This window comes from Nicotiana attenuata, unplaced genomic scaffold (genome assembly GCF_001879085.1).
Source record: "Nicotiana attenuata strain UT unplaced genomic scaffold, NIATTr2, whole genome shotgun sequence".
NCBI classification, from domain to species: domain Eukaryota; kingdom Viridiplantae; phylum Streptophyta; class Magnoliopsida; order Solanales; family Solanaceae; genus Nicotiana; species Nicotiana attenuata.
The window spans coordinates 109,478-181,566 of record NW_017670346.1 but is presented as its reverse complement, the minus strand read 5'-3'; positions in this window follow the sequence as shown (position 1 = coordinate 181,566).

Sequence of the window (72,089 nt, the reverse complement as noted above, 5' to 3'; positions counted from 1 at the left end):
CGCGTGTTTCATTTGTTGTTGGCAGTATATGGAAGTGTTGGAATAAGACTTTAGCTAATAAAGGTTTTCTATCGGTATTTGGTTATTATGGGCAACTGTTGTAAATAGAGGCTATCGTTTTGAGTGTTTGGATTATGTGGTATATCATATGATTTCACCTGAGGTTGCAAGTATGGGTTATTACAGCTGGTTCGGGTTTATTCTGGGTATAGATGTGAGGTTCTGATATTGTGTATGATTTTGGAAAGTGCAATGTGGTTCTATGGTTTATGGTTTAAATAGACTGTGAGATTTTGGCTATATTGTGTTGTTGGACCTATATGAGACAGGGTGACGTGAGATCACCCCGGGTATATGCTTGGTAAAATTATTCAGCTGTTGGTTAGCTTCTAGGACAACTCTGGGTACGCTCGAGGACGAGCGTTGGTTTAAGTTGGGGAGGATGTGACGACCAACCCGTCGTCTCATGTGTTATTGCTCCGTTTCCCCCATTTTATGCTTCTTCATGTTTCGTTATCGGTATGTGGTGTGTTAGAGTTGATTTGGATTGGTTTTGATAAGAAATGAGACACTTAGTCTCTTTAAGGAAAGCTTAAGTTGGAAAAGTCAACCGAATGTTGACTATTGAGTTAGAAGGCTCGGATGTGATTTCCGGTGATTTGGTTAGCTTCGGGGGATGATTTGTGACTTGGGAGTGTGATCGGAATTGATTTTGGAGGCCCGGTGTAGAATTAGGCTTGAATTGGCGAGGTTAGTATTTTGGCGAATTCCGATGGATGGGTGAGAATTTGATCCGGGGGTGGGAATGGAATTCCGAGAGTTGCTGTAGCTTCGTTAAGTGATTTTGGATATGTGTGCAAATTTTCAGGTCATTCGGACATCGTTTGGTCGGGTTTTTGATCGAAAGTGCATTTCGGAAGTTCTTGAAGAACTTAGGCTTGAATCCGATGTGAATTGATGATTTTAGTGTTGTTAGGTGTGTTTTGATGATTGGAGCAAGTTCGTATGATGTATTGGGATATATTGGTGCCTTTGGCTGAGGTTCCGGGGGCCTCGGGGTGATTTCAGATGGCTAGCGGGATGAAATTTGGACTTGGAGACTTCAAATGTTTCTGATATCTGGTATTCTCGCTTCTGCGAGTCTTGGACCGCAGAAGCGGATCCGCTTAAGCGATGGGATGACCGCAGAAGCGGTGAGGAGGCCTGGGCGCCTGGTTCCGTAGAAGCGTTGGTGTAGCCGCAAAAGCGGAATCGCTTATGCGATGTTGTGACCGTAGAAGCGGTTTGGTTCGAGAGTGGGATTTCCGCAGAAGCGGGATGGGGACCGCATAAGCGAAAGTGCTGGGCTGATTATTAAATATTTCCTCCACGAGCTAGGTATTATTTTCCTCCATTTTTGAGGTAGCTTTGAGAGCTTTGAGGCGATTTTGAAGAGGGATTCACGGAGGAATGATTAGAGGTAAGTTCCTTGGCCTAAATACTCGAGATTTTGTTAAATTTAACATGGAAATTGGTTGGAATTCATTAAAAGGGGTAAAGCCAGGGCTTGAGTCTTTGATATTTCAAATTGGGATTTGATAGGTCATTTGAGCTCCGATTTGGGAGTTCTTGGTATGTATGGACTCGTGCGGAGACGAGGAATCCGGTAATGTGAGTTTTGGAATTTCTCGCGAAGTGGGCCCGGGGCTCGGGTTTTGCTAGCTTCGAGATTTTTGCTATTTTTCGATTGTTTTCGATTGGGTATTGTTCTATTAGCATATTGTGATGTATTCGCTCTGATTTTGGATAGATTTGACGTGCGTGGAGGCCGATTCGAGGGGCAAAGGCGTCGCGAGCTAGAGATTTCACCGGTTCGAGGTGAGTAATACTTGTAAATGATATCCTGAGGGTTTGAAACCCCGGATTTGCACATCATAGTGCTATATTGAGGTGACTTGCACGCTGGATACGAGCGTGGGGTAGAGCACCGTTGGGGATTGTGACTTGGTCCGTCCCGATTGATGAAATTACTACGTATTTGACTGAAACTACTTGTTATCATCATAATTTGGGCTGATTGCCATGTTTGGGCTTCGTGCCAACTATGTGAATCCTTCAGGGATTGATATCACTGTTTTCGCATTACTTTGCATATTATTTGATCTCGGTCCAAGATTTTAATACTCTTTTGCAAACAGCTGTTTTTCTAAGATTTGAAAACTCAAACCATATTTTTATTGACGTTTCGAGCTGAGAACCCTTATTTTTATATTGCCCAAGTGGCTTATGTGCATTTCTGGACTGAGCATGGATCGGGCTGCGCGCCGCAGCAGTGTTATAGTGGTTTCTGGATATATGATTGGCTCGGGCTGCACGCCACAGTGGTACTGTATTGATATTGAGGCCGAGGGCCTGGTTGATGCCATGAGATGGCTTGATTATTGCGCTTGGGCTGTAGGAGCCCCTCCGGAGTCTGTACACACCCCCAGTGAGCGCCATCGACGTTAAATATGGATGGCTCGTGCTGTACGCCGCAGCGGTCATGTGCATTGCATTGGTTCCTGACTTGTACTACGTGTCATGACATTCAGCACTCTCATATCATTGACATCCATGCTACTTCTTGCATTATTTACCAGATACCCTGGTGTTATTTGTTAATGGAGTGTTGTGCCCGAGGGGCTGACTTATGTGCGGACTTGCACTATCTGATTACTCATTCATTTGCTTGACTGTTGGAAAAGGATATTTTCAGAAGAGGTTTTTAACTGAGCCAGATATTTTCTAAAGGATTTTCACGGTATTACTGTTTTTCTCAAAGGGTTGTACTGTCCTATATAGCATGATGGGGTGCTCTTACGTGATTTCTTGCCGCTCAGTTATTATTTACTCTTATTGCTCACTGAGTTGGAGTACTCACTTTACTCCCTGCACCTCGCGTGCAGTTGCAGGTATTGTCCACCCGGTAGCGGGTTATTAGCGGATTGAAGGTATTACTATTGTGGCTGAGCAAGGTGACCGCGAGCGTTCGCGGCACCGGACTTCATCTTTGATTCCAGATTTTATTTTGTATATCATTGGCCCTGTAGTTGTGTTCCGACTTCTTTAGATGCTCGTGACTTGTGACACCCCGGTCGGGTTGTGTTGGGTTGTAATTAACAGTTTTTAATGCCATTAAGTTGTATTTCCTATTCATTTATGTTTAATAATTGTTAAAGAGACAAACTTGGGTTAGTTGGCTGGCCTTGTCTTCACGAGAGGCGCCATCACGACCGGGTTTGGGAATTGGGTCGTGACAAACCAATAAACACAGCAAACAGAATGTGCACGGCATCACCCTTCGTGCTTTAACTCTCAATCCTCACCATGCAATCAATATTCACTTTTATTCTTTCTTGTTGCAGCGTGCAACCCGATCCTAATCATATAATACTGTTGCGGCGTGCAACCCAATCCAAATCATATAATGATGTTGCGGCGTGCAACCCGATCCAATTCATATAATGATGTTGCGGCATGCAACCCGATCCCACCTGTCTATCCTTATTACTCCTTGTTGCGGCGTGCAACCCGATCCCATATAATATTGTTGCGGCGTGCAACCCAATCCCATATAATATTGTTGCGGCTTGCAACCCGATCCCAATATACAAATCAATACCAATCACAAAAGAATCCCGGCAAGGGAACAATAGTATAACAACAATATCCCGACAACGGAAACAATATCATAGCAATAACATCCCAGCAAGGGAAATAATATCATAATCAATAACATCCCGGCAAGAGAAATAATATCATAAGCAAATACATCCCGGCAAGGGAATCAAAATTAACCAATCTCGTTCCAACAATTAACTTCACAAAATGAATCCCAACTTGAGTCAATACTCAACAATGGTCAAATACCAAGGAATTACCATAAGCCTGGTCCAACATGAATACTCATCAAGTCAAGCATGAATAGTACATAATAAGGATCACGGAAAAAACCAAGAAGCACACTAACCTTAACAAAGCAACAAGACATAATAAGCACGTGATAATTACACCGGGTAAACATATTTGTACGAAGTCATAGAGGAACTTACAATCAAGAAGTATCAAAACAATAATGAAGGCAATCACTTCGATTAAGGCAATTATGGGTCAAGTAACACATAAGAATTAGAGGAAAGCTAGCAACATCATATGGAGAATATAGAGGTAATTTAAGCAATTAGGAAACTCAAGTATGACGGAATACTTTGCACATAATGAACATAAGGACCTAGAAACCCTAGAGGTAAATTCCCCACAAATAAGTCCGAGCACACACTCGTCACCTCACGTGCACGGACTACAATTAGCATAGAAGACTCAAACCCTAAGGGGAAGTCCCCCACACAAGGTTAGGCAAGATACTTACCTCAAACCGGCCAATTCAATACTCAATTTAGCTTTTCCTTTACCAATTCATCAATGCCCGACTCAATCTAGCCAAAAACGACTTGAATACATCACCCAACGCAAGAAAAAATAATTTCAATTAACAAAACTAGGATTCTTATACAATTTGTAAAAAGTCAACAAAAGTCAACTCCCCGGGCCCGCACCTCGGAACCCGACAAAATTTACAAAAACAACACCCATTCCGCTACGAGTTCACCCATACAAAAATTATCAAATTCCGATACCATTTGGTCCTTCAAATCATCATTTTACATTTTTGAAAGATTTCACAATTTTTCCCAAATTTTCCTTTAGATTCTCATGAATTTGATGTTAAATCTAAGAAATAATCACAAAATATAGTTGGAAATCGATTAGAGACACTTACTGAATGATTTGGTGTGAAAATCTTCTCTGAAAATCGCCTAATCTCGGACATAGGTTTCAAAAATATGGAAAAATGAAGCTAAGTCCCGAAATGGGGACCTTAATACCAGCCTCAGATGTCGCATTTGTGACATCTGGATCGCAAATGCGATCTCGCAAATGCACATAAGTATCGCAAATGCAAAGTCTGGCCAGCTCTGATCTGGTCGCAAATGCGACCCAAGTCTCACAAATGCGAGCCCTGAGATGTTCGCAAAAGCGATGGCTATAACGCAAATGCGAAGCTGCTGGTCTCAAATGCGAGGAATTTTTTCGCAATTGCGAACTCCCCTCCCCCCAGCCCAGTGTCGCAATTACGGTCATCGCAAATGCGATGAGATCCTCGCAAATGCGAGAACAGACAATAGAAACCAGAAGTTTTCTTCCACACACTCCGAAACGTTTCCAAAACTCATCTGAGCCCTCGGGGCTCCAAACCAAACACCAACACAAGTCTGAATACATAACACAAACTCGCATGCGTGATCGGAACATCAAAATAACTTCTAGAACCACGAATCAAATGCAAAAATGCATGAAAATCGCTATGAACTTCAAGAACTTCTAGAATTGCAACCAAGCGTCCGAACCATATCAAATCAACTCAAAACGACACCAAATTTTGTAGGCAGGTCCAAAATGACATAACGGAGCTGTTCCAACTTTTGGGATTGCAGTCCGACCTCGATAACACAAAAGTCAACTATGGGTCAAACCTCTCAATTTTTCCAAACTTCAACTTTTCCAACTTTCGCCGAAATGCCTCAAACTACCCTACGGGCCTCCAAATCCAAATCTGAATGCACGCCTAAGTCCAAAATCATCATACGAAGCTACTGACATCATCCAAACTCATTCCGGGGCCGTTTACTCAAAAGTCGAATTCCGGTCAAATACTCACCGCTTAAGCTTCCAAAACTAGATTCCTTCTTCCAATTCGACTCCGATTCCTCCGGAAACAAATTCCAACCATGCACGCAAGTCGATATACATAATATGAAGCTACTCGTGACCTCAGACTGCCGAACCGGACGCAATTGCTCAAAACGACCAGTCGGGTCGTTACATCCTCCTCCACTTAAACATACGTTCGTCCTCGAACGTGCCCGGAGTCATTCCAAAGCCATCGAACTACTACATGAGCTCACCATGTATACACCCGGGGGTGGTTCCCCATCACCCAAACCTATGAAGTACTGACAATGCAACTTAATTGATGATCTCACCTCATCCTTAGTCCATAACCTTAGGACAAAACCCAAACCTCAACATCTGAAGTTCATCATAGGACCCGAATACCACATCATCACACTGCATGAACCTGAACGAGCTGAATCGAGCCAAAATTCCAATCTAGAATACAAGCACATGCTGCTCCACACAATTCAAATTCCCGAAGCAATAACCTCTGACCAGCGTAGCTGTTCAAATAACATCCTGGGGGCCGGCAATACACTTCTCATTGATTATAACCCTGTTCCGGATCTCCACAACACTGCCCATGATAAAGAAACATGCAAAAACTCATACTAGCCCATAAAGTCAACCAATCAAGAAGCTCTCTCGCCCGCCAAGGGCCATTACCCAAATCTTAGCAGAGACACCCAAATACTTCCAAACAGTCCTCACCCCCAATACCATAGTACTACTCTTAGGTCTAAGAACCTCATCTGGGCCAATACAAGCAGCCCAACTGATAGCTCATCACTGAACCACACGAATTGTCACACTACACAGCTCATACACCAAACTAGCAATAATTCAATTACACAACACAAATAAAGGAAAGCAAAGTAGAAGAACTATCTAACAAGTATAACATGTGCAACATCAAAAGTATAGTTTTCCTCAACTCTTCCCACAGAGGAAAAACACAACACCAAATAAATACAAGGAAAGGGGTATCCCACATATCATCCGCTGTGGCGCGCAGCGCGCTCCCAAATACTCATCAAGACAAAATGCTCGGTTTCACTGATCATACAAATATTGATATCAAGCACAGCAGAGTGCACCAATATAACTATGGGAGAATGAATAGAAACAAGTAAAATATGAGAGAAGCAAGCACATATAAGGTGCAATGAGCAAATCAACATCACTAGGTCTACCTCACCCACATCGCCATAAGGCCTGAACAGAATTACAACATGCATGGGGAATAATCATACAACCTCACCGCCTAACACAGCATAAAAGAGTAGCACATAACATAGACTAGGGGCGTAGTATTCCCTCTGCCTGATAGCATAACCATACTGACAATTCACAGGAGCACACAAACTCGACCTGGTACAAATTACATATTCTCGCTGATCTTCCAAATAGGCCCAAACCAAATCCTGATCTTTCCCAATTAGGTAAATATTCTTCAAAAATCAACAGCAACCTATCGATAATACATGCTATTAATTACCCCATTCTCAACATTTCTTCACCATCCACTAACAAGAGATAGTCCACATATGGGGACACCTAGTCCCAAAACCTTGGGATAACTAAAATTTCCATACCCGAACTCAACTACGCAAATCAAATGGCTGATACATGGCCCACATTCCATCATCCTGTCTAAACACCCATAGGAAATTCTTGGGCGCATAAAAATACATGAACCTCGAAAGCCTCAGAACCCACTAATCACTATGCCACTAGCCATGCACCCGCAACCTAGAACTCATGGTCCTTCCCAGAAATGCACAATCCTCACAATTGATAGCAACAATGCCAACACTCCGTTAATTTCTAACACTTATTCAAGAGAAAACCATAATGCACAACACATTTCCTTATACCCATAATAGACAGCCAACTCAAGTCGTAGGCAACTTATGGAGAATCCCCCAAATTCGTCCACACACAACTAAGCCATTAGGACCGCATCTCCCCAACTCAACTGAATTACACAACCTGTCCAATCTAAGAGTACTGCCATAAATACCGGTAAAGAATACCTTATTCGAAATGACCAATTACTCCCATTGCCCGGCTTACCCAGCATCACAGAGCTGACCCCGACATGCAATAATCCCATTCAAAGTCCCAAGTGCAGATGATCCAAACACGAACCATGTAGCCCAAAAGCTCATAAACCAACGCATTACCTCTGAAGCACCCCGTTCTGCATTAACCACGATACCCACGCTGAATAGACCTTCTGTGAATCTAAAATTGTTCTCCCAACTCTTCTTGATACTGAAATGTAGGTTTATTAATGACGCACAAACACCGTAAGCCCCAACATCATCCCGTGCAAGATCTCAGACCTTAGTCATACACAAAATCCTGGAACCTACCAACACCACATACACATATACCTCAGGCCAACACTGATGTAAATCTGACTCTGCAATCTGAATGCCGCTGATGGACTCCTCCACTTGGCGCAAAGCCATAGAAAGCAACATCTGACGATCTACAAAACTAACCTTCACAGATTGTATAACACAAATCACAAGGCACTCCAATACCACCAACTATCCTCAATTAACATCCACCTCGCAACCCCGTCACAATTCTGATGACTAATCAGCCAACTAAACCTTCTCAAGCTCGCACTCATCAACCAGGTGATGAGAACTGCTGTGCCTCTATGTGAACAACTGAATAATCTCTCCATGACTCTACATCTTCAGTCATCTTCAGTCTCGACAACACATTGAGACAATGCCTGAGCACACTTGACTCCCTCGTAGCCCGTCTGTAGCATCATAAACCACTGACGCATAGCGGATACTGACAACGTATTATACTACACGAGTGGATTCAAAGGAACGTATGTTATGTACTTTAAACTGAATCAATATCGCACGATAAGGAATGAAAAAAGTGGAATTTCCTAATAGTTCTGTAGCCTCTCGAAGATAAGTACAGATGTCTCCGTACCAATCCGCAAGACTCTACTAAACCTGCTTATGACTCGTAGCACCTATGAACCTAGAGCTCTGATACCAAACTTTCACGACCCAAAAATCCCTCCGAAGGAGTCATGATGGCACCTAGTCTCTAAACTAGGTAAGCCTAACATTAACTAAAATAACATTGATATTTACTAACTTTAAATTAAATTACTCAAAACAAATTACAATTCCCAAAACCGGTGGTACAAGTCATAAGCCTTTCAAAGAGTGATTATACAAAATAAATACAACATCGTCCCAGAACGAGAAGGAATCAATGGAACGTAAATACAAACGAAGGTGACTCCGAGGCCTGCGAACGCAGCAACAGGTTACCTTGAGTCTCCACCACGACGATCTGCATAGCTACTATCGATCAATTCCTAGATCTGTACACAAAAAAAATATACAGAAGTGTAGTATGAGCACACCACGACGGAGCCCAGTAAGTATCAAGACTAACCTCGGCGGGGTAGTGACGAGGAACAGTCAAGACACCTACTGGTCAGACAGATTAAACAGGATATGATAAAAAATATCAAGATAAAGGTAACAAAATAAAGTCAACAGCAGGGATAAATCAATCTACAAACAGTCAAAATAATAGAAAGAAACTTGGATGGAAACGAAAGATAACCAAGTAAATCAACACAAACATAGCTGGAACCCCGAGAAGTAGAATGAACTCAAGTAAGGAAGACAGTGTCAACTCAATCAATATATCGTTTCTGGTGCACAACCCCAGCTATCTCACAACTCGATGTCTCATAGTAAAATTTCAACTTCCAAACCTTTAGCACACCGGGACCTTGTGCCCACATATTTTGTCTCACTTGTAGAACAACGTTCTCATGTTACTCAGTACATAGGACCCATAACTAATGCAATTAAGATGTTCCAGGAGTCTCATTTACATAACATAAAGTAGAGTACATCTTCTAAACCAATTAGGAACTCAGCAAGAAAAGATGAAGTTATTTTTAAAAATCATTTGAATAAAGAAAGTACCATTTTCAATTTAAAATACCACATCGAATGAATTAGTACCTTTAACATGGGATTTAATAGATTAACTTAGTAGAAATTCCTTTTTAAGTAAATTACAACATCAGACGATTTAAGGGAATTAAATTGAGTAACTAATTGAATTGAAAATGTGAAATTTTGAAATTCGAAGTATTGAAATATGTATATATAAATACGGCGAGGTATTGAAAACACTATGAATTCCAACACAAAGGATCACAACAGTAAAGGAATCTAAACAGTTAAAGCACTTGAATTGATAACTATGAATAAACACAGCAAACAGAAAGTGCACGGCATCAACCTTCGTACTTTAACTCTCAATCCTCACCATGCAATCAATATTCACTTTTATTCTTTCTTGTTGCGGCGTGCAACCCAATCCCAATCATATAATACTGTTGCGGCGTGCAACCCGATCCAAATCATATAATGATGTTGCGGCGTGCAACCCGATCTAAATCATATAATCATGTTGCGGCGTGCAACCCGATCCCACCTGTCCATCCTTATTACTCCTTGTTGCGGCGTGCAACCCGATCCCATATAATATTGTTGCAGCGTGCAACCCGATCCCATATAATATTGTTGCGGCTTGCAATCCGATCCCATATAATATCATTGCGGCGTGCAACCCGATCCCATATAATGTTGTTGCGGCGTGCAACCCGATCCCAATATACAAATCAATACCAATCATAAAAAAGTCCCAGCATGTAACGACCCGGCCGGTCGTTTTTGGCATTTACACCCCGATCCCCCATTAACTACTTCCCCTAAGTTCATTTCTGCTATTTTGGTTTGCCGGGACGTTCGGTGTTGGGATTCGGAGTGTTTTGGGACACTTAGTCCCTAAATGAGAGCTTAAGAGTTGAAAAAATGGTCCGTAATCGGAACAGTGTGAAGACGACCTCGGAATGGAAATCCGATGGTTCCGTTAGCTCCGTTAGGTGATTTCGGGGTTGGGAGCGTGTTCGGAATGTATTTTGGAGGCTCGTAGCTCATTTAGGCTTGAAATGCCAAAGTTTGAATTTTTGAAGTTTCCGGTCCGATAGTGAGTTTTTGATCCGAGGGTCGGATTAGAATTCCGGAAGTTGTAGTAGCTCCGTCATGTCATTTGGGATGTGTGTGCAAAATTTCAGGTCATTCGGGCGAGGTTTGGTTAGGTTTTTGATCGAAAGTGTGTTTTGTTGGAATTTGAAGTTCTTAGGCTTGAATCTTTGATTTAATCGGATTTCCGGTGTTGTTTTAGGTGTTTTAAGGATTGGTACAAGTTCGAATAAGGTATTAGATGGTATTGGTGCTTTTGGTTGAGGCCCCGGGGGCCTCGGGATGATTTCGGGTGGTTAATGGCAAAATTTGAGAAGTGTTGCAGCAGCTGAAGTTTCTCCCTTCTGGTATTTTCGCTTCTGCGACTTGGGAACCGCAGAAGCGGCCTTAGCATCGTAGGAGCGAATTTGGGCTCCCTCATCTTTTTCCGCAGGTGCGGAGGATCTACCGCAGATGCGGTTACGCACCTGCGAGGCTTCTATCGCAGAAGCGGAACCCTGGATTTTTAATGAAAACCGCAGAAGCGGCTCGTGGTCCGCAGAAGCGGGACCGCAGAAGCGGTCCCTTGTCCGCAGAAGCGGTCCCTTGTCCGTAGAAGCGGAAATGACTGTTCAGAAATATCAATTTCGAGGGTTAAATTTCATATGTTTGAAAATCGATTGAGAGCTCGGGAGAAGGCGATTTTGAGTGGGTTTTGAAGAGAAAATCATTGGATTTGGGCCATTTGGAGTCGGATACTCGTGGCAAGAGCGTGGTTTCTAGTTGATATTGAGCCGGTTCGAGGTAAGTGGCTTGTCTAACCTTGTGTGGGGGACCTTTCCCCTTAGGATATTGTTATTTGGTATTTTGAGTGCCTTGCACGCGAGGTGACGAGCGCGTACTTGAGCCAATTGTTGAAAATCCGGTTTTACTTAAGATATTGCGATTGAGTTTCTTTCATATTTGCTTTATTCTACTTGCAACTATAACCTGTGCTAGATTAGGAGAGCATGTTTAGTTGTTTTAACTTGCCTACTTGCTTAAGTAGCCTTGACCGTACTACATGAAGCATGTTAGGCCAGTACTACCCGTTGCTTGTCTTTGTACTTCATTTCTGTGTATCTTCTGGTTGTGATTGCGCATTTACATTGGGACTACGGATGTGGGATTCCGGTAGCTCCCCCCCCCCCCCCTTGTTTGTTTACTTTGGGACTACGGGTTCGATTCCCGGTAGATCCCCCTGCACTTTTACTTTGGGACCGCGGGTTAGATTCCCGATAGATCCCCCTGCATATTGATAGTTGGACTACGGGACGGTATCCCGGGAGATCCTTCGGATATACACGTATGATGGACTATGGGACGGTATCCCGGGAGATCCACTGGACAGTTGAGAAAAGGACTACAGGACGGTATCCTGGGAGATCCTCATTGTTACCATTGGTATTGAGCTGTACTTATTCTGTGGTTGTTCCGTTCTTGTCTATTTGCTATTGCCTTGTTTAACCTGTCTTATTTCACTGCTGTATTTATTATTTCTGTCAGATTATCATACTGTTAATTATTGTTATTACTATATTTTGTCTCAGTATGGCCCTGACCTTCCTCGTCACTACCCAACCGAGGTTAGGCTTGGCACTTACTGAGTACCGCTGTGGTGTACTCATGCCCTTCCTGCGCATGTTTTTCATGTGCAGATCATCCAGGTACCTCTACTCAGGCGCACTATCAGTGAGGCAGGAGGACTACGGAGACTTCGAGGTAGATCTGCTGCGTCCGCAGACCGACGAGTCTCCCTCTTACTCTATCTCTAGTACTTAGTTTTTCTTCTTCCGGTTGTTAGATAATCTGGAGTTTGGAGCCCTTACTTTTCGCTTCTGTAGCCTGTGTTGCCCGTGAGTTTCCGGGTTTTGGGGATTTGTTTTGAACTTGTGATATTGAGTTGTACATGCTGAGCGGCATTCAGTACAGTTTCTTTTAGTATTTAATTTGGTTTCCTCTATTTTTCCGCAATTATTATATTTCCGCAATATTAGGCTTACCTGGTCGTGGGGACTAGGTGCCGTCATGACATGTTCAGTCGGTGAACTAGGGTCGTGACAAGTTGGTATCAGAGCTCTAGGTTCATAGGAGTCACGGAACACAGGCCGGTTTATTAGAGTCTCGCTGATCGGTACGGAGACGTCTGTACTTATCTACGAGGGGCATATAACTGTTTAGGAAAAATCTCCGTTTCATTTGAATTCCTTGTCATGCGATATTTTGGACATCAATTCTAAACTTCTGACTTCTATTCTCTCACAGATGGTGAGGACACGTGCTTCTCGAGATGATCAGGCACTCGCGCCCTTTACTGCAGCCGCCAGAGGCCGGGGCCGGGGGAGAGGTTGAGGACGCGCACGTGGTGCAGCCAGAGCACCTGCACGAGCTACCGCCGAGGTACCACCAGCAGATCCAGCCGGAGCCCAGGCACCTGGCACACCTACTACTGCCACTACTACTCCAGTGCTCCAAGAGACTTTGGCTTAATTCATGAGCATGTACACCACCTTGGCTCAGGCAGGGTTGCTTCCCATTGCTGCAGCCACATCCCAGGCCGGGGGAGGAGCACAGACTCCCGCCGTCCGCACTCCTGAGCAGCGAGTGCAGGTTGAGCAGGCTCCCGAGATTATTCCGGCACCGTCTGCAGCGCCAGTTCAGCCCGAGGATGGGTCAGCTGCTTCAGAGGACGAGCAGCGCAGACTTGAGAGGTTCAAGAAGTATGATCCCCCAGTGTTCAGTGGATTAGCATCAGACGATGCCTTGGGATTTCTAGAGGAGTGTCGTCGTATTCTTCGCACTATGGGCATAGTGGAGTCCAGCGGGGTTTCTTTCACTGCTTTTCGGCTTCGGGGAGCTGCCTATGACTGGTGGCGCACTTATGAGATAGACAGTCTAGTCGAGGCTGCTTCACTGACTTGGACCCAGTTCTCGGACATGTTTATGAGAGAGTTTGTTCCCCAGAGCCTCAGAGATTCATGGCGCGTAGAGTTTGAGCACTTGCGCCAGGGTGCTATGACAGTTTCAGAGTATGCTATCCGTTATACCAGGTTGGCCAGGCATGCACCGGCTTTGGTTGCTACAGTTCGGGAGAGAGTTCGCAGGTTCATTGAGGGTCTTATTCCACCCGTCAGATCTAGCATGGCTCGAGAGTTGGAGATGGACATTCCTTATCAGTAGGTAGTGAGCATTTCTAGGAGGATTGAGGGTATGCTCGCCAGGGAGCGAGGAGAGAGGGAGGCCAAGAGGTCCCGAGAGTCGGGTCACTACTCTGGTGCCCGTACCCCATCAACAGGTCGTTAAGGCAGAGGTTATTCGGGTCGCCCTGTACATTCAGCTCTTCCAGCAGCCGGCAGTACTCCAGCTCCACCTCCACCTCAGGAGCCTTATTATGCACCTCCAGTTTCTAGCGCGCCTCCTGCGCGGGGTGCTTCCAGAGGTCAGCCCAGCAGGCCTAGTCCCAGCCAGTCACAGCCACCGCGTCCTCCCAGAGCTTGTTTTGAGTGCGGTGATACACGCCACATGGTTAGGGACTGCCCCAGACTTGGTAGGGGTGCATCTTCACAGACTGCTCAGCCGCAGCGTGCTCCTCAAAGTTCTCAGGCCATGATCACAGCTCCAGCAGCTACCCCACCTGCCCAGCCGGCTAGGGGCGGAGGTCGGGGAGATAGAGGTCGCCCTCGAGAGAGGGGCCAGGCCAGATATTATGCTATTCCTGCTCGTACTGAGGCTGTTGCCTCCGACTCCGTCATTACAGGTATTATTCTGGTTTGTCACAGAGAGGCATCGGTTCTATTCGATCCGGGCTCTACTTACTCTTATGTGTCTTCTTACTTTGCTCCTCATTTGGGTGTGCCTCGGGATTCTTTGAGTGCCCCCGTTTATGTTTCTACTCCTGTGGGAGATTCTCTTGTTGTGGACCGTATTTATCGGTCATGTTTGGTTACTATTCGTAGTTTTGAGACCAGAGCAGACTTATTATTACTCGGTATGGTGGATTTTGACATTATTTTGGGCATGGACTGGTTGTCGCCCCATTTTGCTATTCTTGATTGTCACGCCAAGACTGTGACGCTGGCTATGCCAGGTATTCCGCGTGTTGAGTGGAGTGGTACTTTAGATCACACTCCCAGTAGAGTTATCTCTTTTCTTAAAGCTCAGCGCATGGTTGAGAAGGGGTGTGCCGCGTATTTGGCTTATGTGAGAGATGTTAGTGTTGATAGCCCTTCTGTTGATTCTGTTCCAGTGGTACGGGATTATCCCGATGTATTTCCAGCTGATCTTCCAGGCATGCCGCCTGATAGGGACATTGATTTTGGGATTGATCTGTTGCCGGGCACTCAGCCCATTTCCATTCCTCCGTATCGTATGGCTCCTCCTGAGTTGAAGGAGTTGAAGGATCAGTTACAGGAATTGCTTGGTAAGGGTTTTATTCGACCCAGTGTGTCACCGTGGGGTGCTCCTGTCTTGTTTGTGAAGAAAAAGGATGGTTCTATGCGCATGTGTATTGACTACCGCCAGTTGAACAAGGTTACAGTGAAGAACCGTTATCCTTTGCCTCGCATTGATGATCTGTTTGACCAGTTTCAGGGCGCACAGGTGTTTTCTAAGATTGACTTGCGCTCAGGTTACCATCAGTTGAAGATTCGGGAGCCAGATATCCCGAAGACTGCCTTCAGGACTCGATATGGCCATTACGAGTTCCTTGTCATGTCATTTGGGCTGACCAATGCCCCTGCAGCTTTCATGCATTTGATGCACAGTGTGTTCAGGCCATATCTTGACTCGTTCGTGATTGTTTTTATTGATGATATTCTGGTGTATTCCCGGAGTCGGGAAGATCATGAGCAGCACCTGAGGACCGTGCTTCAGACCTTGAGGGAGAAGAAATTATATGCAAAGTTCTCAAAATGTGAGTTTTGGCTGAGTTCTGTGGCATTCCTAGGCCATGTAATTTCTAGCGAGGGTATTCGGGTGGATCCGAGGAAGGTAGAGGCCGTGCAGAGTTGGCCCAGGCCGTCCTCAGCTACAGAGATTCGCAGTTTCCTTGGCCTGGCGGGTTACTACCGTCGTTTTGTGGAGGGATTTTCATCGATTGCTGCCCCTATGACTAGATTGACCCAGAAGGGTGCCCCATTTCAGTGGATAGAGGAGTGTGAGGCGAGCTTTCAACAGCTCAAGACAACTTTGACTACAGCCCCTATCTTGATGTTGCCTACCGGTTCGGGGTCTTATACTGTCTATTGTGACGCCTCGAGAGTTGGCATTGGAGCAGTGTTGATGCAGGACAGTAGGGTGATTGCCTACGCATCCAGACAGTTGAAGGTACATGAAAAGATTACCCTGTCCACGACCTTGAGTTAGCTGCCATTGTTCATGCCTTGAAGATCTAGCGTCATTACCTGTATGGTGTGCCTTGTGAGATCTATACTGATCATTGGAGTTTGCAGCACTTGCTCAAGCAAAAGGATCTCAATATGCGTCAGAGGAGGTGGTTAGAGCTGCTGAAGGATTATGACATCACTATCCTATATCACCCGGGCAAGGCCAATGTGGTGGCGGATGCCTTGAGTCGCCGGGCGGAGAGTTTGGGGAGTTTGGCATATTTACCAGCTTCAGAGAGGCCTAAGGCGATGGATGTTCAGGCCTTAGCCAGCCAGTTCGTGAGATTGGATCTTTCGGAGCCCAGTCGGGTTCTAGCCTGTGTGGTTTCCCGGTCTTCCCTATTTGACCGTATCAGGGAGCGACAGTATGATGACCCTCATTTGCTTGTCCTTCAGGACAGGGTCCAGCGTGGGGATGCCAGAGATGTGACCATTGGAGATGATGGAGTAATGAGGATGCAGGGCCGGATTTGTGTGCCCAATGTTGATGGTCTTCGAGAGTTGATTCTAGCAGAGGCCCATAGTTCGCGGTATTCATCCATCCGGGTGCCGCGAAGATGTATCAGGACCTGAGGCAGCACTATTGGTGGAGGCGAATGAAGAAGGATATAGTTGGTTATGTGTCTAGATACCTCAACTGCCAGCAGGTGAAGTATGAGCACCAGCGCCCGGGTGGGTTGCTCCAACAGATAGAGATTCCAGAGTGGAAATGGGAGCGCATCACCATGGATTTTATATCTGGACTTCCACGGACCTTGAAGAAGTTTGATTCCATTTGGGTCATTGTGGACCGGCTGACCAAGTCCGCTCATTTCATTCCTGTGTGTACCATTTATTCATCGGAGCGGTTGGGGGAGATTTATATCAGGGAGATCATCCGTTTGTATGGTATTCCGGTTTATATCATTTCAGACAGAGGTACTCAGTTTACATCGCGGTTCTGGAGAGCCGTGCAGCGGGAGTTAGGCACTCGGGTGGAGTTGAGCACAGCATTTCACCCCCAGACGGACGGACAGTCCGAGCATACTATCCAGATTCTTGAGGATATGCTCTGTGCGTGTGTGATTGAGTTCGGAGGATCTTGGGATCATTTCTTGCCACTAGCGGAGTTTGCTTACAATAACAGCTATCAGTCCAGCATTCAGATGGCGTCGTATGAGGCTTTATATGGTAGGAGGTGCAGATCTCCGGTGGGTTGGTTTGAGCCGGGCGAGGCCAGGCTATTGGGCACAGAGATGGTTCAGGATGCATTGGAGAAGGTTAAGGTGATTCAGGATAGACTCCGTACAGCCCAATCCAGGCAGAAGAGTTACGCGGACAGGAAGGTTCGTGATGTTTCATATATGGTTGGTGAGCGGGTTCTGCTTTGGGTCTCGCCTATGAAAGGCGTCATGCGGTTTGGGAAGAAAGGAAAGTTGAGTCCGAGGTTTATTGGCCCTTTTGAGATCTTGAGGCGAGTTGGGGAGGTTGCCTATGAGCTTGCCTTACCTCCCAGTTTGGCCGGAGTTCATCCGGTATTTCATGTTTCGATGCTCCGGAGATATCATGGGGATACGTCGCATGTGTTGGATTTCAGTTCAGTCCAGCTGGACAAGGATCTATCCTATATTGAGGAGCCAGTGGCTATTTTGGACAGCCAGATCAGGAAGTTGAGGTCAAAGAACATCGCTTCAGTGAAGGTTCAGTGGCGGGGTCAGCCGGCTGAGGAGGCGACTTGGGAGACCGAATAGGATATGTGCAGCCAGTACCCTCATCTTTTCTCTACCTCAGGTATGTTCTCTATGCTCGTTCGAGGAAGAACGAATGTTTAAGTGTAGGAGGATGTAACGACCCGGCCGGTCGTTTTTGGAATTTACGCCCTGATCCCCCATTAACTGCTTCCCCTATGTTCATTTCTGCTATTTTGGTTTGCCGGGACGTTCGGTGTTGGGATTCGGTGTGTTTTGGGACACTTAGTCCCTAAATGAGAGCTTAAGAGTTGAAAAATGGTCCGTAATTGGAACAGTGTGAAGACGACCTCGGAATGGAAATCCGATGGTTCCGTTAGCTCCGTTAGGTGATTTTGGGGTTGGGAGCGTGTTCGAAATGTATTTTGGAAGTCCGTAGCTCATTTAGGCTTGAAATGCCGGAGTTTGTATTTTTGAAGTTTCCGGTCCGATAGTGAGTTTTTGATCCGAGGGTCGGATTGGAATTCGGGAAGTTGCAGTAGCTCTGTCATGTCATTTGGGATGTGTGTGCAAAATTTCAGGTCATTCGGACGTGTTTTGGTTAGGTTTTTGATCGAAAATGTATTTTTATGGAATTTGAAGTTCTTAGGCTCAAATAATTGATTAANCATAGCACCGAAATAGACCAAGGTCTGGACCAAGCTTATTCAAAGCCTGGTCTTGAAACCCTAATAATCGAGCATGTAGGAGTTATAGGAGGCATGTACAGGCCTTTAATGGCTTTGGAAGCCATGGATTCAGGCGATTTTGGGGTGGAAGTGGAGGGAGGCGACTAGGTTTTCTGAGAGAGAATTGGGAGAAGGGGGGATTCAAAGGCGGCTACCGGTGAGAAATGGTTAGGGTTTGGGGGGTAATGGGAAATTAAAAAAGGGAAAGATTAAAGGGTGGTTGTTGATCATTTGATCAACGACCTGGATTGAATGGGGATCCGGGCGGGTTATTTTAAAAGGGTCGTGGGTCGGGTAGACTAGGATTTGGGTCAGGGTAATTAGGTTTTAGAATTGGGTTTAATTGGGGGTTGATTTGGGGCTACAATTGAAATAAACGGGGCTAGTATTTAAATAGCCACTTTTCTCTTATTTAATTTTATAAAACGGTAAAATAATTTCTGGAAAAAAATTAAAGGCATTAAAAATGATTAATAATAAATACTTATCAAATGATAAATACCAGACTTAATTTTGTGAACATAAATGCAATTAAACCTTAAAAGAGGCTAATATTGCAATTATATCCAATTTAGCTTTAAAAATACTAAATAAATTTATAAAAATATGCAAAAAATATGTTAGCTATATTTTAGCATAAATATGAGAATTCAATAAATGAATCACCAAAATGATAATTTTGGAGATAATTATTGGGTTATTTCCTGATAAAATAGGGCAATAAATTGATTTAAAAATGTAACGACCCGGCCGGTCGTTTTTGGAATTCACGCCCCGATTCCCCATTTACCGCTTCCCCTAAGTTCATTTCTGCTATTTTGGTATGCCGGGACGTTCGGTGTTAGGATTCAGAGTGTTTTGGGACACTTAGTCCCTAAATGAGAGCTTAAGTGTTGAAAGATGGTCCGTAATCGAAACAGTGTGAAGACGACCTCGGAATGGCAATCTGATGGTTCCGTTAGCTCCGTTAGGTGATTTCAGGGTTGGGAGCGTGTTCGGAATGTATTTTGGAGGCTCGTAGCTCATTTAGGCTTGAAATGCCGAATTTTGAATTTTTGAAGTTTCCGGTCCGATAGTGAGTTTTTGATCCGAGGGTCGGATTGGAATTCGGGAAGTTGCAGTAGCTCTGTCATGTCATTTGGGATATGTGTGCAAACTTTCAGGTCATTCGGGCGAGGTTTGATTAGGTTTTTGATCGAAAGTGTGTTTTGTTGGAATTTGAAGTTCTTAGGCTTGAATCTTTGATTTAATCGGATTTCCGGTGTTGTTTTAGGTGTTTTAAGGATTGGTACAAGTTCGAATAAGGTATTAGGTGGTATTGGTGCTTTTGGTTGAGGCCCCGGGGGCCTCGGGTTGATTTCGGGTGGTTAACGGCAAAATTTGAGAAGTGTTGCAGCAGCTGAAGTTTCTCCCTTCTGGTATTTTCGCTTCTGCGGCTTGGGAACCGCAGAAGCGGAGCCGCAGAAGCGGCCTTAGCATCGCAAGAGCGAATTTGGGTCCCTCAGCTTTTTCCGCAGGTGCGGAGGATCTACCGCAGATGCGGTTACGCACCTGCGAGGCTTCTATCGCAGAAGCGGAACCCTGGATTTTTAATGAAAATCGCAAAAGCGGCTCGTGGTCCGCAGAAGCGGGACCGCAGAAGCGGTCCCTTGTCCGCAGAAGCGGTCCCTTGTCCGTAGAAGCGGAAATGACTGTTCAGAAATATCAATTTCGAGGGTTAAATTTCATAAGTTTGAAAATCGGTTGAGAGCTCGGGATAAGGCGATTTTGAGTGGGTTTTGAAGAGAAAATCATTGGATTTGGGCCATTTGGAGTCGGATACTCGTGGCAGGAGTGTGGTTTCTAGTTTATATTGAGCCGTTTCGAGGTAAGTGGCTTGTCTAACCTTGTGTGGGGGACCTTTCCCCTTAGGATATTGTTATTTGGTATTTTGTGTGCCTTGCACGCGAGGTGACGAGCGCGTACTTGAGCCAATTGTTGAAAATCCGGTTTTACTTAAGATACTGCGATTGAGTTTCTTTCATATTTTCTTTATTCTACTTGCAACTATAACCTGTGCTAGATTAGGAGAGCATGTTTAGTTGTTTTAACTTGCCTACTTGCATAAGTTGTCTTGACTGTACTACATGAAGCATGTTAGGCCAGTACTACCCGTTGCTTGTCTTTGTACTTCATTTCTGTGTATCTTCTGGTTGTGATTGCGCATTTATATTGGGACTACGGATGTGGGATTCCGGTAGCTCCCCCCCTTGTTTGTTTACTTTGGGACTACGGGTTCGATTCTCGGTAGATCCCCCTGCACTTTTACTTTGGGACTGCGGGTTAGATTCCCGATAGATCCCCCTGCACATTGATAGTTGGACTACGGGACGGTATCCTGGGAGATCCTTCGGATATACACATATGATGGACTATGGGACGGTATCCCGGGAGATCCACTGGACAGTTGAGAAAAGGACTACAGGACGATATCCTGGGAGATCCTCATTGTTACCATTGTATTGAGCTGTACTTATTCTGTGGTTGTTCCATCCTTGTGTATTTGCTATTGCCTTGTTTAACCTGTCTTATTTCACTGCTGTATTTATTATTTCTGTCAGATTATCATACTGTTAATTATTGTTATTACTATATTTTTTTCTCAGTATGGCCCTGCCCTTCCTCGTCACTACCCAACCGAGGTTAGGCTTGGCACTTACTGAGTACCGCTGTGGTGTACTCATGCCCTTCCTGCGCATGTTTTTCATGTGCAGATCATCCAGGTACCTCTACTCAGGCACACTAACAGTGAGGCAGGAGGACTACGGAGACTTCGAGGTAGATCTGCTGCGTCCGCAGACCGACGAGTCTCCCTCTTACTCTATCTCTAGTACTTAGTTTTTCTTCTTCCGGTTGTTAGATAATCTGGAGTTTGGAGCCTTTACTTTTCGCTTCTGTAGCCTGTGTTGCCCGTGAGTTTCCGGGATTTGGGGATTTGTTTTGAACTTGTGATGTTGAGTTGTACATGCCGAGCGGCATTCAGTACAGTTTCTTTTAGTATTTAATTTGGTTTCCTCTATTTTTCCGCAATTATTATATTTCCACAATATTAGGCTTACCTGGTCGTGGGGACTAGGTGCCGTCATGACATGTTCACAGTCGGTGAACTAGGGTCGTGACACGGCAAGGGAACAATAGTACAACAATAATATCCCGACAAGGGAAACAATATCATATACAATAACATCCCGACAAGGGAAACAATATTATAAACAAATACATCCCGGCAAGGGAATCAACAATAACCAATCTCGTCCAACAATTAACTTTACAAAATGAATCCCAACTTGAGTCAATACTCAACAATGGTCAAATACCAAGGAATTACCATAAGCTTGGTCCAACATGAATACTCATCAAGTCAAGCATGAAGTACATAATAAGGGTCACGAAAAAAACCAAGAAGCACACTAACCTTAACAAAGCAACAAGACACAATAAGCACGTGATAATTACATCGGTAACCACAACAAATGGACATGTAACATATTTGTACGAAGTCATTGTGGAACTTACAATCAAGAAGTATCAAAACAATAAGGAAGGCAATCACTTTGATTAAGGCAATTAGGGGTCAAGTAACACATAAGAATTAGAGGAAAGCTAGCAACATCATATGGAGAATATAGAGATAATTTAAGAAATTAGGAAACTCAAGCATGACGGAATACTTTGCATATAATGAACATAAGGACCTAAGAACCTTAGAGGAAACTTTCCCACAAATAAGTCCGAGCACACACTCGTCACCTCGCGTGCACAGACTACAATTAGCTTAGAAGACTCAAACTCTAAGGGGAAGTCCCCCACACAAGGTTAGGCAAGATACTTACCTCAATCCGGCCAATTCAATACTCAATTTAGCTTTTCCTTTACCAATTCATCAATGCCCGGCTCAATCTAGCCAAAAACGACTTGAATACATCACCCAATGCAAGAGAAAACAATTTCAATTAACAAAACTATGATTCTTATACAATTTGCAAAAAGTCAACTCCCTAGGCCCGCACCTCAGAACCCGACAAAATTTACAAAAACCACACACCCATTCCGCTACGAGTTCACCCATACAAAAATTATCAAATTCCGATACCATTTGATCCTTCAAATCATCATTTTACATTTTTGAAAGATTTCACATTTTTTCCCATATTTTCCTTTAGATTCTCATGAATTTGATGTTAAATATAAGAAATAATCACAAAATATAGTTGGAAATGGATTAGAGACACTTACCCAATGATTTGGGGTGAAAATATTCTCTCAAAATTGCCTAATCACGGACCTAGGGTTCCAAAATATGGAAAAATGAAGCTATGTCCCGAAATGGGGACCTTAATACTAGCCTTAGATGTTGCGTTTGCGACATCAGGATCGCAAATGCGATCTCACAAATGTGACATAAGTATCGCAAATGCGACCCAAGTCTCGCAAATGCGAGCCCTGAGATGTTCGCAAAAGTGACGGCTTTATCGCAAATGCGGAGCTGCTGGTCGCAAATGCGAGGAATTTGTTCGCAATTGCGAATTCCCCTACCCCCAGCCCAGCGTTGCAAATGTGAGAAGAGTCTCGCAATTGCGGTCATCGCAAATGCGATGAGATCCTCGCAAATGCGAGAACAGACAGCGGAAACCAGAAGTTTTCTTCCAAACACTCCGAAATGTTTTCAAAACTCATCTGAGCCCTCGGGGCTCCAAACCAAACACCAACACAAGTCTGAATACATAACACAAATGCTCTTGCATGATCGGAACATCAAAATAACTTCTAGAACCATGAATCAAATGCCAAAACGCATGAAAATCGCTATGAACTTCAAGAACTTCTAGAATTGCTACCAAGCGTCCGAACCATATCAAATCAACTCCAAACAAAACAAAATTTTGCAGGCAGGTCCAAAATGATATAACGGAGCTGTTCCAACTTTCGGGATCACATTCCGACCTCGATAACACAAGAGTCAACTATGAGTTAAATCTCTCAATTTTTCCAAACTCCAACTTTTCCAACTTTCGCTGAAATGCCTCAAATTACCCTACGGGCCTCCAAATCCAAATCGAACGCACACCTAAGTACAAAATCATCATACGAAGCTACTGAAATCATCCAAAACTCATTCCGGGGCCATTTACTCAAAAGTCAAATTCCGGTTAAACTCTCATCGCTTAAGCTTCCAAAACTAGATTCCTTCTTTCAATTCGACTCCGATTCATCCGGAAACAGATTCCAATCATGCATGCAAGTCGATATACCTAATATGAAGCTACTCGTGACCTCAGACTGCTGAACTGGACGCAATTGCTGAAAACGACCAGTCGGGTCGTTACACTATGAGAAAGAAAGAATTATTATAGTAGATCGTCATGAGAAGCCACCCCTTCATCAACTATTGAACTTGTATTATTGATAGTCTCGAAGTTCATAAATGGTGGCTCCCATGATGGTTGATGTTTTTTTTTTCTTAAAGAGCGATAACTGCTCACATATGGGACCTTCAATCAACACTTGCACAAGAGAAGCAAAATCCTGCTCGAGGCCTAATAATAGGATACGTGGTCAAGGGATCATCACAGCTACTGATGGCAAGAGACGTACATTGAGAATGTCGTATTAAATGCGGTGACGTCGTACAAACTTGGAAAAACATATAAGATGCGTCAACAACAAAGCCTAGTTGATGATCATTTTCATCACTTAGGCTTTTGTATAGGATAATGTCTAATCCGTTTTGCCTCCACATTTTTGGATGTATCAAATTTGTAACATTGAAGCAATAAAATATCTTTTAACAATTCAACGCAAATCATCTTCTTTTTGGTATTTATATATGCCTCTCTACTTGAAAGAGTTAATGTGATGATCCCATAAGCCGAACCTTTTCTTTTTGAACTCAGCGACTGATCTTAGAATGAAACTCTAAGCTTCCTACGTACCTCGATGAAGAGGATCACTTCATAACGTAGTTCAGAGAGGTGAGTTCTTTTTTTTTCCTTTTTTTTATGTCCTACTTTTTGCCTAGGCCACCTTTTGCGAGGTTTTCAACCTAGCGGACTTTTTTTTGGCCATACATAGTTTAGACTCATGGGGGCCAGGAGTGTAGCAACGTGCAGCTTAGGCTCATGCATCAAGGAGTGCCACGACTTGCAGTTTAGGCTCGTACTTCGAGGAGCGTAAGTGGCTTTCATGGGAAGTACTGCTTCAAAATTTTTTCGTTGATCGGACCAACTCTAAGACCATCCTTATCAACGATTTTGTATGCGCCACTTGAATAGGCTTCCTTCACATGGCCCATCCCATTTTGAGGTAGACTTGTCGCCTATGCGTTTGTTGAGGATTATGGGTCGTCGAACAGCTAGGACTATGTCTCCCACTTGGAATGATCGTGGCTGCACTTTCTTGTTGAAGGCTCTAGCTAGTCGAGCTTGATAGCACTCCAATTTTTATTGCGCTTGCAATATTTTTGCATCCAATGCCTCTAACTCTGCTAGGCAAAGTTGAGCATTCTCTTCGGACGTGAGTCCTTCTTGGATTTCGATTCGCAATGATGGAATTTGTTGCTTCAACGAAAGGACTGCTTCTACACCATACACCAAAGAGTAAGGAGTTGCTTGTGTAGCAGTTCTGAAGGTTGTCCGGTATGCCCATAAAGCTTCATCAATTTTCTCATGCCAGTCTCTCTTGTTCTTTGTTACCACTTTCTTCAAAAGGTTACCAAGCGTCTTGTTAAAAGCTTCAGCAAGGCCGCTGGCGGGTACATTATACATTGAACACTTATGTTGTTTGAAATCGAACTTCTCGTACAGACTCTTCACGAGCTTGTTGTCAAATGGCTTTCCATTATCAATGATTATGTATCTTGGTATTCCATACCTAAAAATTATATATGACTTAACAAAATCGATAGTGGTTTCCTTTTTCAGCTCCTTGAGTTGAACAACTTCAGCCCATTTAGAGAAGTAGTCCGTAGCGGCCAATATGTACATTTATCCTTTTGATGACTTTGAAAGTGGTCCAACAACGTCAAGTGCCCATGCATTAAAAGGACATGAAGCTACAGTTGGATGAAGAGGCTCTAGAGGTTGGTGGATGTAGTTGGCATGAAATTGGCACGCTTGACATCTTTTGGCATGATCCATGCAATCCTTTACTATTATCGTCTAGTAGTAGCCCATACTCTTGATGCGGAAATGGAGCTTGGGACCAGATTGGTGTGATCCACATGAGCCTGAATGTGCTTCTTCCATTGCTTGGCGGGCTTCATGTCTTTCAAGACATCGCAAGAATAGTCCTTCAAAAGAGCGGCGAAACAATGTCCCCTTATAGAAGATGAATCGTGGTTCTCTTTGTTTGATGTCTGTTTTTTGTTGCGAATGTTCAGGTAACTTTCCATGTTCAAGGTACTCTATCAGTGGTTGCCTCCAATCTTCTTCTTCAATCACTCGAACAGACGTATGATGGCTTTCGTTGGTTTGAAGATCCAAAAGTCTAGGAATAACCCATCGATGACACACATATACCTTTGTTGACTCATTTTCTTCAAGTGCCATCGTCGTGGCCAAGTTAGCCAAGGCATCAGCCTTGAGATTTTCTTCTCTTGGGACGTGGTTTAAGAACACTTTGTCGCGCCCCTTTTTCTCGCAAAATCGGGTTTCGACATGTGACAACTATGTTAAGGAAGGGTGTTAAAAGAGAGAGTCGCCACCTAACGGTTTTGAGGTGCGTTAGGGTACCTATTTGCAAATAAATCTGTTCGACTAGTTTGCATCACCAAAGATCGGGTAAGGGCTCGAAATTACCTCGAAGAGAAGGTGTTAGGCACTATTCGAGGTCCACAACTATGGGTCCTAGCCGAACTCAATTATATGAATTAGTCTATGTAATCAAAGCTAAGAAACAAGGAAGAATGAACAATTGAAAGACAAAGGGAAGGGGGGGGTCCTAAGTTTTTTAGCCTAAACGATCACCCCGCGCAAGATAAATAATACTTCGTATTTCCCTCGATATGGGGTGTTAATCATATTATTCAGCGGGCATAGACTATCATTTCCTACTACCAGATTACTATCTTTAAGTTGTTACCAAAAGTGCACTAGTTGATTCTAAACCGTGCCTTATGCGTGCACTACCCGTCCTATGCCTATGGTCCAGGAGGCATTTGGACCTGTATTTCAGGGTGGTTCTAGAACTTAAATTAGGTTGCTGAAAAAGGAAAATACTAATCGAGAGACAAAACAGTTAGGACTTTCAAATAGAAACAAGTATAGTCTCAAGTTAGCCTCCGCATTTAGACATCAAATGCACACCAAATTGGTTACCATTGACAAATTTTATTAATTTCGGAATCCTATAGGTAGGATATCTATGTTATATTGAATGAACAAATAGTTATGTACAAAATCAGTTTCTTAATGCGATAAGTAGAACCTACATATGTTTTGCCTACTAATTTTAGCATAATACAATTAATCCTATTAGCATGGTATCTAAGTGTTTTATGCGATGATAGACAGTGGCATGTCACAGAAACAGATCCAGAATTATTTGTTTGAATCCTATGGACATGTTTTCTAGTGAGAGTAACTCGTGAACAAACGGGCATAAGTGATAATTAAACTGATTCAAACCTATATGCATGCTTTCTACAATTTGATCCGATTTTAGATCCTATAGGCATGGTTTCTATCATTTGTGAATAAGGTGGCATGTAAATAGAATACTGCACGCACATTGAATATAGAATTCCCTATAGGCATGGTTACTAACAAGCAGAACACCATTAAATCAAGTATTGAACCTATAGGCAGGATTACTAATATATGAAATCTGAACATAATAGGGTGCCTATGGGCATGATTTCTAACACACGATAACTGAGCATGCAATAGTATATTGTTGAACCTATAGGTAGGATTTCTAACACACAATAACTGAGCATGCAATAGCACATTATTGAACCTATAGGCAGGATTTCTACCCAATTTGTTCCAAGTATACAAAAATCCCTTTTCCCAGTTTCACTAACACCCCAAATGTTATTACAAATAATTATTACAGACCATAATTTAGTGTAGTAAATTATAGAATAAGTGTAATACTATAGGGAGCCTACGGTAGGCCCAAATACACCTGGACAGGCTAGGCCTTCAACCCACAACAGTTCCAAAATTCATGTTCATAGATACAAAATAATCAGTTGTTGAGTGATTCACCCATATATCAAAGCTGAGTTTATAGAACCCAAGTCCTTAGTGTTTCAGAGTTCCCAAGGGCTTCAAGAACCCAGGGCAGTGCTCAAACTAGGGAATGTTCACAGAGATCATTCAGAGGAGGGACTAGAGACCAAGTTCTAGTGTGTCAGAGTTCACAAGGGCCTCACATGGACCCCGAGCAGTGCTCACACTAGAGACAGGTCAAAGGACAGAACCAGAATAGCCTTAGCTTTCAGCCGGCTAAGAAGAGAATTTAAGTAAGAGAAAAGACTAAAGTTGAGGGACAGGAACTGTGGGGTTTAAACAAACACGACCAAGTTGAACATATTAGGCAAGCAGTTGTCCAAATCACATAATTTAAAAGCTAGCTTCATGTAAACTTAGGGAAACAGATTCAACACTTAGCACGAACAATCACATGCTGATAAGAACATGTTTGCAGGATTGATTGGGGTTATTATCACTAGACAATTTGAAACATGTGGGGAATTATGCTAAGTATGCAGGCAACATTGTGCTAAACCACACAATCACAGAAGGGGGGGGGGGTATCATGTTGGCGATGGGGCAGGATCACAAACACACATGCCAAAACGTGTTACAAAGATTCTCGATAGCATGAAAGGCACACAAATAGTAGATAAGCGTTCAAGCATTGTTATAGAGGTCTAATTAAAAGAATATGATTCCGTCTGTACCATAGATTTAGTTTAGCACTTTAAAGTAACGAATCAAAACATGCTAAGATCACAAACAGATATTGAAGGGATATGGGATAAAATAAGCATGCTGAGAGCCATAATGACTAACACAGAAAGAGCTCAACACATCATATTGTAGGGATTCAGGGGGGGGGGTAGGTAGGTGAATAAACATGTTCATAGGTATTCAAGAGTCAGTACACTATCTGAATAGGCCATGAAAGGGTTTAAATAACTTCAGAACATGCAGCATTAGGAGCAAACAAATGTCCAAAAGACTAAGACGTACATAATTTAACAAAGATAATGCCTAAATAGTACTCGTATGCAGATTGGATCATGGATTCATTAAGAATGTCATATACAACTCAGAGATATGTAAGAATACAAGTGCAGAAGTTTAAGTGATTCACCAGTTAAGCGAAAAATGCGAGAAAAAGTATAAAACCCACAGTATTCTGAATCGTCAATGAGGAGCAAAAGGCAGTAACTTAATGGCCTTGGCTTTCAGCCGGCCAAGACCATAGTATAGAATGGGAAATAACAGAGTAGATCCTAGATCTAGTGAATTTATAATGATTTTCAAGTCTGTTCTAAAGGGGAAATGGGTAGGGGTTATATAGTGCCGAGATTAGAACATAAACATAGGTAATTTGAATACCAAAAGGCAAGTACTTAAATCAGTAAAATTGAAACCCTAAATTTTAGGTGAAGATACGCAAAATCAGTAGAAAATAACAAAGAATCACATAATACATATAATGAACATAGACAAGGAATTACTCAAAAAGAGACACATAATTGAACTGGATTTAGTTCAAGTAAAAGGTCCGAAACCCTAAATTTAGGTAAACCACAAAATCGGGAGGAAATAAAGGCAATAATCACATATTACCTTAATAATAGACATAGACAGGAGATTATTCAAAAAGAAGCATAATCGAACCTGATCTGGTTCAATTGAAGAAGATCTGGAACCCTAATTTTGGTAAGTAGAAGAAATCGACAAAACTAAGCAGATTTACAGGTAATAGAGTGATTAAAGACGGAATAGTGCCAAAAATCACGTTTTGAACTAACCTAGGTTCAAATCAAAAGAGAATCTGAAACCCTAACCTTTAGGGTTAAGTACGAATCACCAAGATACGAGATAATCGATACAAAATAATGCGTTTGGACTCAAAGTTGTCCTGATTCAAGAGGTAAACATAGATTTGGACAGAATCAAAGTAAGAATACTTGCCATGTTTAGGCATGTACTAGGTAACACCATAAAGGATCATCCAGTAATGGAAATAAACGGATATGGTAAGTAAATAACAGGTAAATCCCATGGCTAAAGGGATTAGGAGGGGAATTGGTAAAGGGCGGCGATTAGAGTTCTTCAGAGATGAGACAGAGGGAGTTTAGGGGCGGCGGTCTCTAGATAATGTGGGTTAGGGTTAGGGTAAGGAGATATAAGGAAAGGGGGAGGCGTTTGTGAGCCGTTGATCATTTTTGACCAACGACTGTGATTTGAGAAGGGGTTGGGTCGGTTTTGGACTGGGTTGGATTGTTTAGGATTGTGGGGGTTATTGGGCTAAGGTCTGGGTAGTTAGGTCCAAAATTGGGGTAAATTTTGGCTATTATTTAAATACCAAATATTTAATAAATAGATAATTTTTAAAAACAATTAATAAATGATAAAAATATCATTTGTGCACTAATAAGATTTAAAGTGATTATTTAACATTATAAAAATATAGAAGATCATTTCTTGCATAAATAATGTAATTATACATGCATATGGGCTAAAAATGTGCAATTTAGCCTTAAAAAATGTAAATTTAATTATAAATTTTTTAAGTATTTAAACATTATGCTAGTATAAATGATAAGTTTAGATGATTAACTTATCATAAAAATACTTTGGAGGGTAATTATTGGATATTTATATAATAAAATGCAGAAAAAATTGATTTAAAACCTTTAAAAAAATCATAAAAATACTTGTGTGTGCTTATAAATCAAAATGATGATGTATATGCACTATTTTGAGAGAGAGTGTGTGTGTGTGTGTGTGTCTATATATATATATATATAAGGGAAAAATTGGGTATCAACAGGTGCCCCTCTTTACCCGGGAGGGATGAAAGAGTTGTCCGGGTAAAGAAATCATGACTGATTTTGACTGAATGGGGTGTTTTGAAAAATATAGGCCGCACCCTGGTCTCTGAGCTGCCTACATATCCCTGGTTTTACAGGAATCAGGCCATGTGTAGTTCTGGATCCAACGGTGAAGAAACCGATGGCGTTGTTATAGGGATGGTCGTGTGTTTCGGAAAAGGTTATCTTTTAGTAGGATAGTATCGGGTGCAGAGTTTTGAATGTGTATCTGAAACGTAACGGATGTGTTATAGAGCAAGTATCTGAATAGCCTTAGAGAAAAGTGAGTAATTGATGGGAGTCGGTTACGTTTAGAGCATGTGAATGTTGTGAATAGAAACCGGAGCGAAGATTGCTCCCGTTTGAAGAACGGTTACCTCCTGGATTACCTACAAAACGTAAAACACGATTCATGCAAATATATTTGGGTTATTTCCACAATTTAAACATGATGCAAATTCCCTTTGGACCATGAAGATTGTCTTCGGACGGTGAGGATGATGTCCTTAGGCCTTGATGTCCCGGGCTATGAATCATGTGATAAGGGATTCGCAGGCCATGAAATGATTTTCTCGAGCCATGAGAATGGTGCCTCTGAACCATGACGCCTTTGAATAATGATATGCAATATTGAGAGATCCTCAAGCCATGACATGGTGTCTTCCGGCTATGAGGATGATGCCTTCGGACTATGACGCCTTTGGATAAAAATGTCGATGTTTCAGCCCATGAAATGGAAAGACATAACGTTGGGTCACATAAGAAGCGTAACGAGACATATCTTAGTCTTGCATAAGATTGGGACAGAGCTTAGCTCCGGGAAGGCAAAATAGTGCTAGATTTCATGTAGCATAGCATTCGGTATTAGCCAAGGAAAGACAGAGCTTAGCCATCTGCAAGAAAGAGAGACAGTGCTTAGTCTCATGCAATTAGGAGACAATGCTTAGTCTCGTGCAAGGAAGAAGAGAAAATGCTTAGTATCGATGCAAGAAAAGGCATTGCTTAGCCTTATGCAAGGGGGGAGGCAATGCTTAGCCTCATGCAAAGGAGATGAGACAATACTTAGTCTCATGCAAGGAAAGGACACAGGGCTTAGTCTCATGCAAAATAGGAGACAATGCTTAGTCTAATGAAGAGGCAGGACTTAGCCTCATGCAAGAATGGGGGCAATGCTTAGCCTCATGCAATTGGGGAAACAATGCTTCGCCTCATGAAAAGGAGAGGAGACAATGCTTAGTCTCGATGCAAGGAAAGGCAGTGCTTAGCCTTATGCAATTGGGGAGGCAATGCTTAGCCTCATGCAAAGGAGAGGAGACAATGCTTAGTCTCGATGCAAGGAAAGGCAGCACTTAGCCTTATGCAATTAAGGAGGTATGGCTTAGCCTCATGCAGGGGAAGGCAGTGCTTAGCCTTATGCAGTTTAGGGAGGCAATGCTTAGCCTCATAAGAAATGGAGACAATGCTTAGTCTCATGCAAGAGAAGGATAATGAGTGATAGCAGGGTGTTTTCTTATCTGGAGACATGTTTGCATTTGGCGGCGTTGTCGTTATGAAGTTAGTGATTTTGATACATGTATAATAGTGAATACTCCTTTCATGTTCATTGTGCCTGCATCCAAAGGAAAATCGTGAGTTTTGCGGGGAAGTTTGGTTCATGCATTCGCTTGCTTGTTTTGCTTTGCTTTGCTCTGGAGATCCTGTTCGAGTTACCCTGGGTAACATCTTGCTGCCATAGAAATAAAGTTTTTGAAAAGTATGCATACATTTGATAAACATAGCTATTTTAAAACATAGTAGTTTACGATATCGAGTAAATTAAATGAATCAATGACTGCGACACTTTAGAGACATTGCGACTTCTTTGCACTAGAATTTTGAGGGTCCTCCTCAAAATTCTGCCCCAGTTTGATAAGCGATTTTTTGGTCGTTCTGCATATGGCGAAATTTGCTGGATTTGCCCCGGAATTTTACGGGTCATCCTCAAAATTCTGCCCCAGTTACTTAACCGATTCTCTGACTGTCTTGCACATGATGACTTCGGTTGGACTTGCTCCGGAATTTTGAGGGTTCTCAAAGTTCTGCCCCAGTTTCTGGTTGTAGGGAAAATGAAAATTTTATTGAGATGTGACCGAACCTATAGGGTTGCCTACGTATCCCCTCTTAAACGTGAATCGGGTCAAGCGTAATTCAGTTACATCAGATGAGGAAATGTAAACAATCTAAACATAGTATCTCTTGACTGCGTCTGAATTGATAGGCTTTGGCCAAATTTCTCTGTCCATTTGTGCAAGTATGAGTGCTCCTCTTGTTTGTACACTGTGAACCATGTAGGCCATTGCCAATTGGGTGAAAACTTTCCTTTAGATTCATCATAATGTGGGACGATTCGTTTCAACACCAGCTGTCCTGGTGTGAACTGTCTAGGTTTGACCTTTTTGTTGAAAGCTCTAGACATTCTGTTCTGATAAAGTTGATCATGACATACTGCATTCATTCTTTTTCCGTCGATAAGCGCTAACTGTTCATAGCGACTCCTTTTCCATTCTGATCACTGAGCTCTGCTTCTTGTATAATTCTCAAATAAGGAATTTTGACCTTGGCGGGAATGACAACCTCAGTACCGTAATCCAGCATGTAGGGAGTTGCTCCAGTTGATGTGCGAACTGTGGTACGATATCCCAATAAGGCAAATGGTAATTTCTCATGCCATTGCTTGTGGTTGTCTACCATTTTCCTTAGAATTTTCTTGATGTTTTTGTTGGCGGCTTCCACGGCTTCATTCATTTTAGGTCTGTATGATGTGGAATTCTTATGCTTGATCTTGAAGGTTTCATACTTATCTTTCATTAAATCGCTGTTGAGGTTGGCGGCATTGTCGGTAATGACGGATTCTGGTACCCCGAATCGGCAAATAATACGATCCCGGACAAAATATGCGACGACTTTCTTGGTTACAGCCTTGCAAGATGCAGCCTCAACCTATTTTGTGAAATAGTCTATGGCCACTAAAATGAACCTGTGCCCGTTTGAAGCGGCGGGCTCAATCGGACCGATGACATCCATTCCCCAGGCGATAAAAGGCGAAGGTGTACTTGTTGCATTGAGTTCAGTTGGTGGTGCCCATATCATATCTGCATGTACCTGACAACTGGTGACACTTTAGGACATACCTGATGCAGTCTGTTTCCATAGTCATCCAAAAGTATCCTGCTCTTAATATCTTTTTGGCTAGAACGAAACCATTCATGTGCGCCCTGCAAGTTCCAATGTGTATTTCCTCAAGCTATTTGGAAGCTTCTTTGGCGTCAACACACCATAATAACCCTAGGTCTGGAGTTCTTCTATACAGAATTCCTCCACTTTGGAAGAAATGATCGGACAATCTCCGGAGCGTGCGTTTCTGAGTATGATTTGCATGCTCCGGCTATTCTCCTTTTGCCAAATATTCCTTAATATCATGAAACCATGGATTTCCGTCTGTTTCTTCTTCCACATGAGCTTAATAAGCTGGCTGACTATGGATACTTAATGGAATGGGATCGATGAAATTTTTATCCGAATGCTGTATCATGGAAGACAAAGTAGCTAGTCCATCTGCAAACTCATTCTGGATTCTCGGAACATGTTTGAATTCTATATTTGTGAACCTCTTCATCAACTCTTGTATGTAATATAGATACTGCAATATTTTGGTATTCTTGGTAGCCCACTCTCCTAGAACCTGATGTACCAGAAGATCTGAATCACCAATTACCAGCAACTCCTGTATATTCATGTCGATGGCCAAATTGAGCCCCATGATGTAAGCCTCATATTCTGCCATATTGTTGGTGCACGGAAACCTGAGCTTCACGGATACCGAATAATGTTCACCTATCTCTGACACTAGAACTGCTCCAATACCCACTCTCTTAAAATTTGCAGCTCCATCGAAGAACATTCTCCAACCGTCGTAGGCTTTGGTGATATCTTCTCCTACAAAAGACACTTCTTCATCGGGAAAATACTTTCTCAATGGTTCGTATTCCCCTCCCACAGGATTTTCTGCGAGGTGATCTGCTAAAGCATGTCCCTTGACCGCCTTCTAAGCCACATAGACGATATCAAACTCGCTCAACAATATCTGCCATTTTGCTAGTTTCCCTGTAGGCATTAGTTTCTGAAAAAAATGTATTTCAGGATCCGTCCTTGATATGAGATGTGTAGTGTACGAACAAAAGTAGTGCCTCAATTTCTGAGCTATCCATGTCAGGGCACAGCAGGTGCGTTCCAGCAGAGAATACCGTGCCTCATAGGGTGTGAACTTCTTACTCAGATAGTATATGGCCTGTTCATTTCTTCCCGTCTTGTCATATTGTCCCAAGATAGAAACGAAAGCTCCATCTAGTAAGGACAAATAGAGTAGCAAAGGTCTACTAGGTTCCGGCAGGACCAAGACCGGTGGTGTGGATAGGTATTCCTTGATTCTGTCAATGGCTTTCTGACATTCTTCAGTCCACTTTGTTTCAGCATCTTTCTTCAACATTTTGAAATTTGGTTCACAGATCACGGTCGACTGTACTGTGAATCGGCTGATGTAATTGAGACGCCCCAATAAGCTCATCACATCTTTCTTGCTCTTTGGAGGTGGCAAATCTTGTATGGATTTGACCTTTGAAGGGTCCAATTCAATCCCCCGACGACTGACGATGAAACCTAAAATCTTTCCAGCAGGGACTCTGAAGGCAAACTTTGTAGGATTTAGTTTCAGATTGTACCTTGGAAGCCGATTAAAGAATTTCCTTAAATCTAGTATATGATCTGCGCTTCTTCTGGATTTGATGATGATGTCATTCACGTATACCTCTATTTCTTTGTGAATCATTTCATGAAAAATAGTCGTCATGGCTCTCATGTAAGTGGCTCTAGCATTCTTCAGGCCAAATGACATCATTTTTTAACAATACATCCCCCACGGAGTGATAAAGGTTGTTTTCTCGGTATCGTCCTCATCTATCAAAATCTGATGGTATCCCGCGAAGCAATCCACAAAGGAATGGAGTTCATGCTTGGAACAGTTGTCAATCAGTATGTGTATATTGGGTAACGGGAAATCATCTTTTGGACTTGCTTTGTTTAAATATCGATAGTCGACACATACTCTGACCTTCCCATCCTTCTTCGGAACTGGCACGATGTTAGCCAACCAAGTAGGGTATTCAATCACTTTGAGAACCTTAGCTTTGATCTGTTTGGTGACTTCCTCCTTGATTTTCGGACTCATATCTAGTTTGATCTTTCTGAGTTTTGGTTTCACAGGCGGACACATTGGATTGGTAGGTAGTTTATGAGCCACTATAGACGTGCTCAAACCAGTCATATCATCATAAGACCATGCAAAAATGTCCTCATACTCCTTTAGGAAATGGGTGTATTCTTCTTTTTCTGATGGTGACAAGTGGATACTTATGTGGGTTTTGTTGGCTGTTTCGAAATCTCCCAAGTTGACTATCTCAGTTTCGTCCAGGTTGGACTTAGGCTTATTCTCAAAATTCTCAACTTCTCTGACAATTTCCTCAGGTATCACATCCTTTTCATCTATCTCTTCCGAGTCACTATCCTAATGTTGCATTGTCTTATTACATGTCACAGTCGTTGGTTCATCAGGATAAGTAATAATAATGCTGTAGAGATAAAATGTAAAAGATAATAATAAATACTAAAATAGCAATGCATTAATTATATCTTGAGAACATCAAAACAAGTACGGCTCGATGACTTGAGCAACTATTTCAAAACAAAATGCGTCTTAAAACAAAATACTGAAAATGTCTTAAATGCTTAAATTGCTTGAAAATAAATCATGCTAATTGCCAAGCTACCCAGGAACTCGACGGGCCTGGGATGGTGTAGCAGTCCAATTCTTGAGAACGACTCCTTTCTCCATGGTCTGAATTGTGAGGTCTTCTTCCTCCTCCCCCTCAACTATTGCATTGCAGTCCATGTATTCATCATCCAGAAACAGATTCCTTAGGCCAGCTAAAGCCTCATCTTCTTCAGATTCCCATGTCACGTTAGTCTGTTGAAATGTCTGATACAAATGCGGTATTGGCTGTTCAAGAGGGTAATAGGGACCACGCCATGTCAGCAACCAATCATCGTACTCCTGCCAAGTGTACTGATATCCAAGTCCAAAGGTGGTACCATGACGTTTTGGTTGTACCGGCTTAGTGATACCCTGGAATTCTTGCCGAGACCCTTACCGGGTTCATACCCTATCCATAACAGTATGGTTTTGATCTTATTACTCCACCACTTGTCTTTCTCTATTGCATTGACACGCTCGATGTGATGATATGTTTCTCCACCCAGCTTCCTTCTATTCTCGATAACTGGAACAGTTTGATTGGTCTAAATAGGATTACTTCCGTCTCCATGAATGATCACCTCCTGATGATTCCATTCAAACTTCACGGCCTGGTGTAGCGTAAAAGCTATGGCTCCAGCAACATGTGTCCAAGGTCGTCCCAACAACAGATTGTACATAGCAGATATGTCCAGTGCTTGAAACTCAACATCAAACCAAGTCGGGCCCATTTGCAAACAAAGGTTGATTTCTCCAATTGTAGGCCCTTTGAGACCCATCAAATGCTTTCACATTTATACTCCCTACTTGTATCTCATGGAAATCCTTACCTAACCTTTTCAAAGTAGTCAACGGACAAATGTCGAGGCTCGAACCCCCATCTATTAGGACTCTAGCTATGAATTTGTCCTCAAAGTGTATTGTGATGTGCAGTGCCCTGTTGTGACTCAGTCCTTCAGGTGGTAGTTCGTCTTCGTGGAAGGTGATCTTTTGGCTCTCCAATACTTGCCCTACCATGTTGGCCATCTCTCCACTATTGATGTCGTTGGGCACGTAAGCTTCGTTCAATACTTTCATCAATGCATTCCTATGCATCTCAAAATTTTGTAGTAGTGACAGAATGGATAGCTGAGCAGGGGTTTTGTTCAAAGATCCACTACAGAGTACTCCCTTGCTTGCACCTTTGTCCAAAGATAATCTGGGCCGGTTTCAATGATAGGTTATTTGGGAGCGGCTTCTTTACTTGTTCCTCCCAAATGCTCAGGTGTGTAAACCCTACCGGTCATGGTCATGCCTTGTGAGGCACCTATTTCTTCGATCTTCCTTTTTCCTTTTCTTCACACCTCTGCACCATAGTTCCATGGTATAGAATTGGAATTAAAGGATGGTATGGGTGCTACTGTCACAGTGAAGGGTGTGGTCACTTCCACCTCAAATGGAGCTGGTGCGGCTAAGGGCGTTGTTGTTTTAACCTCAAACGAAGTTGGTGCGGCTGTTTCCACCTCAATTGGTGGCGGTTTGGTGGTATCTGGGAGGTGAAGGCTAATATGTGGGTGGTGGGGCAAAGGAGATTTTGGTATGTCAGAGGAGATTTTGGCCCTTGGGCTACCATCACGGCTCCTACTTCCTTCTTCTTGGATATGCCTCTTGACTGCAAGGCCTTGTTTGTAGCTTGGAGTGCCTCAAAGTTCGTCACCATTCTGCTCTGATTCCTTCTTCAATCCTTTCCCCCAATTTGATGATGTCGGAGAATTTGTGATTCTCGATAACCATTAACCTTTCGTAGTATTGTGGATCATGGGCCCGGACAAAGAACTTGTTCATATTCTCTTCTTCCAATGCCGGCTTCACCTCGCAGCTTCTGATCTCCATCGAGTCGCATACTCGCAGAAAGTCTTTGTTGGCTTCTTCTTGAAATTCTGGATATAGAAGACATCTGGTGCATTCTCTGTATTAAACCTCAACCGATCCATGAAATCTGATGCCATGCTTACCTAATTGACCTATTTCTTTGGATTTTGACTGATGTACCAAGATAGGGCATCTCCAGTGAGGCTCCTCATGAATAATTTCATGCGAATCCTTCCATCCTTTCCAACTCCTAGGAGCTTGTCACAGTATGTCCTCAGATGCACCTTTGGGTCACCTATCCCGTCAAACATCTCGAACTTGGGATGTTTGTAACCCTCTGGTAGTTCTATGTCCGGCTGAATGCACAGATCCTCATAGTTCAATGCCTTTACCCCTTTCGACACCTTGGACTCGACTTTTGAGCATCTTAAGTTCCTCTACCATGCTCTTGATGAGCAGGTCCTTCTCGGCGGATTCAGGTATGTATAGGGTTTGTTGTGGAGTGTTGGGTAAGGTTTCCACATATATGGGGTTGCTTTGATGCACCCCAGGAATTTGGGTATAATGGTGGTCATTGGTTGAATTTTGAGGATCGGGGATAGGTTCTGGTGCGTTCTGAGGAGTGTGATAGGTAGTGGTTTGTGGACACTCGGTTGGATGATGATGATGTTATGGAGGAGTCGGTACTGGTGGAGGATTGGGATTGAGGCGGTGTGGCATATTGGTGAGGTGCGGGAGGATTTTATGGATGCTGGTTTGATGTATTTTGCGGAGGTGCTGGGTTTTTGGCTTTTTTGCTGGTTGATGTCGGGGATATTCAAGGTCAGGGAGAGGTTTGCCAAGTTCCGGACCTGCTAAAGTTCCCCTTGGAACTCTAGTATCTTTTGTTCCAGTCCTAAAACCAAGTCATTCGGTGCTGGAGTGCTTTGTCCATCTGAAGTTTTGACATTCTCTTCATGCGTAGCATTGTCTTTCCTGATATCGCTTGTATCATCCATTTTGGCCGTTCCTTTGCCTTTAGGATCGTTTGGAGGAGGAGGAGGTGGAGGACCTCTTGATCTGGTACGGTATGCTGATGATGCCAGTATGCACGAACCAACCTTAGGGGATGAGAATATAAGCAAATCAAGAAAAGAAGAAAACAAAAAGGTAAACAGATCAGTAAGGAGCATTAAAAGGTTGTTTGTGGTATTTAAACACATACTGAGGAATTATAAATTCGTGTCCTAATTTGGGGACCTCATTGTGCCCGAGGTAGGCGTAAGCGACATATAGATTTGGAGAAATTAATTCCAATAACTGCGTCATTTCATTAATATGAAAAATAAACCGAATCTCTACTAAAATGACAATAATAATAAAGAGTCACTAATGGCATGTGCCTTATTACAACCACATCCTAAAACAAGTCTAGAAGGCAAGTAAACATAATTCCGAATCTACTTGGTCCCAGAGGGACCTTCTCCATGCTTGTCCTTCTTTGCTCCTTCGTTTCCATCCATGTTTTGACAACCTGTAACCCTGTTTCTCTTTTTTCCTTCAGCTCCATCAACCCCTGCTATAAATACGCTAACCTCTCTATTAATTTAGTAGCGATTTCTCTCCATTCATTGATTGCTTCCCTGTCCGCTTTGTGCTGTTCTGAATGCCTGGCCTCATATTAAAAATCCTTTTGCGTAACCTCCTATATTTGACTTGGGCCTCGGCAACGTCGTCTATTACCCTATTTCCCAAATTGATTCCCGGCTTGACTTCTCCTGCTATTTCGTCGACCAACCATGATGGATAAAAGTGCACATGGCCAGCATGGTATCGATCTGGCTCGATGGTATCCTCTTCCACCATGACCTTTAGATGCCACATGTGTTGTGCCTCGTACATGAATGGAATAGCATCACCTTAAAAATCCGCTTTGTAGTGAACCATCTTGGAGACTCGAGGTATGACTTGTTTCCTCCCAGCCTGTCTCATGACCCTGATAGGAGCATAAGGATAGATAACCCTCAACCCAATCAGCACTAAATGGGGAACATCTCTTGACCTGACGATAAACTCGCTGGTGGGGAACTACTCGAACATCCAATGGACCTTGTCGTTCGTCAAATTGCTAAAGAAGTGCACCCAATCCATAGTATTTTCTTATTGTGCAAACTTATCTGGGATGAAAGCCATTCTTTTTGGATGGTGAAAAGCTATGTGGTCATTCCATGGTCACCGCAAAAATTCTTGATGGTACTGTCCTCTTTGAAGATGCTCTAACAACCATATTTGCAGTAACAAATTGCAACGATCATTAGGACGATAGTGGTCATTCCAAAGCTCGGTATATTTCTGCCACGATCATTGGGACAATAGTGTAAGTTTGTCCCTCAATTCCTTCTATTAGGGTCTTGATAACCGTAGCTAAACGGGTGTGAATCCTTTCTCCTTGTATCAGAAATACCAGCATTCCTAGAAAATAGACAATGAACGCGAAAACCCGACGGTGGATCTAACTCGACAAAGTAATAGCAAACTCACCATGGTGAAGGCGGTAGGATTTGCTGTGCCCATAACGTTCGTAAAGGAAGTCGAACGGTATGTAAGACTTCTTTAGGCAGAGTAACTCATCATTCTTTCTAATACCCATCATTTTCATAAACCCTCGAGAAATGCGATTCTCAGGTACCAATAGACCAGGGCTATGCAAGGGAAGTCCAGCAAAGCCCCCTATTTCCTCTAGAGGAGAGTCATCTCTATGTCCCCAAAACGGAAAACAGCCCTCTTTTCATCCCAGAACATAGTAGCAGCCTCGATTAATACATTGTTCGGTTGAATATTTAGCAGGGAAGGTAAATAACTACGAACTCCTTTCACGTGGTTTTTTTCACTAGGTGCAAGATTTTCCCACCAATCCAGTAGCAAAGGTGAGATATTCCGAACCATGCCGAACCTGGGGACCTCGTGCCTCATTTATGCAAAATAGATAAAGTTAGCCCTTGCCCCCCTCCGGATTCAACTATTTTCACGTTAATGATCAACATATTGGCATGTTGTCTCCAAATGATGCACAAATCGTGATTGTGTCCATTAGGATTATGGAAATCCTGGTGGACTTTGGACAAGGTGTGCCTTAGTGAGTTATTGCGCAGAGAGCGTTCTAACTCATACTAGGTTTAGACATGATGCACGCACAGTTGATTTTAGAATGGGGTTTTTAGAAGAGTCTAGACTGGTACCCTCAAGCGGACTACTTGGGAGGGAAAGGCATGGAACCGTCGTTGCACCGCTGATCAACTAGTTTTGCCGCAAATAAGCCTTTTCCAAATTTAAAAGGTGATGTTAGGAATAGCGGGGACTCTCATCAAGTGCCGCTATGGTATTAATACGCACGAGTGGAATATGATGCTTAGCATGCTTTATGCAAAAATTAACACGTTGTCAAGTATTTGCACGTTGAAAGCAGTAAATGCAGTATTTGAATGGAATGTAAAGACATAAAAGAAAGGAAAACAAGGAAGAAGTTAGTTCGCGTAATGAGAGAATAAAGCAAATAAAGGGACAAGGACTGAGGAAAGACATGATATAGCAAAATCCAAAGTTGGAACAAGTGAACATGATTAGGAGATAAGGGGAAACATATGGTGTAATCAAATTAAACAAGAGTTGCATATGAGTTCATATAAAGGGGAAATAGGGGAAAGGATGTGCATGCAGCAATAAAAGGGAAAATGGGAGCGGGAGATTCAAGTAACGACAAAATAACAAAGACACACTTATCAGGGAAGACTAATTCACAAAGATCAAGCTCGTAATGATAAGAGCCTAAGTATATCCCCAGCAGAGTCGCCATGCTGTCGCGCCCCTTTTTCTCGTAAAATCAGGGTTCGACACGTGACAACTCTTTTAAGGAAGGGTGCTAAAAGAGAGAGTCACCACCTAACGAGTTTGAGGTGCGTTAGGGCACCTATTTGCAAATAAATCTGTTTGACTAGTTTGTGTCACCAAAGATCGGGTAAGGGCTCGAAATTACCTCGAAGAGAAGGTGTTAGGCACTCTTCGAGGTCCACAACTGTGGGTCCCGGCCAAACTCAATTATATGAATTAGTCAATGTAATCAAAACTAAGAAACAAGTAAGAATGAACAATTGAAAGACAAAGGGAAGGGGGGTCCTATGTTTTTTAGCCTAAAGGATCACTCTGTGCAACATAAATAATACTTTGTAACTCCGTCCAGATGGGGTGTTACTCATATTATTTAGCGGGCACATACTATCATCTCCTGCTACCCCATTACTATCTTTAAGTTGTTACCTACTGCGCACTAGTTAATTCTAAACCGTGCCTTATGCGTGCATTACCCATCCCACGCCTATGGTCTAGGAGGCATTTAGACCTCTATTTCAGGGTGGTTCTGGACCTTAATTTAGGTTTCTCAAAAAGGAAAATACTAAGCGACAGAGAAAACAGTTAGGACTTTCAAATAGAAACAAGTATAGGCTCAAGTTAGCGTCCGCATTTAGACATCAAATGCATGCTAAATTGGTTATCATTGACAGATTTTATTAATTTCGGAATCCTATAGGCAGGATATCTATGTGATAGTGAACGAACAAACAGTTATGTACAAAAACACTTTCTTAATGTGATAAGTAGAACCTACATAGGTTTTGCCTATTGATTTTAGCATAATATAATTAAGCCTATTAGCATGGTATCTAGGTGTTTTATGCGATGATAGACAGTGGCATGTCACAGAAACAAATCCAGAATTATTTGTTTGAATCCTATAGACATGTTTTCTAATGAGAGTAACTCGTGAACAAACGGGCAGAAATGATAATTATACTGATTCAAACCTATAGGCATGCTTATTTGATCCGATTTTAGATCCTATAGGCATGGTTCTATAATTTGTGAATAAGGTGGCATGTAAACAGAATACTGCACGCACATTAAATATACAATTCCCTATAGGCATGGTTTCTAACAAGCAGAATACCATTAAATCAAGTATTGAACCTATAGGCAGGATTACTAGTATATAAAGGTTGAACATAATAGGGCGCCTATGGGCATGATTTCTAACACACGATAACTGGGCATGCAATAATCTATTGTTGAACCTATAGGCAGGATTTCTTACACACAATAGCTGAGCATGCAATAGCACATTATTGAACCTATAGGCAGGAGTTTTACCAAATTTGTTGCAAGTTTTTTATACAAAAATCCCTTTTCCCATTTTCACTAACACCCCAAAATGTTATTACAAATAATTATTACAGACCATAATTTAATGTAGTAGATTAAAGAATAAGTATAACTATAGGGAGCCTACAGCAGGCCCAAATACACCTGGATAGGCCAGACCTTTAATCCACAATAGCTCAAAAATTCGTTCATAGATACAAAATAACCAGTTGTTGAGTGATTCACCCATATATAAAATCAGAGCATATAGAACCCAAGTCCCTAGTGTGTCAGAGTTCCCAAGGGCTTCAAGAACCTAGGGCAGTGCTCACACTAGGGAATGTTCATAGAGATCATTCAGAGGAGGGACTAGAGACCAAGTTCTAGTGTGTCAGAGTTCACAAGGACCTCACATGGACCCTGAGCAGTGCTCACACTAGAGAGAGGTCAAAGGACAGAACCAGAATAGCCTTGGCTTTCAGCCGGCTATGGAGAGAATTTAAGCAAGAGAAAAGACTAAAGTTGAGGGACAGGAATTGAGGGGTTTAAACAAACATGACCAAGTTGAACATATTAGGCAAACAGTTGTCCAAATCACATAATTTAAAAGCCACCTTAATGTAAACTTAGGGAAACAGTTTGCAGGATTGATTGGGGTTATTATCACTAGACAATTTGAAACATGTGGGGAATTATGCTAAGTATGCAGGCAACATTGTGCTAAACCACACAATCATAGAAAGGGGAGGGTATCATGTTAGCAACGGGGCAAGATCACAAACACACATGCCAAAACATGTTACAAAGATTCTAGATAGCATGAAAGGCACACAAATAGTAGATAAGCATTCAAGCATCGTTATAGAGGTCTTATTAACAGAATATGGTTCAGTCTGTACCATAGATTTAGTCTAGCACCTTAAAGTAACGAATCAAAAATTGTTGAGATCACAAATAGATACTGAAGGGATATGGGATCAAATAAGCATGCTGAGGGCTATAATGACTAACAGAGAAAGGGCTCAACAAAGCATATTGTAAGGATTCAGAGGGGGGGGGGGTAGTAGGTGAATAAACATGTTCATAGGTATTCAAGAGTCAGTACACTAATCGAATAGGCCATGAAGGGGTTCAAATAACTTCAGAACAGGATGCATTAGGAGCAAACAAAGGTCCAAGAGACCAAGACATACATAATTTAACAAAGATAATGCCTAAATATTACTCGTATGCACATTGGATTATGGATTCATCAAGAATATCATATACAACTCAGAGATATGTAAGAATGCAAGTGCAACAGTTTAAGTGACTCACCAGTTAAGCAAAAAATGCTAGAAAAAGCACAAAACCCACAATATTCTGAATCGTCAATGAGGAGCAAAAGCTAGAAACTTAATGGCCTTGGCTTCCAGCCGACCAAGACAACAGAATAGAATGGGAAATAACATAGTAGAGCTTAGATCTTGTGAGTTTATAATGATTTTCAAGTCTGTTCTAAAGGGGAAATGGGGAGGGGTTTATATAGTGCAGAGATTAGAACATAAGCATAGCTAATTTGAATACCAAAAAGGCAAGTACTTAAATCAGTAAAATTGAAGCCCTACATTTTAGGTAAAGCTACGCAAAATCGGTAGAAAATAAGGCAAAGAATCACATAATGCATATAATGAACATAGACAGGGAATTATTCAAAAAGAGACACAGAATTGAACCAGATTTAGTTCAAGTAAAAGGGTCTGAAACCCCAAATTTAGGTAAACCACAAAATCGACAGGAAATAAAGGCAAGAATCACATATTAGCATAAAAATAGACATAGACAAGAGATTATTCAAAAATAAGCATAGAATCAAACCACATCTGGTTCAATTGAAGAAGATCTGGAACCCTAATTTTGGTAAGTAGAAGAAATCGACAAAAATAAGCAGATTCACAGGTAATAGAGTGAATAGAGACGGAATAATGCCAAAAATCACGGTTTGAACTAACTTAGATTCAAATCAAAAGAGAATCTGAAATCCTAACCTTTATGGTTAAGTACGAATCAGCGAGATACGAGAGAATCGGAACAAAATAACGCGTTTGGACTCAAAGTTGTCCAGATTCAAGAGGCAAACATAGATTTGGATAGAATCAAAGTAAGAATACTTGCCATGTTTAGGCAAGTAATAGGTAACACCGTAGATGATCATCCAGTAACGGAAATAAACGGATATGGTAAGTAAATAACAGGTAAATCCCATGGCTAAAGGGATTCAGAGGGGGATTGGTAAAGGGCGGCGATTAGGGTTCTTTAGAGGTGAGATAGACGGAGTTTAGGGGCGGCGGTCTCTAGAGAATGATGGTTAGGGTTAGGATAAGGAGATATAAGGAAAGGGGGGGAGGCGTTTATGAGCCGTTGACAATTTTTTTATCAACGCCTGGGATTTGAGAAGGGGTTGGGTCAGTTTTGGATTGTGTTGGGTCGTTTAGGATTGGTCTGGGGTTATTGGGCCAAGGTCTGGGTAGTTAATTCCGAAATTTGGGTAAATTTGGGTTGTTATTTAAATACCCAATATTTAATAAATAAATAGTTTTTAAAAACAATTAATAAATGATAAAAATATCATTTTTGCACGGAAATGATTTAAAGTGATTATTTAACATTATAAAAATATAGAAAATCATTTCTTTCATAAATAATATAATTATACTTGCATATGGGCTATTATTGCAAAATGTGCAATTTAGCCTTAAAAAATGTAAATGTAATTATAAAAATATAATTAAAAATATTTAAACATTATGCCGGTATAAATGATAAGTTTAGATGATTAACTTGTCGTAAAAATAATTTGGAGGGTAATTAGTGGGTAATTATATAATAAATAGCAGAAACAAATTGATTTAAAATCTTCAAAAATTTATAAAAAATCATAAAAATACTTGTGTGTGCTCATAACTCGAAATGATGTTGTATATGCACTATTTTGAGAGTGTGTGTATATATATATATGAGGGAAAAATTGGGTATCAACACACTTGGTCGAATTTTTCAAGTAAACCAGAAGCATATTGATGGTATTGCAATATATCTTCCTTCTTTACCTCGTAACACCCCAAAAGTTGGTTGATGATCAGCTTAGAGTCGTCGTAGATCTCCAACTGTAGAATATTGATTTCTAATGCCATTTCAAGACCGACGATCAAATCTTGGTACTCTGCGGCATTGTTGGAGCATGTCACCTAAAACAAAAGATAATGGCAAGACTTGTTTTTCTGGAGAGATCAACACAACACTAACCCCCCCCCCCCCCCCGTTATGGCGTGCAGATCCATCAACGAACATTGTCCATGGTGGCAATTCTTCGATGAACAAAACGTCTTCATCTGGAAACTCATCCGAAAATTCCCATTCCGCCGGAAGAGGTTTATCGGCGAGAAAACTGGCTAGTGCTTGTCCTTTCACAACTTTTTGAGGTGTGTATGATATCTCATATTGGCTAAACAATACGGACCATCTTGCTAGGTGTCCACAAAGAACAGGTCGAGTCATTACAAACTTCATGGGATCTGCTCGAGAGATGAGTTTGATGGTATATGCTTCAAAATAATGCCTTAGCTTCTTTATTGCATAAAGTAACGCTAAGCATATTTTCTCAACAGGCGTATTGTTCAACTCAGCTCCTATCAGAGTTCGACTAAGGTAGTACAAGTCTTATTCCTTTCCGTCCTCATTCTCTTGAGCAAGTAGTGCTTTAAGTAAACGTTCCTTGATGTAGAGCATCAATGGCTTCCCAAGCATTGGCGCCCCTAACACAGGTGGATTCAACAAGTATTTTTTGATGCTTTCAAAAGCATTTAGACATGACTGATCCCAATGAAAAGGGATATCCTTCCTCAATAGATGATTGAAAGGTTTACACCGTCCGACTAGATTAAAGATGAAACTCCGGATGAATGCTATGTTTCCTTGTAGACTTCAAAGTGCCCTCAAGTTCTTTGGCTCGGGCATTTTCTGAATGGTGTCAATCTTTGCGCGATCAACTTCAATTCCACGATGACGCACAATGAAGCCAAGAAACTTTCCTTAGGTAACTCCAAATGCACACTTGAGTGGATTCATCTTTAGGTCGAATTTTCTTAACCTTTCAAAAACAATTTGAAAGTCTTGAAGGTGGTGACGCCTACTCTTCGTCTTCACCACTAAGTCATCGACGTAGAATTCAACCCTCTGATGAAGCATGTCGTTAAAGATGTTTTGCATTCACGCATTGGTAGGTGGCACCAATATTCTTCAGGCCGAAGGGCATCACTTTCTAGCAATATATCCCTTTTAGAGTTCGGAAAGCAGTACACTCTTCATATTTTGGAGTCATTCTGATTTGATTGTATACGGAGGACCCATCCATGAATGACATAGCTTCACACAATATTGTAGCATCAACCATGAGTTCAATAATTGGTAGCAAAAAGTCATATTTCGGACATGCCTTTTTTAGGTCTCGAAAGTCCACACAAACACATATTTTACCATTCTTCTTCTTGACAGGTACACTATTCGATATCCATGATGGTTACTTCACCTCTCGAATAAATCTCGCCTCGATGAGCTTGTTTAGTTCGACTTCAATTTGTGGTACTAGCTCGGGTCGAAACAAGCGTTGTGACTGCTTCACAGAGCGTGCTCCACTTTTGATCCCTAAATGATGAACGGCTACCTTGGGTCTAAGACCATGCATTTCTTTATACGACCAAGCGAAGACATCTTTGTACTCGGTCAATAACTTGGAGTATTCCTCCTCCTCTTGAGGCGTAAGAAGTGCACTAATGAAGGTGGGGCGTGGATCTTCTGGAGTGCCTAAATTGAGTTCCTTAAGCTGATCCACAGTTGATTGACCGCCATCTTCTAGTTGAGAGGGAGCCTCGTGGACTTCATCATCAACGTCAAGGCATGGGCTATCTTCCACAGTTATGTGATAGGATGTTTCCACGAAGTCTGACTTTTCTCTTCGACTTTCTAGATGGTCGGCCTCGCTTCTTCTCTTTCTCTTTCTCTACTTCCTTACGAGGCTGGCAAGTGTAAAAAATGGTTCTCCTTTGCACCTTTAGTGGACCATCTATGAATATTGACAAAATTGACTTCCTCTTCATACGTGATGGGAAAACACTACAGATTTCTTTGTCAGCAACAACTTCAAAATGATCCCGCTCCTCATGGAGTTGCTCCTTATGTTTTGACAATATCTTTCTAGATGGTGACTTCCTTGTGGTCCCTAGGCGACAAAAGAGAGAGGTCTTTGAGGTAGCGAAAACTTACTTTATATGTTTGGAAGATATACATTCACCTTTGTGACTTAGCCTTTCAAACACCGAGACCGAAGGGGTTGAGCCTCCAATGCGATCAAAAACTAAAGCCCGTTGTTTCATTTTCTTGCCTTTAACTTCCTTCATCTCCCCTACCGAGGTGTATTGTGATGAAGATATCTCTTTGCTTCTCTTAGATGAAATTCAAAGAGGCTCTGCCAATCTGAACCACAACCCAAACTTTGGAGTGGCAACGTAGTGCCCTTGCTTTCTCAACTTCATTTGGGACTCATTGAGCCCATGTATCTTTTCACCAGTGACTTCGTCTTTAACTTCTCCTAGTCGTGATTGATTGCAGAAGTCATAACCAGACTTTTCAAGCAGTATGAATGCCTTTGGATCATAGTGCCCTTTTATTTTATCAGCTTGGAGATTGCCTTTAGCAGACTCACAAATTATGGATGGGATTTTTGCAACCAGGACAGTCATATGCTCCTTCAAATGTTTGATATCTTTCTGACTCATTTGCTTCTTTGGATTACATTCTTCTAGCAAAGGTTGCCCTTTCTTTCGACGCTCATGTGGAACATAGCGAAAAACTAGATGCTCCTCAGTCTTTGTCTGTATGTCGCCTTCAGATGATGATAGCTTAATGGAGACTTCTTCAGTTCTCTTATTTGACAGCTTGGTGGCAGTCCATTGAGCCTCATTTTCTTCTTCTGAATTGACACCAGCATCGTCGACTGATGATGGTTTCTCCACTTTTGGTTCACAAGAATCTAGGTAGAATTTTGCATCTGCAAAGTATGACTCCGTCTCAGTGAAAGGCTTGATGTCTGCATCAATTTTGACTATCTCACCATCTCTTCTATACTTCAGACATTGATGCAAAGTAGATGATATCACCCCATTCTCATGAATCCAAGGAAATCCAAGCAACAAGTTGTATGATGTTTTAGCATCTATGACGTGAATCAGGGTATTTGACTTCATCTCACCAATGGAGAATCCTACGCGGATCATACCTATGGCTCGTTGTCCTCCTTGGTTGAAACCTTGAATTGTTAGGTTACTTTTGGATAGCTCATCGATAGAGATCCCAAGCTTTTTAGCACCATCTTTGGCATGATGTTGATAGCCGAACCATCGTCAACAAGTATGCGATTGAGATGTTGTTCCCGAGTGGACCGTACAATGAATAAAGGTCTATTATGTGGCTTAGACGCCAATAACAAGTCATTATATGTGAATGAAGTTGTTGCACAACATGTGAAAACTTTTCCGTTATCATGATGTTCGTGTGTTTTCATTAGAGCAAGCTCATCGTTGCTTTCCTTTGTTTCGTCAGTACTAGAAACTACATGAGTTGAACCAACATGACCTCCATGAAGAAATTTTCCAGGAAAGAATTTGTCATGACCCCAAAACCAACCCGGTCGTGATGGCGCCTATCATGGAACTAGGCCAGCCGACACAATCCCTAAACCAATTAATATTTTCATTCTTAGGATAAAATCAAAGCTATTTAACAATAAACCTTTATAAAGTGTTTTAAATAAAGACAATAGTGCGTAAAGAAAGCCCGACATCGGGGTGTCACTAGTCACGAGCATCTACTACAACCGTCTGACAACATCAAGACCAACATGGCCGGGAAAAATCACTGAATACAACTAAGGGAGAATAAGGAGGGAGGAAAGCAGGGCTGCGATCGCCAGGTAGCTACCTTGCTAACTCCGATGAACTATCCACTGAGTAATCAACACCCGCTACCGGGTTCAGAAATACCTGAATCTGCACACAAGGTGCAGGGAGTAATGTGAGTACGCCAATCAGTAAGTAATAAAGGTAAATAAAGACTGAGTGCAATGACGAGCATTTAAGAATCATATACACCTCACACGATAAAACCTCAGTGGAAATAACAAGGTTCAAATCAGCAGTTCAATTCCGAACATCTCGTAAAAATTGCCAGTTTCAATGAAAGTTGTTTAAAACATTTGATCAACATTTTCAATAGAGGCTCAGTATAAAAGAAGAGTGAAAACAGTAATTTCATAAAACCAAGCCCCTCGGGCAAAGTATCACTCGTATATATATAGCCCCTCGGGCAAGCCTCTCAGTCACTCGTGCCTCTACTCTCATCATTCAACGGTCACACTCAGCACTCACGCTCAATGGGTACCATATGATAACCGCTGCGACGTGCAGCCCGATCCATATATCGTTGCGGTGTGCAGCCCGTTATATATATATTATATATATATATATATATACATATATATATATATATATATATATATATATATATCGCTGCAGCGTGCAGGCCGATCCATAATTATATAATCCTCACCATCAGGCCCTCGGCCTCTCAGTCATCGACCTCACAAGCCACTTGGGCATTTTGGTGGAAAATCAGGTAACTCAGCCCAAACAACTTTCATATATTTAAAAATAGAGTAATGAAACTGAATCAAACAATAAACAGGTAAAAATCATGACTGAGGATATGTTTTCGAATCAAAACAGTGTGAGAATAGTAGTAAAATACCCCTGAGGGTCCAAACAGTACGGCACAAGGCTCCAAACATGGCATTCAGCCCAAGTTAACAGAATCATTTCTAAATCACATAGATATCATATAGAGTTTATCAAAATATGCAACTTTACAAATTGACATGGGAAGGACCAAGTCGCAATCCCTACTGGTGCACGCCCAAACTCCCGTCACCTAGCATGTGCGTCACCTCATTTATCAGAATAGCACAAAATTCTGGGGTTTCATACCCTCAGGACTAGATTTACAGTAATTACTTACCTTAAACCGGACGAAAATCTACTCCATGATGCCCTTGCCGCTCGACTCGGCATCAATTCATCCCGAATCTATTCAAAATCAGTATTACATCATCAATACATGCTAAAGTAACAAAGCCCAAGCGAAAATTATCAAATTAAATTAAAATTCCCGAAATTGGCCAAACCCGACCCCCGGTCCCACATCTCGAAATCCTATAAAAATCATAACACTAGAATCCTTATCCTCTCACGTGTCCATACATACCAAATTTACCAAAATCTAACTTCATTTGGTCACTGAAATTCTCAAAATCCACTCTCCAATTTCAAGCCCTAAATTCCCAAATTTCTTGTCAAACTCTTCAATTAGATGATGAGTAAAATCATAGTCATGAAATTTAAACCATTATAGGTTAGAATCACTTACCCCAATGTTGCTCCTTTAAATCCCTTGAAAAATCGCCTCTCTCCCGAGTTCCTCAAGCCCAAAATTGAAAAATGAAGAACAAACCCCGAGCTGGGGTTTTCTGTCCAGCAAAACCGCACCTGCGGTCAAATACCCACTTTGGCGGCACCGCACATGTGGAATTTTCATCGCAGGTGCGTAACCCACTTAATGAACAACTTACCGCATCTCCGGTCACACCATCGCACCTGCGGTGCGCACCTGCGACTCATCTTCCGCTTCTGCGGAATGATCCAAACTCTACAACGTCCGCATCTGCGGCTCCCAGCTCGCACCTGTGACCTCACACGTTTGGTGCCCAATCCACAGGTGCGGATATGACAGAAGAAGCAAATTTTCAGCAGCACCAACTCAATGCCAATCCTTCCGTCAACCACCCAAATTCATCTGAGGCCCTCGGGACCTCAACCAAACAAGCCAACAAGTCACATAACACCATTCAAATTTATTCAAACCTTCGGAATGCTCAAAACAACATCAAAACACCAAATTACCATCGGATTCAAGCTTAAGGATTTTCAAACGTCCGAATTCCGCAAACGATGCCAAAACTTATCAAACCTCATCCGAATGACCTAAAATTTTGCACACACATCAAAATTGACACTACAAACCTACTCAAATTTCCGAAATTCCATTCCGATCCCAATATCAAAATTTCCATTGCCGTCCAGGAAATGCTAAATTTCCAATTTCGCCAATTCAAGCCTAATTCTAGCACGGACCTCCAAATCACATTCCCGATGCGCTCTCAAGTCCAAAATCACCTAACGGAGCTTACCAAATCATAAAAGTCCAAATCCGAGATCGAATACTAAAAGTCAAAAACTTGGTCAAACCTTTCAAATTTAAAACTTCAAGTTGAGGATCATTCGTCCATATCTGTTCCGATTAACCTGAAAACTAAAGCCGATGATTTACATATGTCATAATACATCATACAGGGCTAGTATTGCCTGAGAACTGGCGAGCAAAGTGCAAATGCTCAAAACAGCCGATCAGGTCGTTACAGAATTCATGCAATGTGATGGGCTTCAGTACTTTGGCAATAAGGCACCGTTAATCTTCTTTCTAATAGAAGATTTGATCATTCTTGGTGGTTGTAGCTTATTCTCATTGCTTATTATTGCTCTTGGCTTAGGAAGTGATAGCCTTAAAACTTTTTGATGTCTTCGTTTCTTATAAGTGACTAGAGTCCAACCCTTGTCGTCTTTGTCTTTTGATTGAATTTCCAGCTCTCGTAAACCTTCAAGAGTTTTCCTTGGAAGATCCACTTCAACGGGCTCCAAGCTTCCAAATTGTAAGAAGGCAGTGCTTGACGCGTTCGACAACCTTGAACATTTCTTTTCTTTGAGCACGATACTTGTATGATTTGCTTCTGCCGTTTCATCCATGTCTATGATAAATTTTCCATAACTTACAAGAGTCATGATTTTCTCCTTCAAGACGAAGCATTTCTCTATAGGGTGGATAATGACGCGATGAAACTTGCAGTATTTCGGATCACCAACTTTACGAATTTCCTCTGGCCTTTTTGATTCAGGGAGATCGATGACTTTCTTGGCCAGCAATTCATCAAGGATTGTGGGTACGTCTGAATATGGAAATGGATAAACCTTCGCCTCTAATTCCTTCAAGGTGGGACACCGTTTCTCCTCTTTGGGATATTGACTTGGGGTCTTATCCTGCTTGACCTTTTGCTTAGTCGTGACTTTAACAGAAGTTGCTTTCACCTCCATAGATTATTTGGTTTGGTTCTTTGATGCTACATTTTTCTTGAGCTCTTTCTGATCAGCGAATGGAGATGCCTTTCCATGGCTTGTGATGCTTAATTCCATTTCGTGAGCTCGCGTTACAAGTTATTCAAAAAATCGTGGTTTGACCCTTTGTAGGATGTACAAAAGGCCCCAGTGCATTCCTTGAATGCACATCTCCATAGCAGATATTTCTGAAAGGCGATCCTTGTAGTCCAAACTTAATGCCCTCCAATGATTGATGTAATCCACCGCGGGCTTGTCCTTCCTTTGCTTGGTGCCTGTTAACTCGATCATGCTTACAGTTCTTCGAGTACTGTAAAAATGATTGAGGAATTCCTTCTCAAGTTGCTCCCAACTATCAATCTAATCGGGCTCGAAGTCAATATACCAGTCAAATGCATTCCTTGAACAAATTGTTTTACCAAAAGGTCACCATGCGTTCCACCATTGCTACAAGTCTCGACAAAGTGGGCAATATGTTGCCTTGAGTTCCCTTTGCCATCAAATTGATGCAGCTTTGGTGGTTGATAATTGGTTGGCATGGTTAAACAATCAATCCTCTTAGTATAAGGCTTAGAGTAGTACAACAAACATTGCGATGGTCCGCCATATTGAGCTCTAATGGTGTTTTTTATCATGTATTGCAATTGTTGGACAGATAACGCTGTAACTGAAGTGGATTGCTTTTCCTTTTGAATGTTGAACGTTGCAAATGATTCCTCAATAGTTGTTTTTTGGGAGGTGAAGACAGGTGAACGAGGAGGGACATGGCTCGACTCTCCAAGTGTATAGCCCTCCAATTTTGTTCATGAGTTGAGCGATTTGAAGGTCTTTGTCTTCAACAAATTTCTTCAAGACCTCTATAGTCTGTTCCATCATCCCGAAGTTTTCATCCACGTTAGTTGCGTCAATCATTAAGGCATTGAATTTCATTGAAACTGAAGAATCCACCAAGGTTTGAGGCTGTTTGACAAAGTTCGTCAAATAGCGAGAATGGGGTGTTGCCCCCAGAGATTGCGGTTGCGAATGTCATATGATATTTTTCCTTCTTTGCCATCTCCAAGGAGGCGAAGTATTCGGATCTATCCAAGCCACTAGCCTTGAACTTGCTTCGAGTAATAGGGCCAACATGACTGAGCTCAACGGATGCGGCAACAGTAGCATCTTTGCATGAAACATCACACTTGCGGAAGGCCATTATAGCAGTAGATCTGAAGTTTGTAGTTTTCAACATGCAAGAAGGAGAGATGAAGGTCAGAATTGGTTCCACTGGGCGTGCCAAAATTTGTTCACAACAAATTTTTGTAGTGCAAAAAATAAACTCTAATAAAAATAATATGAAGAAAAAGTGATTTTATTGATAAATACCTGTGAGTAGAATTCTGTGTATCCCTTGATTCTCCTCTCTAAAATTTTTCGTGATTCGAGGTCTTGAGAATCGTCTTTCTCGAATGTAGGACAATGTTGACCTCGTATTGATGTATTTAATCACCAAGAACGTCGAGAAGCACTTTGTTGTTACGGGTTTATCTCCGGAGAAAACTCCGTTGATCACTCCTTTGTTGAAGAACTATGCACTTGATGATTGATCTCTCTATTTGTGGATGTCTTCACGAATTGCGGAATGTTCTTCTCCAACTCTGAATGTCCCTCGAGAGTTATGTAACTCCTCTATGTATAGTTGTAGAGGATGGACAATCCAGCTACATATGAACTCTCTTGTTGATTCTGATTGGCTCATGTCATTTTAGCCACTTGGCAACCTTTTGTTGGTTCTTGCTTTTTGACTTGGATTGCCCCATCATTTAACATGTGCCGTCATCTCTTTGGCTTGCAATTTAACTAGATATGCCATGTCACTTGACTCATGGCATGAGTCTGGGCCATAAGATGAAATGGACGCTGGACTTGAAAATAATAAAATGGACTAACTTCACTTGTAGAGTCCAAATTAATTATTTAAACCAATTGAATTTAATCCAAATTTTGTATGGGTTAGAAGCAATAAATTTTATTTGTCTATAGTGGTCTAAAGATAAGCTGGGACCTTTTTTTTTGGTTTCTCACCTGATGTCCAATACCCACATTGGGGACCGACTAAATCCGGATTCGCGCCAAGAAGTTTAAGCGCTCCCTAACAAAGGCGGCTTCATACCCAAAGACTCGAACCCGAGATCTCTGGTTAAGGATGAAGGAGTACTTATCACTCCACTATAACCCTTGTTGGTAGTTGGGACCTTATCTTTAAAGCCTTCCAACAATAACTTTACCTAGTCTTTAGATATTGAAGGTTTGCAACAACAATAATATATCCCCTGTAATTTCATAAGTGGGGTCTGAGAAAAGTAGTGTAACACCAAACCTTATTCTTAGAGACTATTTTTGATAAACTCTCGGCTCAAGGAAAGAATTATATATTTTTTAAAAAGTAATACGAAAATGCAGAAATCATGAAAAAAGGACGCATTAACAACTACAATATAATAAGATAACCGAAAGTAAATATGGAAGGTTTATGCAAAATTCTCGTTTTCATTATGCCTTGAAGATAGGCACCCAACGTTACCTTTGATCCAATTTAGATGAGAGGAAAAATATTTAATCACCATGTTTCTTGATAATACCATTAACCTCAGTCAATGATAGCATGAGATAAAAATAGCAATAATGTCAATGTAAATAATGCACATATTGGGATCAGCAAACAATTATATCGACAGCCAAATAGTTCAACATGGGATCTTTCCTTTTCTATATAGGTTTTAACTCTCAGCTAATCAAAGCGTGTCATGCTTAAAAATCGAACTTTCACTCATTATACTACCTAATTGACCTTTAAGGGTGAGACGGAGCCAGGATTTCAATTTTATTGGTTCTACAGTTTAGACCGGGGCTTCAAATATTAATAATTGAGTTCTAAATTTAATGTGTGTACATATTTAATGAATTTCTTAATACAAATACATTGCTTGAGCAAAAAGTTATTGAGTCTGATTTAACATGTATCTTAACTTCTACCTCCACGCCCCTGCGTAATACTAGCCTTGATCACATACTTTTGTTGATTGCCTTTACTATACTTTGAACAACCAATTCTGAAAAACCATTCTTTTGTCTAAGGATGTCTAACCGTTGCACCGATCATTCGGGGAAGTCGGGACACCGCGATGAGGGTAGTTTATCTGGGGTTGATGAGAGATTGCATATAGGTGTTCGTAACATGCAGCGGAAGACAATAACAATCCTAGGCAGATCTTTTCATATTTAAAATTTATTTACATGTCATAAATCGGATCTAAGATGTACCTGGTGAAGAGAGCCTCGTTTCAGAATTTTCTTCGATAGTGCAAAGACTCTATGTGTAACCACACCGAGATCGATCCGTGCTATTAACTCATTGATCAATGAAACCGGTGAACAAATTGAACGAAATATTGCGTTGAAATTTTTCTCAAAAATCTAAACTCAAAGATAGAAGAACTAGAAACATTTTTCTTGTAATTAATTGTATTTTTTCTCTTGGCTCTGTATTGCACTCTCACTTTCACAAATGGGTTTTCTTCTCAAGACTTAATGCGGCGAATTTTATCCATCACCCTTTATATAACATCACCGATAAACCTTTTTTCTATTTTGTTGAGGTAATGATTTACTTAGGGTAAAAGTTTATTCCAAAATAAACTTTATAAAATTTTATGAAAAATTAGAAAATCACGTTACTAATGAAAACGTGAAACTGAGTCCTTCACGTGATTCCTCCAACTCAATGTTGGATTCTCTTATGTATGAACTACTCATATTAATATAATATTTTCCTATTGAGATTATTAATCCCATCCCAATTGGGATGAAACTGCCGACAAATCCCTTTGTGGATTTTACACGTTAGTTATCCAATTCAAAAGTGGATTCTAACTTATAAACCTTTTATATTAATATTATATATATATATATATATATATATATATATATATATATATATATATATATATATATATATATATATATATATNAGACGATCTCCCGGGATACCGTCCCGTAGTCCAAATCGTAAATGTGCAGTGGGATCTCCTGGAATACCGTTCCGTAGTCCCAAAGTAAATATGCAGGGGGATCTCCCGGGTGCAGTCCCGTAGTCCCAAAAAGTAAATATACAGGGGGATCTCCCGGGTGCAGTCCCGTAATCCCAAAAGTAAATATGTACGGGGATCTCCCGGAATACCGTTCCGTGGTCCCAAAGTAAACATGCAGCGCAACCAACAGAAACAACAGTCACAACACAACAAAAAGCTCGTACATCACCACAATACATAAAACAACAACAAATGACAATAATACAAGGTAAGACAAGTAAATCAACTTAAGGACTGTAAATTGCAAGGAAACGACAGAACCAGCTCACAAGGAGTAACAACAGAAAAGAATGCTGGCTAAAAGGAACAGTTCAACAACGGGGAAACTAACATGTAGCAACGACCCCACAATATACAAGTCAATAACAAGGAAATCAACACGAGTCAAGTAGTCCCAAATAAATGCAATTCAACAAGATATAAATTATCTAAACTCCTTTTTAAGGTTGGACAAATTTTGAGGATATTCGAAAATTCAATTAAGGGAAGATGATCTTAGCTTCACTTAAGACTAAACAATTTCGGAAGGGGTAATGAAATTCTCAAATAAGATAAGCAACTATGAAAAGATAGCATGACAATAGGTGAGGACAAATTCTTCAGTCAGATCAATTAGGAGTCAATTAGGCAATAAGAGTGGATCATGAAGCAATTAATTCCAGTTAAGCATGTAGAGGTGAAAATAATTAAATAGGAAACTCAGTCATGTCAAGAACATATTCCTACACAGTGAATATAAAGACCTAAGAACCCTAAAAGGCCAATTTTCCACAAATAACTCCGAGCATGCGCTCGTCATCTCGCGTACACGAACTACAATCAACATAAAAGACTCAAATCCTAAGGGGAAGTCCCCCACACAACGTTAGGCAAGATACTTACCTCAATGACGACAAACCGATACTCAAAATGCACTTCTCGGGTGAAAAGACCTCCGGACGGCTCAAATCTAACCAAATTAACTTCAAAGCACAAACAAAACACATAAGAAACTATTCCAGATCATAAAGTCTCAAGCTTTAACAAAATCTAAAAAAACCAATCCAAAAGTCGACCTCCGGACTCGCACCTCGGAACCCGACAAATTTTACAAAAACAGAATACCCAATCCAATATGAGTTCAACCATACAAAATTTATTAAATTCCGATACAATTTGGCCCCTTAAATCATGATTTTTCATTTTAGGAATTTTCTTCAAAAACCAACATTTTCTTCAACCCAAATCACAAATTAAATGATAAAAATGAAGGCAAATTCATGGAATATAATCAATTCTAGGTGAGTAACACTTACCCAATCGATTTGTGTGAAAACCCCTCAAAGAATCGCTCAAAACCGAGCTCCACAAATCAAAATATGATAAAAATGGTGAAACCCTCGATTTTGGAAAATATTTTGTCTGCCCAGGTATTTGTGCATCGCGAACGCGGAAGGATAATCGCGCTCCCGAAGAAGGGAAACTGAAGCTGCCAAGAAAAGCCTTCGCGAACGCGAGCTAAGGGATGCAAACATAGAGAGTAAATAACAGATGCTTTCGCGAACGCGAGTGGGTGGCTGAGAACGCGAAGAAGGATAAGGCAGAGCTTCGCGAATGCGAGGCGTGTTATGCGAACGTGAAGAAGGATTTCCAGGTGGCCATCAACAAAGCTTCGCAAACGCGAATGGAGGTTCGCGATCGCGAAAGAGGATACCAGAAGCAGAAAACAGCAGTTCAAAAACAAGGGAAAATGACCCGTAGCCCACCCGGAACACACCCGAGGCCCCCGGGACCCCGTCTTAACAAACAAACAAGTCATATAACCTAACACGGACTCGCTCGATGTCTCAAATCACATCAAACAATGCTGAAACAACACACCATGAATCGAACTTAGGAACTTTCAAATCTTCAAATTTCTAAACCCGTGCCGAAACCTATCAAATCAATCCGGAATGACGCCAAATTTTGCAGGAAAGTCCAAAATGACACAACGGAGGCGTTCTAACTCTTAAAATCGCATTCCGATCCCGATATCTTAAAAGTCAACGATGGGTCAGACTTCTCCATTTTCCAAACTTCAACTTTTCCAACTTTCGCCGAAATGCCTCTATTTACCCTACAGACCTCCAAATCTGACTCCGGACGCACGCCTAAGTCCAAAATCACCATAAAAAGTTGTTGGAATCATCAAAAAATCATTCCGGGGCCGTTTACTCAAAAGTCCAATCCCGGTCAAATTCTCACCGTTCAAGCTTCCAAAACTAGAATCCTTCTTCCAATTCGACTCTGAATCATCCGTTAACTGAATTCAACCATGCACGCAAGTCGATACTCATATTATAAAGCTGTTCCAGACCTTACTTCGCTGAACGGAGCTTATATTCTCAAAACGACCGACCGGGTTGTTACATCCTCCCCCTCTTAAAACCAATGTTCGTCCTCGAACGTGCTAAGATTCGCCTCGAAGTCCTCAAATCGATGAATGCACACTTCCACCATACACTCGCGGGTGATCCCACATCACCCCAATCCCCATAAATCTGACGACGCCATCTCAACTGAAATTTAGCCTTTTTAGCAATACCAATAAGCCTTAGAGCCAAAATCCCCCTCTCCCATTCATTTCCAAGAGACCGGATTCTAAATCCATATCCGGTATCAGTTTCAACTAGCTGCAACCACTTATGCCTACACCCACAGGGTACAACAACACACATATACACCACACATAGGCCTATAATAACATTCCTGATCACAGTACTTGCCCAAAATCAAATCCTGCATCGGCCATAAGCCTCATATTCGACAGGAACCCGTTTCAAACCTCCACAACACTGACGATGATAAAATAACCACGGAAACCATAAAACTAGTTCCCGAATCACCAATATATAACTAATAACAATGGGTACACACCCCACAAGCTTAAACTAAAGAAGCACAGAACGAAAATGACTGAATATGATAAGGGAAACACATAAAGGAACTATCTAACAAGTCTGTCAAGCACAAATTTTTCAATCAAATCTAATTTACAAAACAATCTAGCAAGAAGGAATTAAAGCATATAAAACAATCACAAGGATCTCATACTGACATAACTCCCACCGCAGTACACAGCCCGGTCTCAACATATCAAATCACATGAAACAATGAGGGTCATGCCCTCAACTCTAAATCTCAAGTAGCGTACACATCAAATCAGCTGGAAACTCTAACTAGATCAATTCCGTCACAATTTACAACAAGTACTGGCTCCCACATCGGTGGAGCATAAAATCACGGCTCGTAGCAAAAAATACTCATAAGTAACATCAAGCCTACCGAAAAGGACAACAGGAATTTACCACTAGTCTTATAACTCTCAAAAAGGACTAGAAACAGACGATAGGCACGGCTATCACTCATAGAACCTCCCAACAGGGTAATCACATAAACAGAGTGCAAATCATGGAATGCACCCATAAGTAGAGCAACAGATAGGGGAACTTACCCCGATAAGCAGAACTCTAATGAACTACGGATGGTGCTCATTTATAACAAATCAAAATCATACCTGAATGATATCGTCTGGCATAACGGCCTTAAGCCTACTATATGAAACACAACAACGGGCCGGGCCTCCCCCTCTTGGGTGCCCTCTACTCACCTGAATACCTTGTTGTGACACATCTTCCCAAAATCTGGGGAAAGCTCTCACCATGTGGCTAGTATCTCCACACTCAAGCAACCCCTCTACTGACGTGGCTGTGGGAACTGTGCGGTATGGGTACTCTAAGCCCCATGAACGCCTGAATCACTGTGAAGCTTGAAGCGCAAACTGAACTGGCTAACCCACGAACCTCCACCATGTCTCACCCTGCCTCCAAAATAAGGACCAGCAAATCTCTCCGGCCTACGAGGCCTCCTCGCCTCTTTAACTGTAGCAACCAAGGCAGGCGCATGCCTAGCCAATCACTGAATCTGATGGCGTTCTCTTATACTGACATGGCGCCCTGGCATAGCGGCTCAACTCTGCGCGCCATGCTGAACCGAAGTGACTGAGGTACAAACTCTCTCAAAACATCTCTAAAAATTGAACCCATGTAAATGAAGCTGCATCGGCCGATTACCCAACTCATACGTTCGACACCACTGATAAGCCGCTCCGTCAAGCTAGAACGTAGTGAAAGCATCCCCACTAGTCTCTATAATACCCATAGTGCTGATAATGTGATGGCACTCCTCTATGAAACCCATTATGCTCTCTTAAGCCAACCCGCTGAATGTAGGAGGGTCACTCTTTCTTGAACCTTGCAAATTCTTAGTTGCTCTCCCTCGGGTGTTGCTGCCCTGACCATGGGCTGAACTGGAACCACAAATTGTTCCGCCATGACACCTGGGACCTGACTAATGGAAACTCGCTGCTCTAAGTGTGGTCTAGCTGCGACACATACTCCTCGTCGGCCTCTGCCTCTAGCGATACCTGGTTCGGAAGCAGCGTCATCGATAACCGCAGCTGGTGTCCTCACCGTCGGTGAGAGAATGGAAGAATAAAAGTTCAAACTCCAAGATCAATAAGCTCGCACGATAAGAATGAAGGAAGTGAGATTGTCCTAATAGTTTCGTAGCCTCTCGAAGATAAGTGCAGACGTCTCCATACCGATCCGCAAGACTCTACTAAACTCACTTATGACTCGTAGCACCTATGAACCTAGAGCTCTGATACCAACCTGTCACGATCAAATTTTCCCTCTGTTGGGTTTCGTGATGGCACCTAGTCTTAAGGACTAGGTAAGACTACTAAAATGCGGATAACAACAATAACTAATAACAGCTAGAATTCTTCTGAGATGAATCCTTTATACAATGAACAACTTCCCTAGAACCCGGTAGTACAAGTTATTAGCTCTACAGAGTTTCGCTACAACTTCTAAAATCAACCGTATGGAAATAAGTACAACAGTGTGAATATAAAATAGGAAGGTGACTCTGAAGCCTGCGAACGCAGCAGCAGGACTACCTTGAGTCTCCTCGGCAAGAATCTGCACAGCTACTAACAAACAATATCTAGATCTGCACAAAAAAATATGCAGAAGTGTAGTGTGAGCACACCACAGCGGTGCCTAGTAAGTATCAACACTAATCTCCGTGGAGTAGGGACGAGGAATAGTCAAGACACCTACTGGTCTAATATACAGAAACATGATATTTATATAGAGACTACGCGATACGGCTAACAATACAGTAATTAAAATAAGGAAGGAAAACAACAAGTATTCATGGAAAACACCGTAAGGAAAAAAACACGGAAAGGTAAGAGAGAATACAACCCAATTCCGAAATCACAAATACAGTAAAGACAAGTTATAACTCAACAACTCCGGTAGTTTTTACCTTAAGTCTTAACCAACAAGCGTCAATCAAATAGTCAAACCCTTCAAGTGATAAAAGAGAAAATGTTTCCAAATATACTTCATTCGAATAAGTGTTCTTTTTAAAAAGAGTTCTTTCAAAATAAAGGCTTTTCAAATATAATCTTTTTAGATAGATAACCTTCGCATATCAGTCACCCTGTGAAGACCTCATCTCATAATCGTACAATACTGGTCTCAATACCTGAACCCTGACACTTGGCATCCTGTGCCCTCATCACACCTCATAATCATACTGACAACTCACGTGCTCAAAAGAGTCATTCTCACATGGAAGGAAAATAAACAAGGATGTGCGTTTACACTCAGAAATCTCAAGGAGGCTCATATCCGATAAGGGTGCTTAGCCACGTATATGCTTGCACAAGTGTCCTAAAATAGTTCATACCAGCTAGTAAGCATAAGGACACGAACGGACAACACATATGTTGTTTACACAGGGATAAGATCAATGAAAACAACAGCTCAGAAAATAGTGATAATAGCAGGGGATCTCCCAGGATACCGTCCCGTAGTCCCAAACGTAAATGTACAGAAGATCTCCCGGGGTACCGTCCCGTAGTCCAAAAGTAAATATCCATAGGATCTCCCGGGATACCATCCCGTAGTCCCATAGTAATTATCCAAAGGATCTCCCGGGATGCCGTTCCGTAGTCCAATTCATAAATGTGCAGGGGGATCTCCCGGAATACCATTTCGTAGTCCCAAAGTAAATATGCAGGTGAATCTCCCGGGTGCAGTCCCGTAGTCCCTAAAGTAAATATGCAGGGGGATCTCCCGGAATACCGTTCCGTAGTCCAAAAGTAAACATGCAGGGCAACCAACAGAAACAACAGTCACAACACAACAGAAAGCTCGTACATCACCATAATACATAAAACAACAACACAACTTAAGGACTGTAAATCGCAAGGAAACGGCATAACCAGCTCACAAAGAGTAACTGCAGAAAAGAATGCTAGCATAAACAGAACAGTTCAACAACGGAGAAACTAACATGTAGCAACGATCCCACAATATACAAGTCAATAACAAGGAAATCAACACGATTCAAGTAGTCCCAAATAAATGCAAGTCAACAAGATATAAATTATCTAAACTTCTTTTTAAGGTTGGACAAATTTTGAGGATATTCGAAAATTCAATTAAGGGAAGATGATCTTAGCTTCACTTAAGACTAAACAATTTCGGAAGGGGTAATGAAATTCTCAAATAAGATAAGCAACTATGAAAAGATAGCATGACAATAGGTGAGGAGAAATTCTTCAGTCAGATCAATTAGGAGTCAATTAGGCAATAAGAGTGGATCATGAAGCAATTAATTCCAATTAAGCATGTAGAGGTGAAAATAATTAAATAGGAAACTCAGTCATGTCAAGAACATATTCCTACACAGTGAATATAAAGACCTAAGAACCCTAAATGGCCAATTTTCCACAAATAAGTCCGAGCACGCGCTCGTCATCTCGCGTACACGAACTACAATCAACCTAGAAGACTCAAATCCTAAGGGGAAGTCCCCACACAAGGTTAGGCAAGATACTTACCTCAATGACGACAAACCGATACTCATAAATGCACTTCTCGGATGAAAAGACCTCCGGACGATTTCCAGATTTGTGTGAAAACCCCTCAAAGAATCACTCAAAACCGAGCTCCACAAATCAAAATAGGATAAAAATGGTAAAACCCTCGATTTTGGAATATATTCTGTCTGCCCAGGCATTTGTGCATCGCGAACGCGGAAGGATAATTGCGTTCCCGAAGAAGGGAAACTGAAGCTGCCAAGAAAAGCCTTCGCGAATGCGAGCTAAGGGATGCAAACGCAGAGAGTAAATAACAGATGCTTTCGCGAACGCGAGTGGGTGTGTCACGACCCGGATTTCCCACCATCGGGAGTCGTGATGGCGCCTACTGTCGGAGCTAGGCAAGCCAACCCTTTTAAACATTTCCAGATTACACCTCAACAAGAACAATATCAATATAACGAGTCATTTAAATAAAAGCGGAAGTCCTTAAAACGTAGGTAACTGGAAAAAAAAAACCAAAATGCGGAAGTCTGACATTTCTCTACCCAAGACTAGTGTCGCTAGCTCACGAACTACTAAAGAGTGCTACAAACAAGTCTGAATAGAAATACATAAATGTCTGTCTCGGTACAATGAAAACAAACTGAAAACTTAGAAAGGGACTCCGGCCTGCGAACGCCAGCTAGGCTATCTCGTAAGTCCCTAGACTGAAGTCAGCTCCCGATCAATATCCTACTGCTGTGGTCCAAAAGCTGCTCCGGTACCGTGATCTGTGCAAAAGAGCACAGAAGTGTAGCATCAGCATAACCGACCCCATGTGCTGGTAAGTGCCTGGCCTAACCCCGGCAAAGTACTGACGAGGCTAGACAGGACTACCAAATCAACCTGAGCAGTTCAATGTATATATATGCATTACAAGGAAAGAATACAAAAATTAAACAGTTAAGAGGGAGGGGAGCATACTATGGGGGAAAGTACAGTCCGGATATAAAATCAGCAATTTAAGTAAGAAACAGGGCAATAACAATAATTAATGAGAGCAGGAAAAATCAACAGTTGCACGGCATCAACCTTCGTGCTTTTACTCTCGTTCTCACCAAAAGCAATCAAATAAAGTGCACGGCATCACCCTTCGTGCTTTCCCTCACATAACTCTCATATCATGGCACGGAATGATCCTTCATGCAATTTTAATCAAATCAGAGCACGGAATGTCCCTTCGTGCATAAATAATCAAAACATGGCACGGAATGACCCTTCGTGCAAATATAATAAAAACATGGCACGAAATGACCCTTCGTGCAAATATAATCAAAACATGGCACGGAATGACCGTTCGTGCATTATCACTCTTCCTCACCCAAACAGTAATCACAACCAAACGGGGCGAGGGGATAAACAAATAATAAGAAATATCCCGGCAAGGAAAAAACATAATTAAACAGCTAAATCCCGGCAAGGGAGCAACAAAATACTTTCACATCCCGGCAAGGGAGATAATCAATTTACTCAAACCATCCCGGCAAGGGATTAATCATATTACTTTCTATTACTTTCATTTCTTACCCAATAGTCTTTTTACCGTTCGAGCCAACGCTCCAAAGAATTTACAATTCACAATCAATCCTCATACTCTTCACATTGCATAGAATTCATCACTAACATGGAAGAGTCATAACAATATCAGAATAAGTACAAACAAGGACCCACGGTCATGCTAGACACCGGTGTATAGATACTCGTCACCATGCCTATACACCGTACTCAACATTTAGCAATTAGCAAACAACACTCTAATCCTATTCCCTCAAGCCAAAGTTAGATCAAACACTTACCTCAAATGCTCCAAAATCAACTCAAGCCTCTAGTATAGCTTTACCCCTCGAATTCGACTCCAACTCAGTCAAATCTATGAAATAATGACTTTACAATATCAATAACAGCTAAACAAACTAAACCCAATGCCTAAATATGAATTTCAAAGCTTTCTACCAAAAATTCCAAAAATCGACCCCGGGCCCGCTTGGTCAAAACCCGAGGTTCGAACAAATTCCATGTCACCCATTCTCCCATGAGCCCGAATATACTATTTGTTTTCAAATTCGACCCCAAAATGAGGTCTAAATCAAAGAAAATTAAAAAGCCCTAATTCTACCCTTTTCCCCCAATTTACACCTTAAGTTACATGATTTAGGTCTAGGAATTTGATAAATGATGATAGAAAATGAAGATAACGAGTTAGAAAATACATACCCAAGAAGCTTTAGTGAAGAATCGCTCAAAAAGTCACCTACGGGCTGTGGAGAAGAAGAGCTCGTGTGAAATTTGGGAATAATCCCGTCACTGGTCTGTTTTTGAGCTTTAAAAATCACTGGGCAAAAATGCCCTTCGCGTTCGCGGGAAGGGGGCCGCGTTCGCGAAGGGTAAACTGGGCAGGTCATCGCGAATGCGTGGAAGATAACGCGAACGCGTAGAAGGAAATGCTGGGAGGTCGAGGTTTGTTCTATGCGAACGCGAAAAAGGCCACGCGAACGCGATGGAGGGAGCAACAAGTCTATGCGTTCGCGAACATCTGACTGCGAATGCGAAGAGGAAGTCTCTGGGGTCCTGAACTTGACTTACGCGATCGCGATTATGGAGATGTGAACGCGTAGAAGGGGAACACCATGGGCAGTGCGAACGCGAGCCTAAGGCCGCGATCGCGAAGAAGAAAAGGCCTGTGCAAAAATTGCAAGAAAATCTGCTATGTTTCTAATTGCAAAACCACTCTGAACCACCTCCGAATCACTCCCGAGCCCTCGGGGCTCCTAACCAAAAACGCACGCTAACCCAACAACATCCTACAAACTTAACCGAGCAATCAAATCGCTAAAATAACATCATAAACGAGGAATCAAACCTCAAAATCATCATTTTTTCCATTCTAACTTCATAAACTTCAACTTTAGATATTTAGGTCCGAAACACGTCAAATGACGTCCGATTTCGACCAAACTTTACAGAAAGCGCTTAACAGATATTTAAGACTTGTTCTGGGCGTCGGAACCAAAATACGAGCCCGATACCATAGTCTTTTAATCAATTTTCATTTCCATTTTCCTTAATAATTCCAGAAAAACAATTTCACAGAAAAATTCTTTTCCTCGGCTTCTAGACCTCGGATTTCGACTCCGGCACATGCCCGAGTCCCATATTTTTATACGGACCCTCCGGGACCGTCAAATCACGGGTCCGGGTCCGTTTACCAAAAATGTTGACCGAAGTCAACTTTAATCATTTTAAAGCCACATTTTGAAATTTTTCACAGAATTTAACATATAATTTTTCCGGCTACGCGCCCGGACTGCGCATGCAAATCGAGGCACTAAAGGTGAGGTTTTCAAGGCCTCGGAAGCACAGAAAAAGAGAGAAATCCGGTGATGACCCTTTGGGTCGTCACATTCTCCACCTCTAAAACAACCGTTCGTCCTCGAACGGATAAAAGAAAGAAGTACCTGAGTCGGGAAATAGATGAGGATAACGGCTCCGCATATCAGACTCGGACTCCCAGGTCGATGCCTCAGGAGGCTGACCTCTCCACTGGACATGCACTGAAGGAAAACTCTTCGACCTCAACTGTCGAACCTGCCGGTCTAGGATAGCTACCGGCTCCTCCTCGTAAGACAGATCCTTGTCCAACTGGACAGTGCTGAAATCTAACACGTGGGCTGGATCACCGTGATACCTCCGAAGCATGGACACATGAAACACTGGATGCACGGCTGACAAGCTGGGCGGCAAGGCAAGTCTGTAAGCCACCTCTCCCACACGATCGAGAATCTCAAATGGGCCAATGAACCTAGGGTTAAGCTTGCCCTTCTTCCCAAATCTCATCACGCCCTTCATAGGCGACACTCGGAGCAAGGCCCGCTCACCAACCATGAAAGCTACATCTCGAACCTTACGATCCGCATAACTCTTTTGCCGCGACTGAGCCGAACGAAGCCTGTCCTGAATGATCTTGACCTTATCCAAGGCCTCCTCAACTAAATATGTACCCAATAACCGAGCCTCTCCCGGCTCAAACCATCCGACTGGAGACCGACATCGCCTACCATACAACGCCTCATATGGAGCCATCTGAATGCTAGACTGGTAGCTGTTGTTGTAGGCGAACTTTGCTAAAGGCAAAACTGGTCCCACGAGCCTCCAAAATCAATGACACAGGCTCGGAGCATATCCTCCAATATCTGAATAGTCCTCTCGGACTGGCCGTCCGTCTGAGGATNAGCACGGAATGTCCCTTCGTGCATAAATAATCAAAACATGGCACGGAATGACCCTTCGTGCAAATATAATAAAAACATGGCACGAAATGACCCTTCGTGCAAATATAATCAAAACATGGCACGGAATGACCGTTCGTGCATTATCACTCTTCCTCACCCAAACAGTAATCACAACCAAACGGGGCGAGGGGATAAACAAATAATAAGAAATGTTCCGGCAAGGAAAGAACATAATTAAACAGCTAAATCCCGGCAAGGGAGCAACCACAATAACTTTCACATCCCGGCAAGGGAGATAATCAATTTACTCAAACCATCCCGGCAAGGGATTAATCATATTACTTTCTATTACTTTCATTTCTTACCCAATAGTCTTTTTACTGTTCGAGCCAACTCTCCAAAGAATTTACAATTCACAATCAATCCTCATACTTTTCACATTTCATAGGATTCATCAACTAACGGAGAAGAGTCATAACAATATCAGAATAAGTACAAACAAGGACCCACGGTCATGCTAGACACCGGCGTATAGATACTAATCACCATACCTATACACCGTATTCAACATTTAGCAACTAGCAAACAACACCCTAATCCTATTCCCTCAAGCCAAAGTTAGATCAAACACTTACCTCGGTCCAAAGAATAGCAACCAATCCTCAAATACCGTCTTTCCTCTACAATCCGACTCCGAAACAATGGTATCTAGGCATAATTAATTCAATAATATTAATAAAGACTCAATGGTAATATCCCATAGCCTAGATATGAATTTCCTAGCATTCTTCCAAAAATACCAAAATTCGACACCGGGCCCACATGGTCTACCCTAGCTCTACCCAAAACCCTTAATTTCTACTTTGATTTCATGATTTAGGTCTAGGAATTCAGTAATTAATGAAGAGGAGTGAAGGAATTAGGTGGGACATTACTTACCCAAAGACTTTGGTGAAGAAGAGCTCCAAAAATCGCCCCTAGAACTTGGAGAAGACAAGTTTTATGAAAGAATGGGAATAATCCCGTAATGGTTCTGTTTTGAACTTTAAAAATCACTGGGCGAAAATGCCCTTCGCGTTCGCGGGAAAGGAGCCGCGTTCGCGAAGGGTAAGCTGGGTAGGCATCGCGATCGCGTGGGAAGGAACGCGAACGCGTAGAAGGAAAAAGGCTGGGGTCCCGGGTTTACTCTACGCGAACGCATAGGTACATACGCGAACGCGATGAAGGGTGTGCTAATACTATGCGAATGCGAGGACGAGTTCACGAACGCAGTGAAGAAATTACTGGGGGTCCTGAAATTGGCTTACGCGATCGCGATGATGGGGACGCGAATGCGAAGGAGACCAACCTGAAGCTATGCGAATGCGGGGGAACTAATGCGAACGCGATGAAGAAAATCCTTGTGTAAAAATTGCAGAAAATCTGATATCATCCTAAGTCCAAAACCACCCCGAACACCTACGAAAACACTCCCGGGCCCTCGGGGCTCCTAACCAAACCCACACACTAACTCAACAACCTCATACGAACTTAACCGAGCGATCCAATCGCCATAACAACATCAAAATCAATGAATCAAACCCCAAAATCATCATTTTTCATTCTAACTTCATAAACTTCAAATTTTAGATATTTAGGTCCGAAACACGTCAAATGACATCCGATTTCGACCAAATTTCACAGAAAGCGCTTAAACCGTATATAAGACTTGTACCGGGCGTCGGAACCAAAATACGAGCCCGATACTGCAGTCTTTTATTCAATTTTCATTTCCATTTTCCTTAATAATTTCAGAAAAACAATTTCACAGAAAAATTCTTTTCTCGGGCTCTAGACCTCGGATTTCGACTCCGAGCACATGCCCGAGTCCCATATTTTTCTACGGACCCTCCGGGACCGTCAAATCACGGGTCCGGATTCGTTTAATAACTTTAATCATTTTAAAACTACATTTTGAAATTTTTTACAGAATTTAACAAATAATCTTTCTGGCTACGCGCCCGAACTGCGCACGCAAATCGAGGCAAGTAAAAATAAGGTTTTCAAGGCCTCGGAAGCACGGGATGAAAGAGAAAACAGGTGATGACCCTTTGGGTCGTCACTTTCTCCACCTCTAAAACAACCGTTCGTCCTCGAACGGATAAAAGAAAGAAGTACCTGAGTCGGGAAATAGATGAGGATAACGGCTCCGCATATCAGACTCGGACTCCCAGGTCGATGCCTCAGGAGGCTGACCTCGCCACTGGACACGCACTGAAGGAAAACTCTTCGACCTCAACTGTCGAACCTGCCGGACTAGAATAGCTACCGGCTCCTCCTCGTAAGACAGATCCTTGTCCAACTGGACAGTGCTGAAATCTAACACGTGGGCTGGATCACCGTGATACCTCCGAAGCATGGACACATGAAACACTGGATGCACGGCTGACAAGCTGGGCGGCAAGGCAAGTCTGTATGCCACCTCTCCCACACGATCGAGGATCTCAAATGGCCCAATGAACCTAGGGCTAAGCTTGCCCTTCTTCCCAAATCTCATCACGCCCTTCATAGGAGACACTCGGAGCAAGACCCGCTCACCAACCATGAAAGCTACATCTTGAACCTTACGATCCGCATGACTCTTTTGCCGCGACTGAGCCAAACGAAGCCGGTCCTGAATGATCTTGACCTTATCCAAGNTTGAATCACCCAAAATTCTCAAAACCCTAGCTCTACCCAAAACCCTTAATTTCTACTTTGATTTCATGATTTAGGTCTAGGAATTCAGTAATTAATGAAGAAGAGTGGAGGAATTAGGTGGGAAATTACTTACCCAAAGACTTTGGTGAAGAAGAGCTTCTAAAATCGTCCCTAGAGCTTGGAGAAGACAAGTTTTATGAAGAA